The sequence below is a fragment of the Capra hircus genome, chromosome 15 (assembly GCF_001704415.2).
Source record: "Capra hircus breed San Clemente chromosome 15, ASM170441v1, whole genome shotgun sequence".
NCBI lineage: Eukaryota > Metazoa > Chordata > Mammalia > Artiodactyla > Bovidae > Capra > Capra hircus.
The window spans coordinates 22960599-23032687 of record NC_030822.1 but is presented as its reverse complement, the minus strand read 5'-3'; positions in this window follow the sequence as shown (position 1 = coordinate 23032687).

The window sequence follows — 72089 nt, the reverse complement described above, 5'->3', positions numbered from 1 at the left end:
TTGGTTAGAAACAAGTTACTCAAGGGGAAGGCATTACACAAGACCCTGAGTAACAAGAGGCAGGAATCACTGAGGGCCATATTAGAGTCTTTTTTACCACACTGGTATTTTTCCTATTCATTGTATATCTGATCCAGAGTTATTATAAAGCTGATTTGTTTTTCTCACTTTTCTCATTGTAGGGCACAGTAAAGTCAAGTTATCTGTAGAGTTATCTCACAGTCTATAGAGGCAGGAGAAGGGAGTGAAGTCATCATCAGACTGATGACTAGTTGGACTGAAGTGAAGATTGGAATAGTTCACACAAGGGTGATAGGGAAAAATTATGGAAGGAAAATAATATATATTGATTAACTTCCATGACCCAGGCACCATGTTTGTTGTTTTTGAACCAAAAATATATATATAAATCATATATATATATATGATTTTATTTGGAAGACATCTTGATCCTTATTTAATGAATAGTAGAATTCAGGCCCAGAGATATTAAGTAACTCCTGCAAGGAGATCCAACAAGTCCATCCTAAAGGAGATCAGTCCTGGGTATTCATTGGAAGGACTGATGCTGAAGCTGAAACTCCAATACTTTGGCCACTTCATGAGAAGAGTTGACTCATTGGAAAAGACCTTGATGCTGGGAGGGATTGGGGGCAGGAGGAGAAGGGGACAACAGAGGATGAGATGGCTGGATGGCATCACCAACTCGATGGACATGAGTTTGGGTAAACTCTGGGAGTTGGTGATGGACAGGGAGGCCTGGTGTGCTGTGATTCATGGGGTCGCAAAGAGTCGGACACGACTGAGTGACTGAACTGAACTGAACTGAAGATCACACAATTGGAAAGTGATTCAAAACCCAAGTTTTTCTGACTTCAATGACTGCTGCTGTTCCACACTGTCTTCTGGGATATCAGATGGTTTTGGAGTCAAGACTCCTGACTTTGGAGGCAGGGTGGACCAGACTCCTGTCTTACCTGGACTCAGCTACTGAGCTTTTTACCGGAAGCAGTGGTACTCCTTTGCATTCTGCTGCTCCCTAATGTTCACAGCTATAATTGCATCTAAGGCTATAGCCTGGCAGAAGTTTCCAAGGAAAGGAGGCAGGAGTCTGACAGAACATAGAAATATTAGTCAACACTGCAAGGAGATAAAGTATTGCTTGAGAAGAAGGAACGAAGAAAGGAACAGAGGGAGAAAGGGATGGAAGAAGGAAGAGAGGAAGGCAAGAGTATAGGGAATGATAAATAAGAGAGAAAGCTTGTGAGCAGGTCATATGCTGAGATGCAGGTATCGATCAGCTGTTTTTTGTCCAAGCCTGCCTAGAAAAAATTCTGCCTAGAAATTAGGGAAGTGCATTCTATTGAGAAACAAGGGATCAGGATCCCTCCTGGAATCAAACAACTATAGACGAAATGACCCCTCCTCTCCTGGACTTAAAGAACACATGAAAGTTGGTAGAAGAGCCAAAAGTCAGTTAAATAATGAGGATTGGGTATTTATCTTATAAGATTATTATTCAGTATAACTTACAAAATAAAAGCTATAACTATAAAACAACTATAAAATTAACTTTCAGATGCATTATTCCATTGTATTATCTAAACAAACCTGTAAAACAGAATTCTCATTATCCCCATTTTACAGGTGGGGAAATTGAAATTTGGGGCAATTTAGACTTGTTCCTAGTCACTCAGTGTGTCAGATCCATATAATACTTCATATCTTCTGGTTCCAGACTCTGTCCTTTCCCTCTTATATCCCAGTTGGACCTATCTGTCATTTCCAAACTATTAATATCTTTGAACCTACTTGTTCTCTCTCTAGGTGGTCTTCTAGATCTTCTAGACCCTTTTTGACTTCTGGGCCAAGTTGCCTCTTCTTAGTCTTTAAGTCATAAGGCAATTACTCATGTGTGATGTTTTCATATCCAACCTACCAACACCCATGTTTTCCCACTTATAGAAAATGCATACTTAGAATATTTGAGACCCATGCAGCACAGACTATACAGAGGGATATCAATGAATTTCAAGAATTTGTGTTCTTGGGACTTCCCTGGCAGTCCAGTGGTTAAGACTCTGCAACTGATGCAAGAAGCGTGGGTTCCCTCCTTGATCTGGGAGTTAAGATCCCATGTGCTGAATGATGTGGCCAAGGGGGAAAATAAAAAAGAATCTGTGTTCTTGTTATCCTAGAGTCTGGGAGCAGAGTGCCTGATTAAGGGTTGATTGTGTGTTCATCCCACCCCACACAGCAGGAGTTTTCCTACCACCCCACACTTCTATTATATAGATCATAAGGAGCACAAGTCCAAGCCCACCAATGATTCACCAGATTAATATAGACTAAAGGTAGTGATCAGTTTGGAGATGAGGGAATGAGAGCACACTGACTGAAAAAATAAAGGGCAGTTTAGAAGGGAGAATGAGGGTTTGCTCCCTCATTGTTTTTCCTGTCTGTCTGCAGTTCATTGTGTTCTTGAAAATGTTACTTTTCCAGTATCTAATGAATGATACATCAAGGGCTGCCATGAAACTGTAGGGAGAAACTTTATGGTATGACTCATGAGCCGTGCCGAATTACAGATCTTTTCTCATTAGTCTGATTAAAAACCTAAGCTCATTATGGCTCAGGAAGTGATTTAGTTTCAATGCCTTTTGGTTATGTTCCTTTTTTTATTTTCCAGGAGCACATATTTTGGCTAAGAATTCATTTTCTATTTTAAATGGTTCTAAATTTCAATTCTTAAAATGTTTGTTCATTATCATATCATTCAGACCTGTAAATGTTCTTTTATACTATAAGAACTATTTTTTAAAAGCAAAAGTGATTTTGATTTTATCTTATGTAATATTTTTCTTCACAAATGGACTATTTAAGAAAGATTTCTGGGTTTAATTTTCTAACATTTTGAAGAAAATAGACCCATAATATTGTGGAAAGATAAAGTTGGCTTTGGAGTTAGGCTTACAATAGATTCATAACTTAGCTATTTCCTACAATCTCTTCTTGGTCAATTCACTTAAAATGGCTAAGTCTCAATTTCTCCATCTTTTGATGAAATTAGAGTAATAGGAACTCAATAGCACTGATATAAAGATTAAATAAGTTAATATATTTAAGACATATGAAATAGTAGAACCCCAAGATATGTTAGTCTCTGTTAATTTCTCTGCTAATATGGAGTATTAAGGCTTTTATGTTTTAGTGCTAACAAAAAATTGACCAAAGAAGCTGACAAATTGATTTAAAAATTCCGTCTCTGATATGAAGATGTAAGCATGTGTTTGAACCTACTTGTTCTCTCTCTAGGTGGTCTTCTAGATCTTAACATCAAGAAAAACATTTCAAAATTGAGTATTTCATACACTTGAGGGAAATGGTGATTTTATCAGGCCAGGGTTCAATAGCAGTGCTATGGAAACTGTGATCCAGATAATTATTTGCCAGGGCAGCTGTTGAGACATGTGTCTCAGAGGACACATGTATGATTCTAAACATTGACTGAGTTCAGTTGCTTGAAAATCAAGATTATTTTTTTATGAATTCTACTTGGCACAAAGTAAACAAGTGAATCATGATTTATATATTGAGAAATGTTGGAAGACAGTGTTCTGATGAACATTTCAGTGCAAGTAATATATTTTTTTCAGCTTGGATATAGCCTAATATTAGCCATGAAGCAGTTTCCTATCTACTGAGAACTAGAATCCCAGACTCGGTTCATCTAACTGATAAATTGAAGATATCAAGACTCTGTGGTATGTAAACATGACCCTTATCAATTGTAACTGAGTAATATTCTCCAAATCGGGAAAGGAGTACGTCAAAGCTGTATATGGTCACCCTCCTTATTTAACTTATATGCAGAGTACATCATGAGAAATGCTGGACTGGATGAAGCACAAGCTGGAATCAAGATTGCCAGGAGGAATATCAATAACCTCAGATATTCAGATGACACCACCTTTATGGCAGAAAGCAAAGAAGAATTAAAGAGCCTCTTGATGAAAGTGAAAGAAGAGAGTGAAAAAGCTGACTTAAAACTCAACATTCAGAAAACTAAGATCATGGCATCTGATCCATCACTTCATGGGAAATAGATAGGGAAACAGTGGAAACAGTGAGATACTTTAGTTTTCTGGGCTCCCAAATCACTGCAGATGGTGATTGCAGCCATGAAATTAAAAGACGCTTGCTCCTTAGAAGAAAAGTTATGACCAACCTAGACAGCATATTAAAAAGTAAAGACATTACTTTGCCAGCAAAGGTCTATCTAGTCAAAGCTATGGTTTTTCCAGTAGTCATGTGTGGATGTGAGAATTGGACTATAAAGAAAGCTGAGTGCCAAAGAATTGATGCTTTTGAACTGTGGTGTTGGAAAAGATTCTTGAGAGTCCCTTGGACAGCAAGGAGAGTCAACCAGTCCATCCTAAAGGAAATCAGTCCTGAATATTCATTGGAAGGACTGATTCTGAAGCTGAAACTCCAACACTTTGGCCACCTGATGTGAAGAACTGACTCATCTGAAAAGACCCTGATCCTTGGAAATACTGAAGGCAGAAGGAGCAGGGGATGACAGAGGATGAGATGGTTGGATGGCATCACTGACTCAATGCACATGAGTGTGAGTAAACTCCGGGAGTTGGTGATGGACAGGGAGGCCTGGTGTGCTGCAGTTCATGGGGTTGCAAATAGTCGGATACGACTGAGCAACTGGACTGAACTGAACTGAATATTCTCCAAAACTGCAATAGCTTGCTTCTCAATATAGGATGCATGATTTTGGTCTTCTAGGGACATTTTTTGAAGAGATATGTCTTTTAAAATTAATTTTTATTGGGATATAATTGCTTTGCAATATTGTGTTAGTTTCTACTATACAGCAAAGTGAATCAGTTGTGCATATATATATATATATATGTATATATATATATATATATATATATATATTTCCTTCCTGTTTAGGTCACCACAGCACACTGAGTAAGTTTTCTGTGCTATATAGTAGGTTCTCATTGTCTAGGGAACAATGTCTGGAAGCATTTTCAGTTACCATAAGCTGGAGAGGTAGTACTAGTATCGGGACCACTGCCAAACATCCTAGAATGCACAGAACAGCTGCCCTGGCAAATAATTATCTGGATCACAGTTTCCATAGCACTGCTATTGAACCCTGGCCTGATAAAATCACCACTTCCCTCAAGTGTTTCAAATACTCACTTTTGAAATGTTTTTCTTGATGTCATGTAGAAACAGCCAGAGGCTTTCAAAGTCTGAGGGGTTGTCATGGCTATTGAGGAGAGATGTGACCAGCCGTGCTTTCTTTCCATTCAGGATTGATCAAGTGAAAATAGGTCTGAGGTACAAGAAGCCTCGTTTGAATGGGGGAATAGCTTCCTCTTAGTAACAAAGTACAGTGTTTTCAGTGTGGCATTGGAATTTTAAGATAGATTAGAGAAACTATTTTCTTTGTAATGTTTCACATGGATGGTCATCTTGTCTTTCCATATCTTCAGTTGGCTATGAACAGAAAAATTAGTTGGTGAGAGACCGTGGCTTGGATTCAATCAACTTTTGCTAGCTATAATTGCCTGTTTACCCTACCATCTTTAACACTTTCACTTTCCAGCAAAGTGTCAGTTTGCAGCAAAACAAAATTATCAATGAATATACTTTTTTTTTTCTTTTCTTGCCTTCTGAAATAATTCTTGATTGACTTCCTCCCAGCATATGTCCTCAACCTCTGCCTTGCTGTCACAGCTTGGGTATCCATGGCAATCTACAGAAAGCTTCTAAACACAAGGAGAAAGATATAAAATGTTTGGTGCATGGCAAGTATTTCTGAAACTTTCTGTAATGATTTAAGTTTTGATAATTATAATAATTATAATGAGAGGCAACAGGTAGAAAACACTATTAGATACATATTTTTTCTTAGAAAACTGAGCTAAAACCATCCAGGTGGAAAGTTTCCATTATTTTCATGTTGTTATTGTTCAATCGCTCAGTCATGTCTGACTCTTTGTGACCCCATGGTTAGCAGCACACCAGGCTTCTTTGTCCATTACTATCTCCTGAAGTTTGTGCAAACTCATGTCCATTGAGTCAGTGATGCCAGACAACCATTTCATCCTCTGTCACCCCCTTCTCTTCCTGCCCTCAATCTTTCTCAGAATCAAGGTCTTTTCCAGTGAGTCAGGTTTTCCCATCAGGTGGCCAACGTATTAGAGCTTCAGCTTCAGCACCAGTCCTTCCAGTGAATATTCAGGTTGATTTCCGTTGGGATTGACTGATTTGATCTCCTTGCTGTCCAAGGGACTCTCAAGAGTCTTCTCCAGCACCACATTTCAAAAGCATCAATTATTCAATTCTCAGCCTTCTTTATAGTCCAACTCTCTACTGGAAAAATCATAGATTTGACTATAAGAACCTTTGCTGGCAAAGTGGTGTCTCTGCTTTTTTAATATGCTGTCTAGATTTGTCATAGCTTTTCTTCCAGGGAGCAAGCATCTTTTAATTTCATGGCTGCAATCACCATCCACGGTAATTTTGGAGCCCAGGAAAATAAAGCCTGTCACTGTTTCCATTGTTTCCCCATCTATTTGCCAAGAAGTTTTTATTTTTTGAAAGTTGAATTTCAAGCCAGCTTCATCCTCATCCAGAGATTCTTTGCTTTCTGCCATTAGGGTGGTATTATCTGGATATCTGAGGTCATTGATATTTCTCCCGGCAATCTTGATTCCAGCTTGTGATTCATCCAGTCCAGTATTGTGCATGATGTACTTTGCATATAAGTTTAATAAGCAGGGTGACAATATACAGCCTTGACATACTCCTTTCCCAATTTGGAACGAGTCTATTGTTGATGTCTGGTTCTAACTGTTGCTTCTTGACCTGTGTACAAGTTTCTCTAGAAGCAGGTTAAGTGTTCTGGTATTCCCATCTCGTTAAGAATTTTCCACAATTTATTGTGATCCACACAGTCACAGTTAATCGTCTCCTTTATCTTCAACATTTTAGTCTACCCTTCACTGTTATACAACATATTTATGATGAAACTAAAGTCCATGGCTTAAAACACTTTAATATTTTAAGTATTCTGTTTTCAAAATCAGGGCCTTACCAGTGTTTTTGTTTTTTTTTTTAATTGCTACCTCAGTGACTCCAAACAATTATGCTTTAAGAAATCTACCCAGTAATTAAAAGGATATATGCTAGTATCTTCTCACATATAATTATTATTTTTTATTTATGTAAGGTATCTCATTACTAAAAGCATTCAATTTTAGGGGACTATAGAGACTAATTTCACAGGTTAATGAAACCTTCCAATTTATGAACGTCTTCAATATGGAGATAATCTTTCACTATTAGTGTATACAAATAAAATTTGTTTGGAAGAAATTTGAAAAAATACATAAACATTTAAGACAGGCATCTCTTTGTTCAGCAATGTCATTGTTATGAATGTATATAAATACAAATTCCTGAAAAAATATACTCCATGGGCATACAATAATAGGCGTTATATATCATTGTAATTAAGTTAAATGGACATCTGTTAGGAACAAGTAAAACAAATTTTGATACATCCCTCCAATGGGATCCCAGAGGAGTGTCAAAAATATAAATTGATTTATATGTATTGCTATTAAAAGATCTCTGATTGAGTGAAAGTCACTCAGTCATGTCCAACTCTTTGTGACCCTGTAGACTACATAGTCCATGGAATTCTCCAGGCCAAAATACTAGAGTAGGTACCCTTTCCCTTCTCCAGGGGATCTTCCCAACCCAGGGACTGAACCCAGGTCTCCTGTATTGCAGGAGGATTCATTACCAACTGAACTACATCATATTAAATGGTAAAAGAGAGTGCCCAAATAACATGGTCTTTTTCATGAAAAAACCACACACATTCAAATATGCCATAGAGAAAATGACTAGAAAGGTGTTCCTCTAAGTGAAAATCAGTGTCATTTCTTGGTAGCAATGCAGAAGTTTTGTCAGATCTTTATTCTCTACTGTATTTATTTCTGTTTGGTGAAATTTTTGCAATGAGTATAAAGTAATTTTATAGTAATATAAAATAGTTTAACATTTTCAATTTCAAAAAGAATAACAAATCTCAATGAGATCCTGAAAGTTACCATGGCTTGCATTAATCTACTCAATAAATGTTTGGGAAGACTGGCTATGTGTCAGTAACTATGCTTGTCAGATATTGCTTTTCAAACAGAGCCCTTGTGCAGTTTGGAGTGTTGTGAGAGAAACAGATATTGATCAAATAACTGTATGAATGAACAAAAATTAAAGTTTAGAGCAGGTATATGAAGGAGAGTTTCTTAGTAATATTAGAGTACATAGTAGGGCAACTTGAGCTAGACCATGAAGTCAGATTAAGTCTTTCTTTAAGGAATGAAATGTTCTCTAAGTATAAAAGATAAGTAGAAACTGAATGAATAAGAGAGAGGAAGGAGAATCTTAGGTTAGGTAAACTTCATGTAAAGAGACTTTCTGGTGGCAAATACATTGGTACATTCAAGTGACTGATACAAGACCTCTAGCTCACATTAAGGATTTTTAGACTATAAAAAGCATAATGGGAACCCATGTATTTCAGAAAATACAGCAGATAATTGATGTGTATCAATTACTATTTTGGAAAAATCACTCTGGCTCTCATGTAGAAAACAACACCAGAATACCAAGACAGGACCTGTGCAAATCAATCAGGAGCCTATTGAAGGACTCACTGTGTATTCACATCACTTCATGCAATTCTGGCACATAGAATGGCCATTTTTCTTGGAAGTACCTGAGTTGTAAACAGGGACTTTGCAGGTGGCATTAGTGGTAGAGAAGCCATCTGCCAATGCAGAAGACGTGAGACACAAGTTTGATCCCTGGGTTAGAAAGATCTCTTGGAGGAAGGCATAGCAAGCCACTGCAGTATTCTTGCCTGGAGAATCCCATGGACAGAGGAGACTAGCAGGCTTCAGTCCATAGTTTCACAAAGGGTCGGACATGATTGAAATGACTTAACATGCACGCACGCACGAGTTAGCACACAAAACTAGTATGTAACTTCAGAAATATATCACTGGAATCTGATTGTATTTCTGTAAGCCACATAAGGATTAAGTGATCAATGTAGAGCCCAGAGGAAGAAGAGGCTAAAAACAAAATTTTTGTCAGTGTGCTTCTCATTAATCTAAGAGAGGCCTTATACCCTAGTCATTTGTAATCTAGTCTAATTGGAAGGTATATCTCTATGAGTGACAGTCGCTCAGTCATGTCCAACTCTTTGGGACCCCATGGACTATAGCCTGCCAGGCTCTTCTGTTTATGGAAAACTCCAGGCAAGAATACTGGAGTAGGTTGCCATTCCCTTCTCCTATTTCTATATACAGGAGATAGATGTATTCATTCAACTGCCTTTGCTCTGATGCCGTGTTCACTAAGCAGTCTTCTGATCATTATTTGTCTTCCTGCCTAGTGTCCTAAAGGATAAGAACATGTTGCTTGGCTGAAATGGGCCATTCTGATATGATTTACAGTTATATTTAATATTAGACATTATTAAATGGGTATAGCCTCTTACTGGTATAATTTCACAGTGCCGTTTGATTTCAGAAGACATCACTTTTGAACAGATATGGCAGAGCTGAGGATATAGTCCTACAAAGTTAAAGATCAGAGTCTAGTGTTTGGGGAACTTAAATGTTTTTCCTATAAACTCTTCTGATTAACAATCAATCATCCCTTAGCCACCCTCCACCCATTGACCTTGAAATCTATTCTTTTAGCAATAACTTTCTAACAAACCAGTCATCCTGTGCTACGTCACTTTAGTCATGCCCGACTCTTTGTGACCCTGTGGACTGTAGCCCGCCAAGCTTCTCTGTCCATGGGGTTTTTCAGGCAAGAATGCTGGAGCAGGTTGCCACTCCTCCTCCAGGGGTCTTCCCGATCCAGGGATTGAACCAGCATCTCTTAGTTCTCCTGCATTGACAGGCAGGTTCTTTACCACTAGTGCCACCTGGGAAGCTGAATGAATCTGGAGAATATGCCTTTGACACAAACCAGTCATAAGAGAAGCATAATATCCATAGGATTGGTGCTTACAATTTATGAAAGCCCAGTAGGTTGTCTTGACTAGAATCTTAGGTGGGATATTATGGGTAGCTGCTTACTACCAAATGTATAAACAGTTCAAGATAATGACTAGCAGTGCAGTGGATAGAGGTCTATCCATCTACATTAGAATCCAACTCTGCCTCTTTCTAACTGTGGTACAGTGGGCAAGTCACTTCATCACAGGAGCCTGGGCATCTTCGAGTATATGTGCTATGCTAAGCCACTTCAGTCGTGTCCAATTCTTTGCGACCCTGTGGACTGTAGCCTGCCAAACTCCTCTGTTCATTGGATTTTTCCAGGCAAGAATACTGAAGTGGATTGCCATTTCCTCCTCCAGGGGATCTTCTCGACCCAGGGATTGAACCTGCGTCTCTTATGTCTCTTGATTTGGCAGGTGGGTTTTTTCCACCACCTGAAGCTGGGAATAATTTTGACCTCCAGTGAATGCCAGTAAAGGTTAAGTGAAATAAAATATCCGAAGTTCAAAACATAGCACCTAATGGAGTAGGTTTTCCATAAGTGGTAGCTACTATTATTGCTACTTTTATTACTTTTGCCCTTTACAGCTCCAAAATCTTACTTTAAAGCATCTCTAGAGAGATTCTGTTTCTCATGTCTCCAAATAACCCTTTGCACATGAGCCTGTGCTTTTGTACCCTATCAATATTTTACATCTCTTCATTATCTTTTCTGCTCAGCCATATTTCCACCAAGTAAAATAGAGAGTCCTCTATTTTACAGAGAGAGTTCCCCCAATACTTGCACTTCTGTCATATATTTTAGCTTCTGAATCTTGGAGAATATGCCTGTGATGCAACACGAGTGCTTGAAATTGATGTAGATGTCATTTGATAGAAGAAATTTACTGAGTCTCTCTCACTAAATTCAGATAAGCAATATCTTATTGCTCAGATGAGCAACAAGAGAAGGCCAGGGTGTGGTCACCAAAATGAGATGAAAGTAAAATCTCTATCAAACACAGGGGTATTTCTCTTTGATCTGCCACATGTCATCCTTGAATGTCTCGAGCTGCACACCAGCTATCTGGCAGGCAATACTTCTGCTTATGAAAATGAACAGGTGCAGTGACTTACCCCACAGGGAGGGCAAAGATTAATGAAGTGTGTGTATAAATTCCAGCAATATGAGAGGCAACAGTCAGCCTTTTAATAATACTTTAATTAACACTGATATAATGTATTAACTAACCCTCAGCAGCACGTTTTGACTCATTTGTTAATCGTGTTCTTAACAGCAGCTGTTCAACTGTATCAAAAAGCGTTGCTTCTTTTATTGCATGTTAAAGAGCCCTGAGCCATATAAAGCAAGCTACAATGTAATCATGGTGCTTGGATGAGAGTGAAGACAAAAAAGAACACAAAACATTGAAAGTGTAAACACATTATAAGTCATTACCTGCATCTTGGGTGAGAGCAGGCTTCCTGCACAGCAAATTTTCTATGGAACTTCCCTACTAATCCATGTTATTTTATACCATCTTTTTCATTATTTGTGCTATTTCATAACCTAGAGACACTTTCTCATTACTCATTGGGTCACATTTTACTAGTTTTCCCCATATTTATCCACTCTTGTTAGATCACTCTTTTTTGTGCTACTGTTACCGATTTGCTGCTTTTGTTACATTGATCACACTGTTTTATAAATATCTATTTAAATATATCTGAATATCCCAGTAGATTTCGAGACTTGAAGGCTTAAGGCTATATGTTATCTGTTTCTGTTATCTCTAGATGCTAGCTCAGTGGTGGGTATCTGGTATCTGTGGTCTTAATAAATAAATGAAAAATCAGTTAATACAATGTATATAATTTATTAACAAGTGTTATTTGCATATGAATTTTTCTTTTATGTCATTTATAGTCAACAACCCACAAAAATAATGAAAATCATGTTTCTAAGAAAGATTGCCTCTTTTAATACCTACAATAGAAAAAATAAATTAGTACTGCTTAGACTGTAATCTTATCTAACATAGGGACTAAGAAACCATTCCATTCTGTTTACCACGACAAATCATTCTGATTGTCCAGTGGCTGAAAGTTCTGCTAAATGTCATGTTTAAGCAACAGTTAAAAAGGAATGCCAGATGTTACAAAACAGAGAAAGTGCCCTCTCAGCAAATTTTCCAATACCTATGCCTTTAAAAGTTCTGCTCTTTTTATAAATCACCCACTCTATCACTTGTCTCTAGCCTGTTTTCCACTTTTCAAACTCAGCTTCACTGTATCTTTGAGACAGACTCTCATCTATAATACTTTGTACCTACATCCATCGAAGTAAGTATTTTATGTGTTAATTGATTGTTTAAGAGTGTTTGCCACTAATCTATTTACTTTTGGAGACTTGCACCAAGGTTTTTTTTTTTTTTTTAAATTGTCTTTTTTTTCTTTCTGTAAGAGTGTCTAAGGCATAGTAGGTCCTCAGAAGCACTTGATGGATAAACAGTACTCTAATGTAAACGGTGGCTTTGGGTTTAGGGCTGTGTTTAGTTTCCACAATGATTGCATTTTAGCAGAATCATTTTCTTGTCAGTGATAATAAATGTCTTTTAAACACAACGAGTACATGAGAAAAGCTTCCAAAGCTTGGCTGGTGTTCTGGTGCTCCATCTTTTCTATGTCATTCTTGAATTGAAGCTCACAAGGAGTTTAGCGCTCCCAGCACTGTATCACTCAGTAGCTTACTTGATTTACTGGAATAACCCAATGCAGTGCTCATGTCTTTAAAGGATGGATCACCCAAATACACAGACTCTCTTGGGAAATAAACCTAATAGAGACTTTAACCTCAGTTCTGGAAACTCACCATGAGGAGGCATTTTCTATCACAGAATAATTATATCAGATATATGGAGATTTGAAAAAAAAGTGATTCCTTTGCCATTTACAAGACTCTGTTCTTTGTTATTTTTTTTAAAAAATATGAATAACTGTGGTTTAGTTGCAAAGTCATGTCTGACTCTGTGACATCATGGACGATAGACTGCCAGGTTCCTCTGTCCATGGGATTTCCCAGGCAAGAATACTGGAGTGGATTTCCATTTCCTTCTCCAGGATATCTTCTTAACCCAGGGATCGAACCCAGGTCTCCAGCACTGTAAGCTGATTCTTTGCTATTTAAATCACCAGGGAAACCCAAGGATAGCTATGGGATTTGATAAATCATAAGCCCTGTGATACTTGACTTTACTAATGGAGTTTGGTTTTGCTAAATTACCATATAAAGTTCATTTGTTTCCTTATCTATTTGGGCTGCTCCCACCAGGTGAACAGTGTTCTAAATTATTATAGTAAGTTTGGACAACTGAGCCTATGATTGTTGAAATTATTTCCCTGACTCTCTTCCTAGAATAAGAGTTCCTTGAGGATGTACACTTTTTCTTATTCATCTTTGTATTACTGTTCTCTTAATGCACAGCCCCAGACATCCTCCAGCATTAAGTATTTAATAAATGCTTGTCATCGGAAGCTGTTGTTGAATTCCCATATACTTCTATGCTTTTTTCCTACTGTTACACATGAACATACATGCAGATATCATTTGGGCTTTTAAAGTCAATTTTTAAAGCCTAAATTATCATCTCTTTGTCCTATCATTAGTTGCTGACTGTACATTCTATATTAAATTTTTTTTATTTTATAAATTGTGACTAGTAGATACTACAGTTCTTCAGAGGGCTTCATACATTTCAAAATTATAAGACTTATTAGCTATCTCAATAGCATGAAAGATGTTAGTAAAAATTCCTCCTGAAAAACAGAATTGCATAGTGGGAAAGGAGATGATTGCTAATTCCATACTGATGGCAACAGCAGGATTTGCTGATAAAAAGATGAGATGTGGGGTAGGGTGGGGGAGCATCCTAATGGTGCTGAAAATGTAGGTGCCATTTATGAAGATAGACTGTAGGAGGGCAGTATTTCACAGGAAACCAGCTCTTTGGACTGGTTAGGTTTGAGATACCCCATAGCCATCCAAGTTATGCATGTAGAGTGGACAGTTTGATACATATCTTTTAAGTTCAATGGGTGGTTTCCCATTAAAGGTAAAATTACATGCTTATTTACTCAGTTGTGTCCAGCTCTAGTGACCCCATGGATTATAGCCTTCCAGACTCCTCTGTCCATGGGATTTTTCATGCAAGAATACTAAAGTGGGTTGCCATTTCCTCCTCTAGGATCTTCCCTACCCAGGGATCAAACTGGAGTCTTCTGTGTCTTCTGCATTGCAGACAGATTCTTTACCCTCTGAACCACTGAGGAAGCCAGAAAGGTAAAATTAGGGATGTATCAAAAAAGATGGCATTTCAAACCAGAAGATAGAATGAAACATTCCATAGCTATTGATGTTATTATTACTGTAGTGATCATCATCATTGTGATCATTATGTTAGCCCTACTTTCCTGTGTGAGGACATCAGAATCAAGGCTGTCTTTGGAGATATGGTCTATTATAGAGGTTGTGATGTTTAAATAATTGTTTTTTCTCTATTTAAAGCAGATATAGCAGTGGACTAGGGACAGAGAGTGCAGCAAATCTCTAAAACCTAGCTGGAAGAGTAAAGATAATTTGGGGGTTGATTAAAACATTGTCAGGCCTAAAGGTCTTTTGAACCCATTTGCAAACCTGATCAAGGATAGTTGGAATAAATTAAAGCTAAGCGACAAAACAAACCCTTTTATGTCCCAGGGAGAGATGGTTTGAGTAATTAAGGGCAGGTTTGCACTTTTATTTCAGTGGCATAATATTTGCATTGCATATTAGAACTGTGTTAATCTGACAATTGGTTTCTTTGCTCACAATTCCTTTTCATAGTCACTGATACTGAAAATGATTCAGAAACCTCATGTAATAATAATCTCTCAGTAAAATTCAGCCAATTTAGGCGTCACTCAAAATAAATCCATTCACCTGGTCATTCTCTACTGAAAGTAGGTCTAATTGCAGACAGTCAGTAGCTTGCAAGATCAAGGTTTGTTTTTGTTTTTGTAATGGATTAGAAATCAAAATTACCAAGTCTAATGTGGGGTTTAGCTATTCTTTTCAACATATGTCTTTTAGTCTTTTTATTGGCATATAATTGCTCCATAATGTTGCGTTAGTGTCCTCTGAGAGTGAACCAGCTATTAATATATGTATACATATATCCCCTCCCTCTTGGACCTCCCTCCTCACCTCAATGCCACCCATCTAGGTACCACAGAGCACCAAGCTGAGATCCTTGTTCTTTTAAAAATAATTATATATCTTGATATTACTAATAGTAACACATTTACTTCCAATTATTTACATGCACCCTGTCAAGTGTTAGTGTATGTACTAAACATGTTGGAAATGTTATTTTATTTAATCTTGACAACATCCTTATAAAACAACCATTCCCCCTATTTCACAGATGATAAAACTGAAAATAAGAGAATTGAGCACTGTATTTCTCAAAACAGATATTTAGACCCATAAGTCTGGAGTGAGGCCTCAGGTTTTGCATTTCTAACAATCTCCCAGGTTTAGGAGATTTGGCTTTAGAAATTAAAGGACTTGACCAAAATTGTTTGGTGCGAAGCTACTACATATAGCTTACTTTTTCCCCCCCACTTTTTTTGGCCACACCCTGTGGCACGTGGGTTCTTGGTTCTCCTACCAGGGATCCAACACTCACCCCCTGGATTGGAAGGCAGAGTCTTAACCACTGGACCTCCAGGGAAGTCCCTAGCCTACTTACTTTTAGCCCAGTTTTATCCCATTATTGTAAAAAGAATGTTCCTTTCCTACAGCTGAATTCCTTCCCCCAGTATCCTATGACACCCCAGTGCTATGAAGGGGAGAAGTCTACTTCATGTTTACTCTACATCAATCTCTGAGTGTGTCCTAATGCTAAGATTTCATATATTTCCTGCAATAGCTCCTTCCTCCTGGATAACTGACCAAATCTTGGGGACATGGTCAGCCTTGAAAACTTACCTATTCCCTTATCTTAGTGAAGACCTTAACATTTGTGCTTCTTTGCTCAGACCCTAAGGATCCAATTCAAGGGCTTCCCTAGATGGCTTATGGAGTTGCCCACATACCCTTCCCATCCCCCCTGCCTTTATGCTTTTTAGATTATCACGCAGAAGGTGTGGACGAGCCAAGAACCCCACTGCTCCCTCTTCACTCTCACCTCCTACCCTGTCCCCTATGATGCTTTTCTCTCTTATAGTTTCACTCATGTGATTTGTTATTCTTGGAATAAACTTTTACTTTGCCTACCTCCTCTCCTCATTTTCAAAGGTTTTCTAAAATCTTACTTCCAACAGGGAAGACTTCCAGAAATGAAGCCCCATGATAATTCTCTTCCCAAGTTTGAGGAGTAACTTTCACATTTTCCATCTCACAAACCACAAACATGGACACTTACCTTAATTAAAAATATATATATATTTATAATTAGTCTTTTCCATGAAGTATTTCCTTCTACAGCTTTGCCTGTTGTGGATTAATGACATTAAAGCTAGAAGCTACCTTAGATTTTATCTAGTATTCCACAAGTAGATAATTAAGCAGAGAAAGCACAGAACGATAAACTGCTAGATACCAATACTGTTGTGAGAATTAACTCGGATAAAGAAAGTTATGGGCTAGCAGTTCACGTAGATGTTAAAGGGTGAAAGAAAATGCTAAAACACAATTTTAATAGCAGAGTTTATTAGTCCAATTGCTGAGAACAAAAATAGTTCAGTACTAATTCAGTACTTGGAAAGAGTACTCAACCACACTGGAATTAAAGCATTTAAAATTCCCAGACTATGACAATAAGAGTATAAAAGTAAGTGGCTGTGTTTTTAGAATTCAAGGTTACAAGTTATTCTAATCTTTCTCTGGTTTCTACTGTGTGTTTGTTTGTTTGTTTGTTTGAATTTCTACTCTTAAGACATACCTTCTGGCAATATTGGTTAAGGCAATATGATCAGAGAGCATTCCCTCCTTTTTAAAACTCATAGGATGGGCAGGGTATGGTGGATCCAAATTACTGGCCCTGAACTACTTGGAACCAATAATAGAGACACTTAGGCATCCATAGTGCAGCTGTGGCCAGAGGGTCACCATCCTCACGGATATTCATCCTCTGAAATTGTCCCATCAGCTTTCCAAAGGAAAAAGGGAAGGGAAAGGAAAGTGTCTTTTCCTATATTCTGGACATGGTTTTATACGCATTTTATACATCACCTTTAATTACAGGCATGTGAAAGTGGGCACCTCTGAAATAGAACATCTCTTCTAATTGTTTTCTACCTTCTTTGCTCTCTTATTTTTAAAAAATTCTTTTAATTGGAGGATAATTGCCTTACAATGTTGTATTAGTTTTTGCTGTGTGTCACTGTGAATCAACTGTAAGTATACATATATCCCCTCCCTCTTGGACTTCCCTCCCACCCCTTCCATCATCACAGAGCACTGAATTGAGCTCCCTGTATTATACAGCAGCTTCCCACTAGCTGTCTATTATATATATGGTGGTAAAATATCAGGGCTTCCCTGGTGACTGAGATAGTAAAGAATCTACCTGCAATTTGGGACACCTGGGTTTGATCCCTGGGTTGGGAAGATCCCCTGCAGGAGGATATGACAGCCCACTCCAGTATTCTTACCTGAAGAATCCCTATGGACAGAGGAGCCTGGCAGGTTACAGTCCATGGGGTCACAAAGAGTTGGACATGACTGACATCAATGCTACTCTCTCAATTTGTCTCATCCTCTTCTTCCCCCTCTGTGCCTATGAGTCCGTTCTCTACATCCCTTGCTCGCTTAAAATCATTGATTCAACTTCCCAAACTAGGGCATTTGATATCATTCTTGATGTCCACCTCCTCTATAATCCCTTCTCCCCATATAATCAATACCTAGCCAGGCTTCAGCAATATGTGAACTGTGAACTTCCAGATATTCAAGTTGGTTTTAGAAAAGGCAAAAGAACCAGAGATCAAACTGCCAACATCCACTGGATCATCAAAAAAGCGAGAGAGTTCCAGAAAAACATCTATTTCTACTTTATTGACTATGCCAAAGTGTTTGACTGTGTGGATCACAATAAACTGTGGAAAATTCTGAAAGAGATGGGAATACCAGACCACCTAACCTGCCTCTTGAGAAATCTGTATGCAGGCCAGGAAGCAACAGTTAGAACGGGATGTGGAACAACAGACTGGTTCCAAATAGGAAAAGGAGTATGTCAAGGCTATTTATTGTCACCCTGCTTATTTAACTTCTATGCAGAGTACATCATGAGAAATGCTGGGCTGGAGGAAGCACAAGCTGGAATCAAGATTGTTGGAAAAAATATTAATAACCTCAGATATGCAGATAACACCACCCTTATGGAAGAAAGTGAAGAAGAACTAAAGAGCCTCTTGATGATTGTGAAAGAGGAGAGTGAAAAAGTTGGCTTAAAGCTCAACATTCAGAAAACTAAGATTATGGCATCTGGTCCCATCACTGCATGGCAAATAGATGGGGAAACAGTGGAAACAGTGTCAAACTTTATTTTTGGGGGCTCCAAAATCACTGCAGATGGTGACTGCAGCCATGAAATTAAAAGATGCTTACTCCTTGGAAGGAAAGTTTATGACCAACCTAGAGAGCATATTAAAAGGAGAGACGTTACTTTGCTGACTAAGGTCCGTCTGGTCAAGTCTATGACTTTTCCAGTAGTCATGTATGGATGTGAGAGTTGGACTACAGAGAAAGCTGAGCACAGAAGAATTGATGCTTTTGAACTGTGGTGTTGGAGAAGACTCTTGAGAGTCCCTTGGACTGCAAGGAGATCCAACCAGTCCATTCTAAAGGAGATCAGTCCTGGATGTTCATTGGAAGGACTGATGTTGAAGCTGAAACTCCAGTACTTTGGCCACCTGATGCAAAGAGATGACTCATTTGAAAAGACCCTGATGCTGGGAAGGATTGAGGGCAGGAGAAGGCGATGGCAGAGGATGAGATGGTTGGATGGCATCACTGACTCAATGAACATGAGTGTGAGTAAACTCCGGGAGTTGGTGATGGACAGGGAGTCCTGGCATGCTGTGGTTCATGGGGTCGCAAAGAGTCGGACATGACTGAGTGACAGAACTGAACTGAAGATTGTCAGATATATCTAGAGATTTCTTACATCCATTTTCCTCTGTCCTTCTCAAGTACCACTGTATTAAATCCAGTCCCTTATCATCTCTCACTTGAAAAACTAAAATTTAAACCAGAAGCTCTGGATGCCATTCCATTTTTCAAATGATAAAAAGTTGTCACATTTTTTTTTTTTTTCCTTAACACAATACTGATCACAGCACCCTTTGGTCAATGGTTACTACTGGTTCTTTGTCTTTTAAATTAGTCCTCACTTTTCTTATTAGCAGGGAAGGGCCTCTGCAATTTGGCACAGCCCAACAATTTCTCCTTGATAATATCATATATCATCAACCAATAACACTGGGCTGACTCCTGAATACTAGAAACCAAGAGTGCACAGATTATTTTTGTTTGAGTGTTTTTCTATATCCATTATATACAAGATCTATAATTTGTCTTTAATCATAAAATACTATAACCTTATACCATGAAACCAATTAATCCTATTCTGATAGTTTATTTTTGAGTAACCATCAATTGGAAAGTGTTAGTTGCTCAACTGTGTCTGACTCTTTGCAACCCTATAGACTGTAGCCCACCAGGCTCCTCTGTCATTGGAATTCTTGAGGCAAGGATACTGGAGTGGGTAGCCATTTCCATCTCCAGGAGATCTTCTCGACCCAGGGATTGAACCCAGGCCTCTTGCATTCCAGGCAGATTCTTTACTGTCTGAGCTATCAAAGAACCCCCTAGCAGTTGGTACTCATTTCTAAAAGGAGATATAGTCCACATTAGTGGGTTAAGATGGGTTTAATAACAAAGTATGTAGTTTATACTTTTATATCTCTCTCAAAAATGGTACTGATGAGCTTATTTGCAGGATAAGAATAGAAATACAGATGTAGAGAATGGGCTTGTGGACACAGCAAGGGAAGGAGAGGGTGGAACAAATTGCAAGAGCAGCATTGACATATATTAACTACCATGTGTAAAACAGATAGCTAGTAAGACAACTGGGAAGCAGTTGTGTAACACAGGGAGCTCAGCTCTGTGCTCTGTGACTACCTAAAGGAATGGGATGGGGGGTCAGTGGGAGGGAGGCTCAGGAGGGACAGGATATATGTATACTTATAGCTGATTCACATTGCTGTACAGCAGAAACCAGCACAGCATTGTAAAGCAATTATCCTTCAATTTAAAATAAATTTAAAAAAATAAAATAAAATACTGTAACCCTGAACCATGAAAACAATGAATCTGATTCTGAAAGTTTACTTTTGAGTAACTCTCAGTTGGCACTCACTTTCTAAAAGGAGGTATGGTGCATATTATTAGCTTGAGGGGGGTTCAAATAACAAAACAAATAGTTTATGTTTTGCTATCTCTATCACATCTTTGTCTTTTGTGGAATATGCTTTTGTGAGCTGGAAAATATTTTAATTTCAGTTGGCTATCCAGTGAGATTTAACCCGGCACAGGAAATTTATATGTGTGCTACTTAAAAATAAAAGGAAATTTCTTAGTGTTAGTGAATTATTTGACTTTAAAAATTGTTAGATAAAATATCACAAGAAAGAACAGTTTCTTGGCCTGCTTCTATGAGAACTTCTTTGGGTGAATACATTTGCAAAGATGTATGAAAGCATTCATTAGAAGTGAATCATGGTGTACTTTCTTCAAATAATTTTCCATTCAAGTGACACTTAATTCATAGTTTATACATCTGAGGCCAATAATTACACAATCCACATTCCATGAGGAGTACCAACAATTTAAAAGATGCTTCAGGTTTCCTGAAAGTAGAGCATATTATGTCTATACAGATGATAGGGAAAGGAGTGAAATGGTAAGATTGTCAGCACCCCTTTGATGTCTTTTAAACAAAGCTTCTAATGAACCTTGACTCATTTTCCCTCCATGTGATCTTATATAAGAAAAATTTTGTTTGGGTCTTGGGATCTTAGACATGCAGTGAACCTAGATTTCATTCCAACATTTTTTTCATTTTTGTTGTGGAAATATTTTTATTCCTCAGATCTCAGCCTCATTAAATTTGCAAGCTACAAAGACACATAAATAGCATTTGCTGCATTTGTGCATGTGATGAGCTCAGTAATTTCAAGAGGCCTTCACCAATTGACTGCACTACAGCATCCAAAATTGGGAAATTCATCTCCTGTAAATTGTCTACCTGCTAATGTTGGATACCACTGAGAACAGCTATCTTCAATATATTTTTAAATGGAGAAAACATAGTTTCCTAAAAGGAATAAACTGTGATTCAATTTCTCTGTAAGCTATTTGTTTGGTGAGAAGTGTCATCCTACCTTCCTTAATATACCACTGAAAGTAGATTCTTTATTGCTCTTTAGCTTTTCTGTTGAAATAGGTTCTTCGTCATTCTGGTCTTTTTCTGAGACTGAAAGTTAAGTAATGTGGCAGATGTGTTTAAGTCCTTTAGGCATGTAGACGAGTAGGAAGAGGGAGCTGCTCAGGGAAAAGTGATATCCAATTAAATCTAATAATTGCATTTTATTATGACTCCTTCAAGAATGTCTCAGGTAGAAGGAGAATTATAGATCTGAACAAACAAAGATGGACAAGAGAATGTTAAGTATAGTAAGTGATTATTCCTGTGGCATACAATATGGTTACAAAATATTTACAGAGAATTTCTCTTTAGTATCTACTGAACAGATTTTCTGCTTACTAGGTGAGAGGTTTTGTTTTTCTACTCCATCACCTCTTCAGAATCCCATTAAGAATTTTTTTAAAAGAATAATTCTGGAGAGGAAAGGAATGTCCCTTTCTCTTCAAACCCTGACCCCCACCAAACTTCACAGGGATGAAGAAAGTTCAGACTCTTCTGACCTGCTCCTCTTCCAGTCTACAAAGGAATTAAGTACCTCCTGGGTACTTAATTTCCTGAGTGGAATAATGAGAAGATAGCATTCTTCCTTTGGACCTTTGCATATGCTTCTGAAGTTTCAGACAGAGGAGCCAGAGGCACCATTGAACGTTAATTGCAGTGAAGCATGGAGGAAGTGTTTCCAGAGAGAGCTCAGAAGTCCCAGTGAGGCTAAGTAAAATAAACCCTTAGTCCTACGTATTTCAGGAAATGACTTGAGCTGAAAAGGAATTAGTCTAGTGGGCATGCCAGTATTTGAAACTTCCATAATTGTGGAGGCAAGGACAATACTTGACTTAAATATTGTGAGAAACGCAGTGACCAGGATAATTCTATTATAAAGTCACATGCTTTATAATGAACTGCACTGGAGTTCATGAGATTCCAGAGGCCCCTAACAATGGTGAAGAACAGAAAATCATGAAAACAACTACTGTCAATCGGACAAAGAAGTTGCAGTTGCCTGACTTTGAAGTCCTTTAGGTTAGGGACCAAACTGTCATACCATGTTAGACTCCTAGGATCCAGTTTCCCGTGGCAAGAGCCATTTGATCATTGCTTGCATGTTTAAACTTGCCACCTGCTGCCAAAACCATTCTGAGTCGAAATAGGAGTGTTTGTTGCTTTTTGCTCTCTATTTTTCTTTTTTAAGATTGGCAAACTATACATTAGTTCAACTGATTCTTCAATTTTTTTAAAATTGAAATATCGCTGATTTTTAATGTGTTAATTTCTGATGTATAGCAAAGTGAGTTTACCTATATATAGATTCTTTAAAAATAGTATTTTCCATTATGATTTAATCACAGAATATTGAATATAGTTCCCTGTGCTATACAGAAGGACCTTGTTGTTTATCCACCCTGTATATAACAGTTTGCATCTGCTAATCCCAAACTCCCACTTCATCCCTTTCCCACCCCATTGAGCCTTGGCAACCATAGGTCTGTTCCCGAGGTCTGTGGGTCTGTTATTATTTCATAAAAGTTTACTTTTGTGTCATTTTTTAGATTCCACATGTAAGTGACGCCATATGATATTTTTCTTTCTCTGTCTGACTTAGTATGAGAATATCTAGATCCATCCACGTTGTTGCAACTGGCCTTATTTTGTCCATTTATACGCATGAATAGTATTTCATTGTATATATGTACTACATTCTTTATCTCTCCGTCAATGGACAATTAGGTTATTTCCTTGTCTTGTCTATTGTGAATAGTGCTGCTGTAAACATAGGGGAGAATGCTATCTTTTAAATTATATTATTGTCTGGATATTTGCCCAGGAGTAGGATTGTTGGGTCATATGGCAACCGTATTTTTAGTTTTTTGAGAAACCATCATACTATTTCCTATAGTGGCTGCACCAGCTTACATTCCCACCGACAGTGTAGGTGCAATGCATTCTTTTAAAGCTAGATGGACCGGGATTTGAATACCATATCTGGAATTCAGTTATCTACTTATCTGGTCTTGGGAAATTTATTTGAACTTACTGAGTTATAGTTTCTTTATCTGTCATGTGAATTTGTTAGGAAGAGTAAATATTATGCCTGAATAGCAATAGTAACAGCAGTTCTGCATCAAATTATCTTTGCTGTATTATAGAGCCATGATTTTACCTGAATATTAAAATTGGGATTGGTTTCACTTTTCAAATTTTAAGCCATACTACAGTTCTTATAAATGGACTCCTCCCTTGATCTTTATATTTATGAAGCTATTTTTTTTCATCTGCCTAGGACTTGGGACTCCAAAAACTGAACCAGAATTTGGAAGTCTTACCTTAACCAAATGACAGGATGCCAACAGCTCTGGTGAGCTCCTGAGCATTAGCTTTCCTACCTACCTCAGTGATCAAAGCCTATTGCTGTTCACAAGTGAATTATACTTAGTTATTACCATATTTGGGGGCATTGGGCTTTTCCTGCCAATGGGAATTTCTCTTGACTTCTGTAGTCTGGCTGGTTTCCACAGCACATGTCATTTCCTGGTGTGTGTGTGTGTGTGTGTGTGTGTGTGTGTGTGTGCTAAGTCGCTCAGTTATACCTGCCTCTGCATCTCCGTGGACTGTAGCCCACCAGACTCCCCAGTGCATGGGATTCTCCAGGAAAGAATACTGGAGTGGGTTGCCATGTCCTCCTCTAGGGGACCTTCCAGACCCAGCTATTGAACCCACGTCTCCTGCGTCTCCTGCACTGCAGGCAGATTTTTTACCACTGAGCCAGTGGGGGAAGCCTTGATATCATCTGTATCAGAATAATCCTGAATGCTGATTCTTATTCCCGTTTTACAGATAAAGAAAATAAATTTCAAATACACAAAGTCAGTGGCCCAACACCATGTGGCTAGTGGTAGAAAAATCAAAATTGAATTCAACCAACCTATGGTTTTTCCTGTGGTCATGTATGGATGTGAGAATTGGACTGTGAAGAAGACTGAGCGCTGAAGAATTGGTGCTTTTGCACTGTGGTGTTGGAGAAGACTCTTGAGAGTCCCTTGGACTGCAAGGAGATCCAACCAGTCCATTCTAAAGGAGATCAACCCTGGGATTTCTTTGGAAGGAATGATGCTAAAGCTGAAGCTCCAGTACTTTGGCCACCTCATGCGAAGAGTTGACTCATTGGAAAAGATTCTGATGCTGGAAGGGATTGGGGGCAGGAGGAGAAGGGGCCAACAGAGGATGAGATGGCTGGATGGCATCACGGACTCGATGGACGTGAGTCTGAGTGAACTCCAGGAGTTGGTGATGGACAGGGAGGCCTGGCGTGCTGCGATTCATGGGGTTGCAAAGAGTCCGACATGACCGAGCGACTGAACTGAACTGAACCCTGACTCAAAAACCTATCCTCTTTTTAGAAATACTTTCTAGATTGTCATGAATTAGGCCCTGTTTTTAATGCTATTAGGGCAGAATTCCAATGTATCTGATACTTTTGTTAAGCATAATGATGATATTCTTTTCCAGAAACACAGTAGTCAAATTTTCCTAATACCCTTTGTTAACATGTATGGAGACCAGTCCTTACTTCCTTATTACACTCATTATTTGAGGTTTTTTCCTTGACTTCCTGTGCTTAGTCATTCAATTGTGTCTGACTCTTTGTGACCCTTTGGAGTGTAGGAGTGTGATAGGCTCCTCTGTCCATGGGATTTTTCTGGCAAGAATATTGGAGTGAGTTGTTCTTTCCTTCTCCGGGGATCTTCCCAACCCAGGGATCAAACTCATGTTTTCTCGACTTGCTGCTGCTGCTGCCAAGTCACTTCAGTCGTGTCCAACTTTGTGCAACCCCATAGACGGCAGCCCACCAGGCTCCCCAGTCCCTGGGATTCTCCAGGCAAGAACACTGGAGTGGGTTGCCATTTCCTTCTCCAATGCATGAAAGTGAAAAGTGAAAGTGAAGTCATTCAGTTGTGTCCAACTCTTCAGACCCCATGGACTGCAGCCTACTAGGCTCCTCTGTCCATGGGATTTTCCAGGCAAGAGTACTGGAGTGGGATGCCATTGCCTTCTCTGGCTTAGGGATATACAAATTATGTTGGCCAAAAAATTCATCCCATAACAGCATGTGGAAAAACCCGAACAAACTTTTTGGCCAACACAATATATAACGGTGTCAGTTTTACAGTAGGGTTTTACTTGACTTGGTGTCCTTGGACATGATTTGTTCAGGTCATTGCCTATTTTAAATGGATGTAAGCATCTCTGTACCATCACCTGTATCTACACACATCTTCAGTCCCTTGATTGTACATTACTCTAGGAAGTTTTGCTGGAAAACAAAATTAATGAGTAGGACATTTGGGGAACTCATTACGTTGTTTATGATCCTCTTTCTTCTGAGTAAAGCGAGACAATTTAGGCAGTTATCTGGAAAATTACCCTTGAGTTGGCACTGAGGTTGAATCATCAACACCACACCTCTGGTTTGCATGTGCTGGCCTTGGGTAATAGTTTTATCTGGGCTGCCATGTATTTGTTTGGATAAAGGGACATACCACAGAGCACACATCTTAACACTATTATTCATCCCATTATAAAGGACACATACAAATGAGAAGGCAGGGGCTCACTTATGAAGTATTCACGACACACTCCTTTTCCATCATCCTACAGCCACCCACCCTGACATTTCCTGATCCAAATTATGTAGTAATTCTTCTCCTCATCCTATGTTTTCCACACATTCTTTCAGGTCAATACACAGATGCTTTTACTTCTCTGAGTTTGAAAAAATAAGTCATACTCCCACACCCATCTATAAAAGATTATTCAAGGTCATGACAATAACAACTCTTTCTTCCCGTGCAAAAAAAGAATAACTTTGCTTTCTTCCAATGGATATTCATTGATGTTTGCCTTAATAAAAGACTCTTCAGATAAAAAGTATAAAAGCAATAGATTGGAGTTGCCGTTATTCTTCATGAATTCAAAATGGCCTGCTAATATGACTAAACACATAATATGTTAAAGTATGAGTTTTCTGGGTGCATTATGCCACTTAGACCAATTGGTTCCAGAATCACCAGAAACACATTAATATATGGTTTTTTGTTGTTTTCTCTGGTGCTCATCCCTCAGTATTCTGTTTAAAATAATCAAGGTTGGGTCCTTGACATGTGCATTTTTTTTTTTTAACATTTTAAGTAAGTAGCCAGGGTTGAGGGTCACATATCTCAACAATATGGCCTAGGGGTGAAGAGCATAGACTTTGCAGTCAGACAGAATGAAGGTTAGACTTTAGCCCTTTCATCTGCTATTAACTTTTGTTGTTGTTGTTATTGTTTAGTTGCTAAGTCAAGTCCGACTCTGCAACCCCATGGACTATAGCCCATCAGGCTCTTCTTTCCATGGGATTTCCAAAGCAAGAATACTGGAGTGGTTTGCCATTTCCTCCTCCAGGGGATCTTCCCAACCCATGAATTGAACCTGTGTCCCCTGCTTGCAGGTGGATTCTTTACCACTAAGCCCCATAAGGTGCCCAAGATTAAATTTTGGGCCTTTATTAAACTTTCTTCACCTTCAGTTTCTTCATCGATAAAATGACTTGTCAATATTTATATAAAAAGTTGTTATGAGAATGGAGTAAGATAAGCAAGTATGCTTGGGCAGTGCCTGGTGCTTAGTCACTGCTCAATGCTTTTTGTTAGCATGATGATTAAATTTCTCAGGATTTTTAGATGTACCTCTATGGTAAGACAAAAGCCAGGAGACAAGGAATTTTACTAATATTTTACTTAAGTTTCTGTATTCAAAGGAATCTCGGCTTTCAATAATAGTAATTGCAAACATTTATTAACTGCACGGTATGTGTCAGACGCTGTGTTGTATCTTTTTTAAAAAATTATGTTTTTAACCAGCTCAAAATTTTGACATGTGCTTTAATCCAATTTCACAATGGAACATACAGATTTTGAGAGAATGAAATCTTTTCTCAGGTCATCAGGTATGAAGAGTTGAGACTCAGCTCCATTTCTGAGCCTATCTCAACTCAGACTTTTAAACATTAAACTGTTCTGCCACCAAAACAACAAATCTGCACAGTGTCAGTTTACAATCCTTTAAACAAAACACCCTTCCTCACACCCTCTTTTACTAAATTCAGAGAATAAAAATCAGGACCAACTTCATATTTATGTCACCATGCACTGCAATCACACAGGGAATCAAGCTCAGAAGAGCCCAGTGCTCAGAAGAACCCTACTCTTGGGATTTCATTCTCTGCAATTGCCACCTTGAAATGCTTAAAACTTTTATCTTTAAACTTGCGTTTTGTAAGTGAAATCTAATAGGGCCACAGAGGATGCACTGGGGACTTGGAGACTTAGCTTATATGCACTGAGGCTTCCCACTGACTATCTGGGTTGGGTCCTCAGTAACCCAGTCTCTGTGGTCTGGTGCCTTGGAATAATCAAGATCTCCCCTTCCACCTGCTCATCCCATTACCGCTCCTTCTGAGGCAGGAGGCAGACAGGCGCCCCCCCCCCCCCCCCGGGTAAAGCAATTGGAGATTCATTCTCTATTAACTGAAACTCCAAGATCAGAATAGCAGGCCGATTAAGGGACTAGGGTGGACCCTGCACAGACCACATATTCCTCCTTCCCGAAGTCAGGAGACCTCCCCAGCCACACATGCACAAAAAAAATCCTCCTTGGAGGCCAAAGGGGAGTTATGTCAAGTTATGTTCCACCCATACGCCTTTGTGATAGAATCCATCTTGGCTAAGAGACGTGTGTGTGCACACTTGCGAGGATCCTGAGATATACCACATATGGACTGTGAACCAAGCAAGTCAAGATGATTGGCCAAAAGAAACTGGGAAGAAATACTGCATAAAAGTCACTCAAACTGCCACAAGGGCACAACTCAGTGACACTCTTTCTCTCCCTGAGTCAGCCCATGTACCTATCTGCATGTACTATACTTGCTTTCTTCTTAATAAATTCTTTACTTGTTTCACTGCCTTCTGTCTTTCTGGAATTCTTTTCTGTGAAACCAAAGGGTCAGTTTCCTGTCACTGACCACTGGTCTAGTGGCTAGGATCTAGCGCTTTTACCACTTCGCCACCGTGACCCAGCCCATCTCTGGCTGGGAATCCAAACTCCCCTCCAGCCAGGCCCCTCTGTCCATGGAATTCTCAAGGCAAGAATACTGGATTGGTTTGCCATTTCCTTCTCCAGGGGATCTTCTTAACCCAGGAATCAAACCCGGGTCTCCCACATTGCAGCCAGATTCTTTTTTCCTGTCTGAGCCACCAGGGAAGTGGATAAGGAGGACTATATTTCCCTATCACTTTGCCTCTGACAAGGGCGTGGGTATGGTTACAAGTGGGTTAAGTTTGTGTGTGCATCATATGATATCACTGTGCAAAGCAAGAAGGCAGTCATCTCCAAACTTATGTGACAATGCCTTGGCTCATTCAATGTGTAACTTGGCAGAAACCTTTTCCGCCTCATATTTCCAGATACTCCTGAAGCAGGAGTTGCAACCTCCTGGCAGTCACCCATCTGGTTTGGTTTGAGGTGGCACCTCCATGGAAAGAAAAGTTGACCTCTCCAACCCTAGCTAGCATTTTCACTTTACACTGGTTCCTCAAATAACGTAGCTACCTCTGATGAGAATGAATAACAAAGTAGTCCTACGAAGGTGGGCCTGGGGGGCTGGTTTAAAGTGTTTGGGAAGGACAAAGGCAATTCAAGGCTACCTTAGCCTGAGGGGACTCAGGCTGGAAGAGTGTGTCCAAAGTTTAGAACCACAAGCTCTGGAGTTTTCAGTGTTCTCAATATCAATCCCAGTGTGCATGCATGCTAATTCCATTCAGTCACGTCCGACTCTTTGCGAGTCTATGGACTGTAGCCCACCAGGCTCCTTTCTCCATGAGATTCTCCAGGCAAGAATACTGGAGTGGGTTGTCATGCCCTCCTCCAGAGGATCTTCTTGACCCAGAGATCAAACCCAAGTTTCCTGCAACTCCTGCATTGCAGGCAGATTCTTTACCGCTGGGCCACCTAGGACGCCTGATTCAGCCACTTATTGTGTGATTTTGAGCAAGTAATTCACCATTTCTAATCTTCAGTTTCCTCTTCTACAAACCTAGCACAATAATCATAATTAACCTCATGAGTTTAATTTAGGATTAAATAAGACAGTGTGTGTGAAACAATTGTTTACCTGTGTCTAAGACAGTTAACACCGGGTACATGTGGTTTGTGTGTTTAGTTGTTAAGTTGTGTCTGACTCTTGGGAACCCCAAGGACTCCAGCCTGTCAGGCTTCTCTGTCCGTGGGATTTTCCAGGCAAGGATACTGGAGAGGGTTGCCATTTCGTTCTCCAAAATGTGGTTATGACTAACTATTTGTATTTTGTTCTTAATTCTCTCTCGGCTGAGAGCAAGTTTGTTGCATTGAAGTATTTGACCAGCATCCTATAAAAAGAAAACGATTACTGGAAAGTATACCCCTTCTTATTTTGTACCCCACTTTCTAGCTCCAACCAAAAAAAATTATTTCCTACTTTTTTCAATCAAATTCAAGGGAATTGTAGATTTCTTACGTACACTTTCATGAGCAATCTCAGAAAACATGTTGTGTCTGAAATGAGAAGTTTGGCTTTGTTTTCCTCTTTTTCTGCTCCCCTAATGCCATAATAACAATAAAATAAAAGAAGCTTTGAAGTAGCAACTTCATCTTGTACATCCTGAAGACCTTCAACAGGACCCTCCTGAACAACCTCATTCTTCTTCCTCCCTCCACCCCTTGCTCCCTGGGGACATCCTTTCACATACTCACATACTCATGCTAATGTTCCCTGAAACATTTAAGAGGCATTTGTAAGTGACAGGAAGGGCTACCATACAGAAGCATCATCTTTTTTTTTTTTTCTCCATTCTCCAACACATTAATTGGTTGGATTGATTTTCTGGACCAGCAAGGAAGGGAAATATGCATTAAAGAAAGATTGATAGGATCACATAATTGTTTGCATTTGGAAATGCAGTTTTTCTCAGAAATAAATCCATAGGACATCAGAAAACCTAGAAGGACCAAGAACTACATTCCTTGCCTTAATTCGTCCTATCTAGTTTCAAATACAACCTTCTGAATAGAAATTATATCAACATATATTAACCAAGTCATCCAGAGAAAATATAAATGAAAACAAACTTAAAACAAGATTAAATCCCATGAATGGTTGAAATTAAAACATTAAATTTGTATTTTGTCTCTTTGAATCCCTTCTCTCCTAGCATTTATGCTCTTCCCCTTCACTGCTGCTGCTGCTGCTAAGTCGCTTCAGTTGTGTCTGACTCTGTGCGACCCTATAAACGGCAGCCCACCAGGCTCCGCCTTCCCTGGGATTCTCCAGGCAAGAACACTGGAGTGGGGTGCCATTCCTTCCCTGTCCCCTTCACTATGTATTACTATCTCTTTGAGTTGATCATGTTTCCCTAAGGATAATAAGGCAAATGGCAGCAAAGTTTCTTTACTGGTGCAGCCATAATCTGCATTTGATCCTGGAGTGCATTTGTGGGTGATCCTCATCATTATTGGGGATTCTGCATCTTTCCTTTCCTTGGTTTGGACAATGTCTTCACTAGAGAATCTACTTGACACATTCTGTTAGAGGTCTCATTACCCTCCTATGCTGTACTCATGTCAATTCTTTTTATAATGGGTACAGGAAGGCTTTCTATTATGTAGTCCCCAGTTGGTCCACAAGAAATAATCATACATCCCTTGCCCTGAAAATCCTAGACATCCATGACATCCCAATGGAGTCACCTCTTCTCTTCCCACCATCACAGCAGCTATCTAGTCTAAAATCTTACAATTTTAGGCCTTTCCAGAAAAGAATGTGGCACCAGTTGCTGTGCTCCCATAGACATTAGGGAACAAAGATCAAGTTGTCCAAGTGGCCTTCTGGAATCCCTTCTTACTTGCCTTGAACAGCAATGGAAGTACCGTTTTCTTGCCCTGTGAAGAAGAGTACGTAGCCTTACTCCTAATCGTTTTTCCAAAGAAATTTTCTCTCCCAAATTTCCATTCTCTTATATATCCTTGAATAAGTGCTAAGCCATGGTTGAAAAAGAAATAGATAGGGGCTACTTCCTTAATAAATTCTTTTCTTTCTTTTTTTTTTTTTTTTGGTTGTGGGATCTTGCTTCCCTGACCAGGGATTAAACCCAGACCATGGCAGTGAAAGTGCAGACTCCTAATCAGTGGACCACCAGAGAATTCCTTGTAAGTTCTACCAGGGTAGGGTAACACATCCCTCATTATACTGGAGTTATTGGCATCTGTAATCTTGCAAGCTCAGCTCAAATGAGAAAGAAATAACCTTTTTTTTACATTCTTTTAAATTATGTATTAATTGAAAAGATACAAATAATATGAGAGAACATGGGAGATGCAATATTCTAGACCTAGGATCGGGTGTCCTAGATGGTGCTAGTGGTAAAGAGCCTGCCTTCCAATGCAGGAGGCACTGCTTTGAATCTCTGAATAAGAGACACTGTTTGAATCCCTGGGTTAGGCAGATCCTCTGAAGAAGGAAATGGCAACCCACTCCTGTACTCTTGCCTGGAGAATCCCGCGGATGGCTACAGTCCATTGGATTGCAAAGAGTCAGACATGACTGAAGCAGTGTAACACACATGCAGACCTAGGGTCAACAAAGATCCTTTGCCAAAAGAAAGCAATCACCAAACTAAAATGTAAAGTATATCAGATATACTCCAAAAAAATTTTTTTAAGTCTGAAATATAGGTATGAGTAAGTTGAGTGAAGGAGGTGAGTGGAGTAATAGTAAGACAAAATGGCCACCATTAGGAGAAGATATTGTGGGAAAGCAAAGTAGTAAGCCATTTTGGAAAACAATTTTGAAAGGCAATTTCTCATAAAGTTAAACATACTATTGTGCTACAATCGAGTAATCACTCTCTGAGGTGATAATTTTTATTCATAAAAGCTTGTATGTGAACGGTTATAATGATTTTATTCATAATTACATCAAACTGGAGGCAATGCAAATGCCTTTTATTTGTTGAATGGATAAACTATGGTATACCTATACAATGAAAGACTATTCAGCAGTTAATAGAAACACATTATAAATACACTTTCCAGCTGGGATGCATCTCAAAAGCGTTATGCTAAGTAAAAGCATCCAGACTCAAAAGGCTCCAATGTTGTAAGATTCTATTCATATGTTTTTCTGGAAAAAATGAAAACTGTAGGACAGAAAACTGATCACTGGGCACCAGCAACTGGAAGCCAGGACAGAGGTTGACTACAAAGGGTTGTCAGGAAATTTGGAAGATAATGGAAATGTTCTATATATTGATTATGATATTAGTCACATAATTCTTTTCATTTGTCAGAGCTCATAAAACTGTATACAAAAAAGGTGCATGTTTTGTGTGTAAATTAGATCCCACGTTAAAAAAAAAAAGGAGTATGTCTCTTTGAGGAACTGAAAAATAGTTACTAGAGAAATACAATGAGAAGAGGGGAAGACTAATGATGAGGCAAGAAAGATATATGGGAATCGAGTCGCTAAGGTCTTTATAAATCATGTTCAAGAATCCAGACTTTAATCCTTAAGGTAATGGTGAACTATTGAGTGATTTAACTTGGTGACAAATCATTTTAGAGGGACGACTCAGCAGTAGAGCTAAAGCAAGAAGACTAATTGAGATGTTAGAGAGAAAGGGAGTAAGCCAGGGAGGAGATATCACTTATGTGAACTAGGAAAGTGTGGTGGGAATTTATTCACTTTTTACCAAAGATGTTTCGAGTACCTATTATTTTACAGACACTGATCTGGTTCCTGGAAACAAAATGGTCAGTGAAAAACACATTCTCAGCCCTTTCAAAGTTTACAATCTGGTGGCAAAGATAGCAAGCACACAATTTTGTCTGTAATAAAATCTAAGAAAAAAAGGTTGTTATTATTGATATTATGAAAATGCCTTAAAGGGGACTGTGTCAGACATGATTAGTTACTCGTTCAAAATCTCTTCTTTCTTACTAATGGAAACCCCCATTGTGTTTGGGGCATCTATATGTTGGCTTTTATTTTTTTTATTGATTTTTTAATTTTTATTTTTACTTTATTTTGCTTTACAATACTGTATTGGCTTTGCCATACATTGACATGAATCAGCCACAGGTGTATATGAGTTCCCAATCCTGTACCCCCTTCCCACCCCCCACCCCATATCATCTCTCTGGATCATCCCCGTGCACAAGCCCCAAGCATCCTGTATCCTGTATTGAACATAGACTGGCAATTCGTTTCTTACATGATATTATACATGTTTCAATACCATTCTCCCAAATCATCCCACCCTTGCCCTCTCCCACAGAGTCCAAAAGTCTGTCCTAAACATCTGTGTCTCTTTTGCTGTCTCGCATACAGGGTTTCTCATTACCATCTTTCTAAATTCCATATATATGCGTTAGTATACTGTATTGGTGTTTTTCTTTCTGGCTTACTTCACTCTGTATAATCAGCTCCAGTTTCATCCACCTCATTAGAACTGATTCAAATGTATTCTTTTTAATGGCTGAGTAATACTCCACTGCGTATATGTACCACAGCTTTCTTATCCATTCATCTGCTGATGGACATCTAGGTTGTTTCCATGTCCTGGCTATTATAAATAGTGCTGCGATGAACATTGGGGTACACGTGTCTCTTTCAATTCTGGTTTCCTCAATGTGTATGCCCAGCAGTGGGATTGCTGGGTCATAAGGCAGTTCTATTTCCAGTTTTTTTAAGGAATCTCCACACTGTTCTCCATAGTGGCTGTACTAGTTTGCATTCCCACCAACAGTGTAAGAGGGTTCCCTTTTCTCCACACCCTCTCCAGCATTTATTTCTTGTAGACTTTTGGATTGCTGCCATTCTGACTGGTGTAAAATGGTACCTCATTGTGGTTTTGATTTGCATGTCTCTGATAATGAGTGATGTTGAGCATCTTTTCATGTATTTGTTAGCCATCTGTATGTCTTCTTTGGAGAAATGTCTATTTAGTTCTTTGGCCCATTTTTTTATTTCATTTATTTTTCTGGAATTGAGCTGCATAAGTTGCTTGTATATTTTTGAGATTAGTTGTTTGTCAGTTGCTTCATTTGCTATTATTTTCTCCCATTCCTAAGGCTGTCTTTTCACCTTGCTTAAAATTTCCTTTGTTGTGCAGACAAAGGAAACTATATGTGTTGGCTTTTAAAAAACATTATCTCCCAGTTTCCCTAGCAGCCTGGGGTGGCCATGTAACAATTCGGGCCAGTGATATATAAGCAGAAGGATGCTGGATATTTCTAGCTGGCTTTGCTTTGCTAATTATAGTCTCTCCTTACTGCATTCTTTCTTTTCTTCTTGTCTGGTACATGTGATAATAGTTGCTTAATGACAACATCAGTATTTGTGTTGGTATGGCACTGTTTAGTGAATCTGTAAATTTAATACATGGTAATAATTCTTGATTGTTACACTTATGGCACTTGTGTTTGTTTCCCCCTCCTTATACAAAATGCTCAACAGAAGTTTGGACAAAAGGTCCCTCATTCATGGCTTGGTTCACCCTATTAAACTTCTCATTGTTCTACCTCTTATATCTACTATGTAAATAACAGTGGTGGAAGACTTGAGTCCCTCAAGCCTACAGCCCAGTAAATATAGTGAGCTTTTTTTGAGGAGTGAGGGTATTTTTTTTTCATTGATGACAACACTAATTAACTGGTGCTAGCATTCCTAAACATTACATGTGGAAGGATTTGTAAATTCTGTAAACCCTCACCAGGAAAGAAGGTTTATCTCAATTAGTAATGTCTGCCATGTACACAGGAAGGAAGTGAAAGTTGCTCAGTCTTGTCTGACTCTTTGTGACCCCATGCCATGGAATTTTCCAGGCCAGAATACCCTTTCCCTTCTCCAGGGGATCTTCCCAACCCATATCAAACCCAGGTCTCCTTTCAGCCGGATTCTTTACCAGCTGAGCAACAAGGAAAGCCCAAGAATCCTGGAGTGGGTAGCCTATCCCTTCTCCATTGGATCTTCCCAACCCAAGAATCTAATCAGGGTCTCCTGCATTGCAGGCAGATTCTTTACCAGCCGAGCTACCTGGGAAACCCAACACAGGAAGGAAGATTTGTAACAAATATTTTTTATTATCATGATGAAACCAGTCCCTGTGAAGAAAGGAAGGAGAGGTGAGCCTTTTGGATAAGGCTTGTATGCTCAAGAACACAGAAACAAAATTAGATAGTTCTTTGGAGCCTTCAGGAGCCTGACTTACATAATTTCTGGTCTGTTGCAGACAGATAGACCTGAGTACAGGGAATACTCACCCAGGTACAAAATGATAGGGTGATGCCCCTGAAGTGGGTAGTCTTTATCCTTATCAACCTTCACATTAGTGAATCCTAAAACCCTCTGAGCAGTTTCTTTTGCCTGAACCCATTTGCTATCCATGGAAGCCATTTTTTTTTTTCCTACCCAAAGGAAGTGAGGAGAGGTGAAGAAGTGGGGCTAGGAGTGAAAGCAGCCTCCTGTGCCAAACAGTCAGGATGCAAACTGGAAGGAGAACAAGCCGTGAGGTTAATTTTGTCTAGTTTTAGGTACAAATTACTTTATTTTAGTTTGGGGGGAAGTAAAATGAAGCAATTCAGAAAGAAGAAAGAATTCCGGAAAGAAATTTCTATTCTTACCAACCCAGCAGGGATGTACATTTCAATTGCTGAAAGGAAACAATATTAGATGTAATACTAGAGGCTCATTGGAAACGGAAACAGGAGCCCTAATTTGAAGCGGGAGCCATTCATAAAATGACTCACAAACTTGCTCGCAAGAATTAAACCAAGTTTATGAAGAATAATTTTTGTTTGCATTTTTTTTTCCCTTTTCAAGCAAGTAATGAGCAGTAATGTGGCCCCTACCCAGGGTCACATTGGTCTTTCTCTGGTTTTTAACCATGGTTGTTATTATAGCAAGTGGCTGACAGATATATATGTTGAATAACCAAGGACTCACTGATAATAGAAGGGGACGATATTGGAAAATCTTGGCTCCCAGCCATACACTAGATTAATAAGAGGCTAGAGCAGTTAAAGGTAGTTCATACTTTAGGTAAATCTGAGGCCCAGATTTCTCCCACGAAGGACATTAGGCAGCAGTTTAGCCAGTGACTGGGCCTTTCTTATGCCAGCTAGGTTGCCTCAAGGGATCTGCGTGATGAAAGCAGACGATTAACAGAAATCCTGTTTTCACTGAGGGGCCTTTACACATTTCCTGCTGCCGGACGGCTCCGTAGTCAGATGGCACTCTTTATTGAATTAATTGATAAGATTAGTACCAGTGCCTCGCTGTATTCTGTGTCCTCCCCCGCATCCATGGATCTCACATCTGTCTGGGAGAGAAACAGCTTTGCAGGCAGTGAATGTCAGCAAAGCTTTTATATTTCAGAACCAAGAGCAATATCTCCTGCTGACTCATTTCTCAAGACTCCTACCGCCACATAGTATCACAGGATGGGGCAACTAAGCTGCCTTGGATCACAGAATCACTGAGCATTCCAAAGTTCTTCCTTGAGAGAGAAAATACAGTGTCACATAAAGTCATGGGACTGAATGCATGTCTAGTCTCTCCATCTATTGCTCCTGTCTTATGTTACTGCCAAGGGGAATGAAACCTAGGTCACTGAGAAAGCTTAAAGCTTTCTTTAAGCTTTAAAAAGCTTAAAGTGATCTCCTGCATGCCAGGACATCACTTTCAGAAAGAGAGAGCTGAACATTTCATTCCTTGAGAAGCCCACTTCAAGAGGGTCAAGGCTGTCTCAGCTGAATCCTGGGTCAGATATCAAGTCTGTCACTGTAATAAAGAGAACTTACCTCTTGAATTGACTTCCTAATCTGTTTCCCATCTTCTTTTCAGCATCTTTCTCTTCATAGGCACATGTTTTGAGTGTCTGAAGGGGGGAAGTGGGGACAGCTATATTCTGTAGGGCAACAAAGTTGGGAATATCACAAAAACAGCTAATGTTTATACAGTGTAGTTCTATGTACTTTTTGAGGTAATTTACTTAAAATAACTCATTCAGTCATCATAAGAACAACTTGCAGGCAAGAATACTGGATCAAACCTGGGTCTCCTACCTTGCAGGCAGATTCTTTACCGTGAGTCACCAGGGATGCCTTATAAGAACAACATGAGTTCATAAGTATTTTTATCCTCATATTACAAGTAAGGAAACTGAGGCATGAAAAAGCTAAGAAAATTCCCCAAGGTCACAAACGTATAAAGTAATGTGGCAAATATTCGAACAAATAATCTGGCTCCAGAGTGTCTGCTGTGTGGCTTCTTTATAGAGATGCTTTTGTTAGTTGGCATTTTTCTCTGAGTATTGGAATAATACTGCTAAAGACGTTTGTGGTAATGGATGTAGTTAGCTAATGAGAGAGCCACTGGGACTTGAAAGAAGGGATGTATTTATTAAATATATATTTATCTTACACACATATATAACACACATATATCATTCTCTTAAGCACTATTCTTAGATTACTTGTCACTTAATTAAGTAGAAAAAAATCTCTTCTTTTATAGACTTCTTAATAGATACAAAATGGATATTTATACTCAAATTGGAAAAATATGTTAAGTATACAAGTAATACTAAGAGAAAACTGCAAAGGAAAGGTCAGGTTGTTGATATTCTAATAAGAACTTAGGACTCAACAAAAATCTTGTAAGTTTTTTGAGTGCTTTTAAAACTTCTTTTATCTCTCCTAAAAGCTAAATATGTGAACAACAGCAATTAAGCTACCTGGATTATGAACTTGTACATTCATTATTTATTGATTATTAATTCATTCATTTAGAACATTTCACGTACCCATGCCAACTTTGGAAGTGTTTCTTTAATATTTCTATGACTCTCCAATCCTTTGTCAAATGGAGAGACTAAAAATAAATATAAGCTTTTGTGAGATTTAATAGCATGTAAATCATAAGCATAGTCTGGCTCATAGTATAGTTTAATTACTATTTAACTATTTTCTAGTAGTGATTTAAAGAATAAGAAAAACAAGCAGTTATTAATTGACCCCTAAGTATAGGGTCACTGTGTTTAGAGAACAAGATAGTTATCCTGTTATTTGTCTCTGTGTATGTGATTTCTGCAATTTGTCTTTCTCTTTCATGCCCTCCATTTTTCCTCCATTGATTTCTATGCTTTTGGAGTGGGACAGTTTGGTCATGGACCAGTTTTTGTCACTACCCTTCTAAGTACCCCTTTTTGCTCTGACTCATTTCACATTTGGTGTATTTTCAAAGGTTTGACTTTGCTTTCAGGCTCTCTCTCATGATACAGAGCCTCATTCAGTTCAATCCAATTTAATTCCATTCAGTTCAGTTAAAAGAAAAACAAATCATGTGACTTCTAAAATATGATACAGAAATGATTAAGCCAAGATCCTGCATCAAGTGCCTTATAGCCTTTCCTTCCTCTACCCGAGGTCATGACACTGATAATAGAGTTTTGGTTCAGTCTTTATCCTGCCACCATCTTACCTTTAACAGGCCTGAGCAAGCTAGAAATCTGAAGATGACTAGCTGACCCAAAAGGGCAAGAATGGTGCCTCTGAAAATTCATTCATTTATGTGCAAAATGCACTCACAAGGAAAAATCTTCAAAATAATGGCTAGTCTTCAATTATATCAAAAATTAAATACAGCTCTATGAGCCAAGGACTTTTTTCAAGGCAATAATGAATATAACTTCAGCTGGCATTGCTCTTTGTGAGCAAGTTTCCTTTTTCCAGTGCCTGTCTACATGAGGCTAACTCAAAAGCCTCCATCAAGACTATTTTATTCTCTTTTCTCTGAACTTCCACCTTTTGTTAAGGACATTATCACTCCAACTTCATTTAGGAAGCTAAACACTTCCCTTTGTTTGTATTAGAATATTAACAATCCAAATGCCATAGCCATGAGGGAGACCTGAGTCTTAATAAAGTAGGTATACATTCTGTCCAGATGGCATTGTTTTCCAATGAAGTAATATGTTCATTTATATCTAATAGTTTTTGCACTACTCTGACCATGTAAGGTGAAGAACAGGCAACAACTCCATTAGGCTAAGACTTCATTCTATTCCAAATTGATTTGATGGTGAACACAACAGACAGATCAGAAAAATAAGGGAAACTGAGATGCCACACACTAGTAAAGTAATGCTAAAAATTCTCCAAGCCAGCTTTCAGCAATACGTGAACCGTGAACTTCCTGATGTTCAAGCTGGTTTTAGAAAAGTCAGAGGAACCAGAGATCAAATTGCCAACATCCACTGTATCATCAGAAAAGCAAATTTTTCTGAGAGTTCCAGAAAATTATCTATTTCTGCTTTATTGACTATGCCAAAGCCTTTGACTGTGTGGATCACAATAAACTGTGGAAAATTCTTCATGAGATGGGAATACCAGACCACCTAACCTGCCTCTTAAGAAATCTGTATACAGGCCAGGAAGCAACAGTTAGAACGGGACATGGAACAACAGACTGGTTCCAAATAGGAAAAGGAGTACATCAAGGCTGTATGTTGTCACCCTGCTTATTTAACTTATATGGCAGAGTACATCATGAGAAATGCTGGGCTGGAAGAAGCACAATCTGGAATCAAGATTGCTGGGAGAAATATCAATAACCTCAGATATGCAGATGACACCACCCTTATGGCAGAAAGTGAAGAGAAACTTAGAAGCCTCTTGATGAACGTGAAAGAGGACAGTGAAAAAGTTGGCTTAAAGCTCAACATTCAGAAAACTAAGATCATGGCATCCGGTCCCATCACTTCATGACAAATGATGGGAAACAGTGAGTGACTTTATTTTTCTGGGCTCCAAAATCACTGCAGATGGTGATTGCAACCATGAAATTAAAAGACGCTTACTCCTTGGAAGGAAAGTTATGACCAGCCTAGGCAGCATATTTAAAAGCAGAGACATTACTTTGCCGATAAATGTCCATCTAGTCAAGGCTATGGTTTTTCCAGTGGTCATGTATGGATGTGAGAGTTGGACTATAAAGAAAGCTGAGCATGGAAGAATTGATGCTTTTGAACTGTGGTGTTGGAGAAGACTCTTGAGAGTCCCTTGGACTGCAAGGAGATCCAACCAGTCCATCCTAAAAGAGATCAGTCCTGGGTGTTCATTGGAAGAATTGAAGTTGAAGCTGAAACTCCAATACTTCGGCCACCTGATGTGATAAGCTGACTCATTTGAAAAGGCCCTGATGCTGGGAAGGATTGAGGGCAGGAGGAAAAGGGGATGACAGAGAATGAGATGGTTGGATGGTATCACTGACTCGATGGACATGGGTTTGGGTGGACTCCAGGTGTTGCTGATAGACAGGGAGGCCTGGCGTACTGCGATCCATGGGGTCGCAAGGAGTCGGAAACAACTGAGTGACTGAACTGAACTGAACTGAGATGCCAGAAACACACCTCAACTATTTGGTAGCATGGCCATATTTTGTTTCTTGTGCTATATTGAAATATTATGAACAATTGTCAATATTCCCATGACCATGAAGATGAAAAACAATTTTGAATCGTATGAATCCTTCATATACCCCAATACAGAAGCAGTTTCTTTGTCCAGATAAATATTGGTTTGTAAATTTTAAAATATTTCCAGAGACTCAACTGTGAGGTTTCTGTGCTTTTCAATTTTATAGTTATTTTCTGTTTTTTTTTTTTAATTTATGCTTTTATTCATGCCATTTCCTTGCTCTAATTTTTTTTTGTTTAATTTACAGTTCTCTCAGTTTCTGAGATAGTTGCCTACTTCATTGGTTTTCAGCTTTTATTTATTAATACATGGATTTAAGGCTATATATTTTCCTCTAAGCATAGCTATAGCTGAACAGGGACACAGAGAAAGTGAAACAATGAAGCCAGAGTGGAAGTGTCAGACATGAGATGCCTTGACACAACTTTGTGGTTTAGATAGAGCTGTTGATTGCCACATTTCTTTAAGAGTGTGAGTAGTAGCTTGTACTTTGCACTGACTTTCCTGGTTTCTCGCACTGATTATAGCAAAATAGGCCACTGTTCCAGCAACACTCATACTTTATGCCCTCTTATTTCTAGGATTAGGTATAAGGAGGACTGTGTGGCTACCCTACCCCAAATGGCCCCTCAATGCAAGCTGCACTATGTTTCTAAGCTCTTAGCTATACTTCCCCTTTGTATTCTTCAGTCACCATTAGTTCCTGACCATTTACAGTAAAACCTTTTACTTTTCCAAGTGCAATTCTTCCCTTCTACCCTTTAATAATCATATTTCGATCAATCAATTAATCTTCTATTGCTTCAAGAAATGAACGGAATTGTGTCATGATGAGTCTAGCATATACATTTTAGAATGTGTATAGCATATACATTTTACAAAATGATACCAATTAGAAAACTAGAAAGCTATTTTTCCTTTATATCTTCAAATCATATCCTATGAGGTGGAAAAATCACTACATTCTGGGATCCCATCACCTAAACACAGCCTTCTCCTTTGGTGAAGCAAAATAAAGCAAAAGTCTATGAAGATGGAAGTTTTTTTTGTTTGTTTGTTTGTCTATTTTAATTTTTTTTCTTAAACTATCTCCAGAACTCCTGGAGACCTAAATAAAACCTCTTGTTTTTACCCAACAGGAAAATTTTATGCCCCACTTACCTGTCAATAGACCTAGATTTTGTTTAGATATTGGGCCAAAATCATGGATATTTGGAAAGACAGACTCAAATTCAACTTCAACTTCTGGGCATGAAAATGGAAGAAGAAAATTTTAAACGTGTTTCTGGGAAATATTTTCTTCCCTAAAATGATCATAGCTGCATCTCCTTCTGACTACTTCTCCTGGTCCCTTCCTCCCCTCACTGCATCATGTTGACTTGCAGACTTTCTTCCTAGAGTGGGCAGTCATCTTCTGACTGTGAAAATGATAGCTTGAGGATGAAAAGCCACTCCACAAAAAGTGGCAGGGAAAATGTAGAAATGAGCCTGGGTCCTTGATTAAATTTTTGTTCTTGATGAATCGCTGAGTCAAGGCCAGCAACCGCCTACCTCCAGATTTCTTGTTATGTGAAATCAATAAACCCCAGTTGTTTAAGCCATCATTAGTAGGATATTCCATTACCTTTGGCCAAAATGCTTTCCTAACAGATAAACATAACTTTTCCTCCATCTAAACTAACTTGATGGTTATTTCCCTAGTCCCAGAGCTTCAGAACTCACCCTCTGACTAAACCAGCAACTTCTTTTAAGCACAAAGCACTACTGGTTAATGGTTATCTCAGGAGACATTTATATTTTAACAGCTGGCTTTAAATTATTTTTTAATACAAATTTATTTATTTTAATTGGAGGTTAATTACTTTACAATATTGTATTGGTTTTGTCATACATCAACATGAATCCGCCACAGGTATATATGTGTTCCCCATCCTGAACCCCCCTCCCTCCTCCCTCCCCATACCATCCCTCTCGGTCATCTCAGTGCACCAGCCCCAAGCATCCAGTATCATGCATCAAACCTGGATTGGCGATTCATTTCATATATGATATTATACATATTTCAATGCCATTCTCACAAATTATCCCACCCTTGCCCTCTCCCACAGAGTCCAAAAGACTGTTCTATACATCTGTGTCTCTTTTGCTGTCTCGTATAAAAGGTTATCATTACCATCTTTCTAAATTCCATACATATGTGTTAGTATACTGTATTGGTGTTTTTCTTTCTGACTTATTTCACTCTGTATAATCGGCTTCAGTTTCATCCACCTTATTAGAACTGATTCAAATGTATTCTTTTTAATGGCTGAGTAATACTCCATTGTGTGTATGTTTCACAGCTTTCTTATCCATTCATCTGCTGATGGACATCTAGGTTGTTTCCATGTCCTGGCTATTATAAACAGTGCTGTGATGAACATTGGGGTGCACGTGTCTCCTTCAATTCTGGTTTCCTTGGTGTGTATGCCCAGCAGTGGGATTGCTGGGTCATAAGGCAATTCAATTTCCAGTTTTTAAAGGAATCTCCACACTGTTCTCCATAGTGGCTGTACTAGTTTGCATTCCCACCAACAGTGTAAGAGGGTTCCCTTTTCTCCACACCCTCTCCAGCATTTATTGCTTATAGACTGTTGGATCGCAGCCATTCTGACTGGCATGAAATGACATCTCACTGTGGTTTTGATTTGCATGTCTCTGATAATGAGTGATGTTGAGCATCTTTTCATGTATTTGTTAGCCATCTGTATGTCTTCTTTGGAGAAATGTCTATTTAGTTCTTTGGCCCATTTTTTGATTGGGTTGTTTATTTTTCTGGAATTGAGCTGCAGGAGCTGCTTATATATTTTTGAGATTAGTTGTTTGTCAGTTGCTTCATTTGCTATTATTTTCTCCCATTCCCAAGGCTGTCTTTTCACCTGGCTTATAGTTTCCTTTGTTGTGTAGAAGCTTTTAAGTTTAATTAGGTCCCATTTGTTTATTTTTGCTTTTATTTCCAATATTCTGGGAGGTGGGTTATAGAGGATCCTGCTGTGATTTATGTCGGAGAGTGTTTTGCCTATGTTCTCCTGTAGGAGTTTTATAGTTTCTGGTCTTACATTTAGGTCTTTAATCCATTTTGAGTTTATTTTTGTGTATGGTGTTAAAAAGTGTTCTAGTTTCATCCTTTTACAAGTGGTTGACCAGTTTTCCCAGCACCACTTGTTAAAGAGATTGTCTTTAATCCATTGTATATTCTTACCTCCTTTGTCGAAGATAAGGTGTCCATGGGTGCGTGGATTTATCTCTGGGCTTTCTATTTTGTTCCATTGATCTCTATTTCTGTGTTTGTGCCAGTACCATACTGTCTTGATGACTGTGGCTTTGTAGTAGAGCCTGAAGTCAGGCAGGTTGATTCCTCCAGTTGCATTCTTCTTTCTCAAGATTGCTTTGGCTGTTCGAGGTTTTTTGTATTTCCATACAAATTGTGAAATTATTTGTTCTAGCTCTGTGAAAAATACCATTGGTAGCTTGATTGAAGTGACTTAGCAGCAGCAGCAGCAGCAGCTTGATAGGGATTGCATTGAATCTATAGATTGCTTTGGGTAGTATACTCATTTTCACTATATTGGTTCTTCCGATCCATGAACATGGTATATTTCTCCATCTATTAGTGTCCTCTTTGATTTCTTTCACCAGTGTTTTATAGTTTTCTCTATATAGGTCTTTAGTTTCTTTAGGTAGGTATATTCCTAAGTATTTTATTCTTTTCATTGCAATGGTGAATGGAATTGTTTCCTTAATTTCTCTTTCTATTTTCTCATTATTAGCGTTTAGGAATGCAAGGGATTTCTGTGTGTTGATTTTATATCCTGAAACTTTACTATATTTATTGATTAGCTCTAGTAATTTTCTGGTGGAGTCTTTAGGGTTTTCTATGTAGAGGATCATGTCATCTGCAAACAGTGAGTTTTACTTCTTCTTTTCCAATTTGGATTCCTTTTATTTCTTTTTCTGCTCTGCTTGCTGTGGCCAAAACTTCCAAATCTCTCTTGTATAGTAATGGTGAAAGTGGGCACCCTTGGAGTATGACAATAAAGGAAGAGCTGAACTCATGAGAAAGACCGACTTACTCCTTAAATAAAGCACAATTTTGCTGACCTGTGTTTGAGGACAGTTTAGATAGGAGAAGAGATTGATTGTGTGACTTATAAAAGTGAAAATCTCTACTTTATGATTGGCAGGTAGAGTCATGTGTCCAGTAATGACCTGCTGCTGCTGCTGCTGCTAAGTCGCTTCAGTCATGTCTGACTCTTTGTGACCCCATAGACGGCAGCACACCAGGCTCCCCCATCTCTGGGATTCTCTAGGCGAGAACACTGGAGTGGATTGCCATTTCCTTCTCCAATGCATGAAAGTAAAAAGTGAAAGGGGAGTCCCTCAGTCGTGTCCGACTCTTAGAGACCCCATGGACTGCAGCCCACCAGGCTCCTCTGTCCATGGGATTTTCCAGGCAAGAGTACTGGAGTGGGGTGCCATTGTCTTCTCCAAATAATGACCTAAGAGTAAAGAAAAATGGAGCAATTGAAAGATTTCCTAATATATCTGTTAATTTCTATGGATTGTTTTATACAAGTTACTATCTACCTTCTCTGTTGTAAGTAGAGACTGAAGATGACAGTTCTTTGATCTTTTTTACAGGAGAAAGGGATAAATTCAGAACTTAAGTTCCTATGAATTTTCTAGTCCTCTCAAATTCAGCATTTTAAAAGCTGACTTCAAAATCCTCTTCATTGAAATGTTTTCCTTTTCATATTCTCTGATAGGTTTCCCTGTTCCTTCCAATCATCTCACCCCATCTCATTTCATTGTGTTATCAAGCCTGGTTAAGTCTCTCTCTTAAATTCCTTGGAACGCACCTTCTCAGTCAACTCCTATTGTTATGTGCCTGTGTGTTTAGTTGCTCAGTCATGTCTGGCTCTTGCAATCCTATGGACTGTAGCCCACCAGACTCCTCTATCCATGGGATTTTTCAGACAAGAATACTGGAGTGAGTTGCCATTTCCTTCTCCAGGGGATCTTCCCAACCATAGGACTGAACCCATGTCTCCTGTGCCTCCTGCATTGCAGCAGATTCTTTACCTGCTGCACCATTGGGGAAGCCCTCTTATTGTTATACTTTAAGTCATTTTATATCTTTTAAGGCTATTTGCAAAACTCCCCACACTGTGTCATGTCAGATCATGCCACCTTTTAGGCTGTGCTCATTGTGATCTCTCTAAAATTCAGACCCCATCATGTCTCTCCCATGAATAAAATCCTTCAATAGTTCCCCAGATATCTCATATGATATCATGCCTATTAACTGCTCTAGTAACTCCTCCTGTCATGTTATTTATATTCCATGTGCCCCAGCCACATCCAGTGCCTACAGTTACCTATCTATACCACATTCTCTTTTACTTTACATGACTTTAAATATGCAGTTTTTTCAGAAGCATCTTCCTGCCTAACTTCAACCCTTTTTCAGCTTAGAAGAGGATAGTACATAAAGTTATGAAGAATAAGAGAAGAGATCAGCATAGTTAGAGCTTGCTCAGCCTGCTCAGGATTACTGAATCCTTTCCTTTACCCTCAGTTTCTTAGAGAGCCCTAGAGTACCTGGTAATTATCATCATCAGTAATGTATCATACAATATGAGAAAATGTGATTATGTATCTCTTTCCCATTAGACAAACTGTTCTTACCCTTAAGGTACCTGACCCTGGGAATTTTAAAAATGCACTAATCTTTGGGCTCCATTCTCGACAACTACCTATAGCTTATTATGAACCAAATATCAGATATCTAGAGAGATTGTTCTTTTACTGTCTGTTTGCATAGTGTGACTGTTGTTAGCAATCTGACTCAACTATTTCCTACATTGTTCTTAATTCATTACACTAAATGCCATTTAAGGATTAATTCTTGATGTTTATGCCTGCTTTCTTTAAGCCTGGAGTCTTTATGAGGTTCTGAAAAAAAAAATAGCTTCCATCTCTGTGATTCTTGGAAATGCAGTTTCCTCCACTCTGATTTATTTTTTCATTGAGATACAAATTACTTTCTCTCTTGCAAAAATTATTCAAATTTTCTTGTCTTCTGGTATTTTACCCCTTACTCCTATTCTTAGGACTTTTATGCTATTTATTCCCTTTTGAGTATTTTAATTGTGGTTCAGTGGGATGTAGGAGGGAAGGAAGCATATTTACAAAGTCTGCCATTTTGCCTTGAAAGGCCATTAAAGTAATTTTAGGTACCTTATCAATTTTAACATTTTGTAGTACTATGGCCACTATATTAAGAAAATGTCAAGCTGCAAGTAATCAAAAACATTACTTAATAGGCTAAATGGTTTTCCTGGTGGCTCAGACAGTAGTGAATCTGTTTGCAATGCAGGAGACCTGGGTTTGATCCCTGGATTGGAAGATCCCCTAGAGAAGGGAATGGATACTCAGTGCAGTATTCCTGCCTAGAGAATTCCATGGACAGAGGAGCCTGGTGGGCTACAGTCCATGGGGTCGCAAAGAGCTGGACACACCTGAGCAACTAACATGTTCACTTTTACCCTCAGTAGCTTAAATAAGGCCTATTTTCTCGCATAATAGGAAGGTTGAAAATCATAGAGCAATGTCACAAATTTTCAGTTATGTTATAAAAGGCCCATCCTTAGCACAGTATCTAATTTGGAGAAGGAAAAGGCTACCCACTCTAGTATTCTGGCCTGGAGAATTCCATGGACTGTATAGTCCATGGGGTCGCAAAGAGTAGGACATGACTGAGCAATTTTCACTTTTGCTTTTCTTTCAAGATGTCTTTACAACTCCAAGCATTGCCTCTATTATCCTGGACTGGAAGATAAAGAAAAACAGAACAAATACTGCAGTAGCTATATTTCTGCCCATTTTTTTCTTAGAAAAGTGATAGCTTTCCCAGAAGCCCCCTAATTAGACTATCCTTTACCTACATACACTGTCACATGTGCTTTAACAGAATGAAGACTGAAAATAAGTACTGGACTTTGTAACTTCTGAGTCGAGAAAAGAAAAGGATAAGACGGTAAGAAATTTATATTTAGTGAACCAGCTTTTGGGTCTGATACAGTTACTATTTCTCAGAGATTATAAGCAATCAAAACACTATCAGATATCATAAACATGTTTGTATCTAGTTGGGAAGGAAGCTTGGATAAAGACATCCAAGAGGCTGGAGGAGGAGGGATGCAGAAGGAGCAGTAGAGAGGAAGCACTGAGCCAGACAACAGTCAAATGAAGGAAAGGGAAGGAGCATGGGTTTCTCTGGTGCTTTTACCCTGGCTGGGATAATACTCGGTCCACATATTATACACATATATTTACTCATGAATTTATTTCTTTATATCATTACTTGCAATTTTATTTAACTTAGAAATTTTCCTTCAATGAGCAAAAAGTCTAAAGTTTCTACTTTCTAGATTGGTGAGAAAATCGAGTGAATATACCTATTTACTACTGTCAAAGACCCTATTTTCAAAAATGACTACTGAGAAAACTCATTGCAGGCTTAAGTTCACATCATCAAAAAAAAAAGTAATGGTATTCCTTTTTATGTGCCATAGGAGAACTTATTTCTTAATATTTCAGCATACAAGTCAATAATTTGCTCAATCTGACTTCTAAGTACAAACCAGAAAAGCTAAAACTAGTTGTCATACCTTAAGAGAGGTACTCTGAGGTTTTCTCTGGTTATGTTATTAATACTATAGTATGAAAACCTTCAGAAAATATCCTCAGAGTTGTAGAATAAATACTAGCACCCCTGGAGAAGGCAATGGCACCCCACTCCAGTACTCTTGCCTGGAGAATCCCAGGGATGGGGAAGCCTGGTGGGCTGCCGTCTATGGGGTCACACAGAGTCAGACACGACTGAAGTGACTTAGCAGCAGCAGCAGCGCTAGGTGTGTCTTTTTCTGAATGGTCAGCTGAAGTGGGAATTTGGCATAGAGATTGTAAAGCTCTTCATGAAAAGCTGGACCACAACAGATCCTAAGTACAAAGATATAATGCTTCACCTCTTATGAAAACTAGGTTGCTCTTGATAGTTCTGGTTCAAAATGTCTCTGACCCATAAACAGTTATCCTCTGTCCCACTCATCTAGTATCGTCTAGTCAACAGGGCTTGTCTCAGCAACGATCTCCCTCCTGGTTGAAATCACATAGTGTTGCCCATCCATCCTCAACTTTTAATTTTGTCCTCACTGTGCAGAAATCTTAGTTCCCCAACCAGGTTTCAAACCCATGCCCCTTGCAGTAGAAGTATAGAGTTTAAACCACTGGACCACCAGAGAAGGCCTTTCATCCCCAACTTGTATCTTCTTCATCAGCTTCTCCATCATACTCAAATCTATCCATCCACACCAAAAGCCCTGTTGACTTGCAATTGCATACTAGGAAGTATCTTTGAAATTGGGAGCTTAAATAATTAACAATAGACAAACTGGTTTACTCTTCAAGATATGAATATTTATTTCTGGAGGGATGAGTTTATTTCAAATTTGGAGTGGATTTTCCTAACCCATAAAATCCAAAGGCTCCATTTAATACATTGAATGAAAAAATCAAAACAAACAACAGAACAGAACAAATAGCAGCTTGAGTTTTCAAATAAAAGTGAGTAGCAACCAGGAGCCAAATAATAGGTTGATACCTTTATTTGACTGCATTTTATTCTGGAGTTAAGACGCTGAATAAACATCTTCAATAAGAACTCTTGAACTCTCTGGGCTGTTTCCCTCAGAAAAAAAAAGTGTGACGCTTGAATAGGATTGGTTACTAACAATCATAATTCTAATATAGTTTTTTATAAATGACTGATCTCTGGATATTCTAAACTTTAAAATGACTTTCTGATACTTAGAGAAACAGAGAAGTATCAAGTATGGCAATTATTCCTATTTTTACCACCCAGAGTTTAAAATATTAATCTTGATTAATATTTATTTCAATTTTTATATAAAGAATTTCTAAAACTTTAAATGATTTAAAACAAAAATGTAAATCAAGTACCGATTAATCATATTTCTCTTGTAACATGCCCATTTCAAAGAGAACATCTCAATTCCAGACCTTTAGCTATCTTCCTTTCTAACTTTAGGATACTAACAGTATTAGTTTCTAAATTAATAGGAAAATAATGAACACTGCTTACCCTTTCCCTCAAAAAAATTGTGAATTAGTATACGTAGTGACTACAGTCTTCCCAGCTGGCTCAGTGGTAAAGAATTCGCCTGCCAATGCAGGAGACACAGGAGACGTGGGTTCAATGCCTGAGTCAGGGAATAGGAAATGGCAACTCACTCCTGTATTCTTGCCTGCAAAATTCTAAGGATAAAGGAGCTGGGCAGGCTACAATCCATGGGGTTGCAAAGAGTCAGGTACAACTTAGCAACAGAGTATGCACACACACACATATACTGACTAAATGTCTGGGCTTTGGCCTCAAATAGATATTGATGTTAAGCTACTAACTTTTATAGACTACTTTTGACAACTAGGGTAAGTTTATATCACTTCTCTGGGCTTAGTTTCCTCATCTAGAAAATAACTAACCGTAATTACCTTATAATGTTATTATTTTGATACAAAGAAATTATAAAAAGTGTTATCTCAATGCTCCTTAAAGTAAATGTGTGTGATTGAGTGTGTATATGAGTACACACACACACAGAATCTGTGATGCTGTGATTATATATGCTTGATGTAACAATGCCTAACAAAGGGTATCATACCATGTGGATGATATAATTTTATCATGTTTAGAAACCTACATCTGTATTCTAGACAATGGTTTGATTTTTTCATGGCTTATTTGTATTTGGGAAGATATAGATTGAGAATCCCAGGGACGGCAGACCCTGGGGGGCTGCCGTCTACGGGGTCACACAGAGTCGGACACGACTGAAGCAACTTAGCAGCAATAAACATCTCTTATGTTAACATTTCTTATGCTGGAGTAGCATACATCTTTGTTGCTCAATAATTGCATATTGTATTAAATTGAGTTGATTAAAGGGTTGAAATTGCAGATATTACAGAGAAACTTACCTAATATTTTAAAAATCTGGAATGTGTAGCATATATGTTTGAAAACTCGCCTCCCCACAGCAAACTCTGAGAACATAAATAATCCTTCTTTCTGCCACATTTATATTTTAAATACACACACATCAAATAGTAAATATCAGCAACTGGAATGTTTATAACTAATTCTCATTCCCCATTTACTAAGAGGACACACTAATAAGAAGTGATAACAAACTAAATTCTTTGGGATTTAATTACATATAGACTTTCATCCCTAGAAATTTAAATATGCATCTAGCAAACAGATTTGCTAGTTGCCTTTGTGGTTAGCACGGATGAAGCCTTTCTTTAGCCTAAGAAAAACAGTAAATTAGAAGTGCATCTATTATTCCCCTTCCTTTCCCACATTTTCGTTCCATTATTGTCATTATTGTCCACTATTAGCACTTTCCAGAGTTACAGTAGCATGATGTATGATAACGCTAGAATGTTAAGATTTACAATTAACACATAATACTCCAAACCATTATTTAGACCACTCTTGCAATGTTTGGCTGTAACCATGAGAGTTTATGAGAGGTTCCAAGTCATCCAGATGGAAAAAACCACATCCAGACTCCTAGATCAATGCTTTTCTAGTATACACTCTGTCTCCCTTAACAGATGCCAGGGAAATTGATTTCCAGTTCTTTGCCACGGCTTAGAGCCAATGCTGTAAGAGAGCAAACTAGTAGCTGCCAGTTTGACTCATATTTATTCTCAGAGAAGTTTTGTAACTTGAGAAGACTCAACCCCTAAAGCAGTTCTCCACCCTGACTGTACACGGGCATAACTGGGAAGCTATGAAATACATAGATGAATATCCTGGGTCTCTCATTAAGAGAGTCTCATTTAATTTTTCTGGGGTGCAACCTAGGCATTACTATTTTTCAAAGTTTCCTCGATAATACTAGTGTGCAAGCAGAGCTGAGTTCCAATGCCCTGAAGCCTCAACTGTAAATCAAAGGAACCCACACAGGTAGAGGCCAGCTTTATCTGGATTCAATCAGTGAAAGCAACCCTTGTAAAAGTTAGAAGCATCAGAGCTAGGCTGCATTTTTCTTTATAACTCTTGAGAATACTTTGCTATTTGATTTCCTAGTGGTCTCAAAAGAAACTAATCATTTATCTGTGGTTGAAAATTAATTGTCCTAATTCACAGCCAGTGTGAAAGTCATTCAGTCGTGTCTGACTCTTTGCGACCCCATGGACTATACTTCCCATGGAATTTTCCAGACCAAAATACTGGAGTGGGTTGCCATTTCCTTCTCCGTTTCCTTCTCCAACTCACAAACAAGGGGAGCCTAAAAAGACATGAGATTTAATGTAACATGGTCCATCGACCTTGGAACAGAAAAAAAGATACCAGGTAAAGACTAAGAATATCTGAATAAAGATGTTAGTTAATAAGAGAGCATCGACTGATTAATGATAATAAAAGTCCTACACTAATGGAAGATATTAATAATAGAGGAAATTGGATACAGTTCACCATATGGAAGGGCTTCCCTGGTAACTCAGAGGGTAAAGAATCTGCCTGCCGTGAAAGAGACTCTGATTCAGTACCTGGGTTGGTAAGATCCCTTGGAGAAGGGAATGGCTACCCATTCCAGTATTCTAGCCTGGGAGATTCCATGGACAGAGGAGCCTGGAAGGCTACAGTATGTGGGGTAACAAAGAGTCAGGCTCGATTGAGTGATTACCACTTTCACTTTTACTTTATTATATGGAAACTATACCATCTTTGTAATTTGTGTGTAAATCTAAAAACTGTTCTAAAATAAAAAGCTCATTCAAAGAAGTAGATGTGCCAAAATAATATGTTTAGCTTCTCTAATTACAAAATATCCCATTACAACTTTTATTTACAATTTGTAGAGTTAATATCTCTCTAACTACAGCCCTACCTTTATTATTACAAATTTTGTTTGCAGACTATCACCATTTAAAATACATTATAAATCATTTATAACTTTTCAGGGTTCTTTCAAAATATTTGAGAGGATTATAATAAAAGAAATGTAAATAATAAAAGCATAGAAATAAAAGCAAAATAGCAAGACTGTCAGAAAGGTAATAAAAGAGAAATATAGTATTAAAAGTTTAGGGGAAGGTATTTGTTCTTAGTATAGTAGTAATAAAGTTAATGCAATCAGGAGTATTGCTAACATGACTTTAAAATTCTTCCCCACTGTTAGATTATCGTTAACTCATATTAATATATTAAACACTCTTTTATATGTCGATTGTCACTGTTTTCAAAGTTGTAGAGTTGAACAGATGCACAACGTTAAATAGTGTGGGTGGCTTACTTGGCTTGGCATTGGAAATTGAATCCTATAATGTGAACAGAAATTCTATTGAATTCAATTTTACCTATTCACTTAACACCCCCACTAACCTGTCACTGTGCCCGGAAGGGGACAGCCTGACTGACTGCTTGGGGCTCTTGTATATACATCTGTCAATATCATTTCTTTCATTTTCCAATTCTATAACCCCTCACAATAAAATTAAAAGTGAAGCATGTGAGTGGATTTCACAATCTTCTCATTTAAATGTTGAAACCAATATTTAATTATTAACTTATGAGAAAGAACAAATAAAAGAGAAAAATCCCATCTCATTTAAAATGGAAGAGTTTTGGCTGAGGTGGGAGGGGAGTGAAAATGGGGATGAAGTCTCCCTAGGAAACCAGCTTGAAAACAGGAGTGCTTTAATGATGTGAACACTGGTCAAATTCTTGGAACATTTTTGATGTAACACTTATCACAGGCTTTTAATTGCTCAATGCCTTTTGGATAGCAGCAAACTGACAGAAAACAAAGTTCTTCAGAAACTAGAAAAAAATTGTAAAATGCTCTGTGTGGCATTAGACAAAACTAGGCTTCATTCCTAACTCTATCCCTTATCAACTGTGTTAGATGAGGTAAATTACTTTATTTCTCTGAGTTTCACTTTCCTGATAGATAAAATGAGGGTAATAACACATGCTTGATAGAATTTCATGAGAATTAGATAACATAAGTGCTTAGCACTGCATTGAAGTTTCAGCCTGGGATGTCTAGCCCAAGGTGTGGTCCAGACTCTCACAGCACTTAGTGATTCCTTTCTCTCTGCTTTGAGTTTTCTAGTACAGAAACTAAAGATCCATGATGTGTAATATAATCTCCTGACAGCCTTCTCTGTAAAAGTTTTATTCTAGAATTTTATAGAATAGTCAATATTTTATTAATAAATTGATACTTTTGAAAGAGTTATCCTTTGAAATATCATTTCATAATGCTTGTATTGGCTTAGTTTTTGTTTGTTATGATCCACACAGTCAAAGGCTTTAGCAGTCAATGAAACAGAGGTAGATATTTTTCTGGAATTGACTGCAGCCATGAAATTAGAAGACAATTGCTTCTTGGCAAGGAAGCTATGACAAACCTAGACAGTGTGTTCAAAAGCAAAGACATCATTTGCCAACAAAGTCTGTATACTCAAGGTTATGGTCTTTCCAGTAGTCACATAAGGTTATGAGAGCTAGACCATAAAGAAAGCGGACACTGAAGAACTGATGCTTTTGAACTGTAGTGCTAAGAGAGTCCCTTGGAGAGAAAGGAGATCAAACCAGTCAGTCCTAAAGGAAGCCAACCTTGAATACTCATTGGAAGGACTGATGCTGAAGCTGAAGCTCCAATATTTTGGCCATCTGATGCAAAGAGCCCACTCATTAGAAAACACCCTGATGTTGGGAAAGATTGAAGCCAGAAGGAGAAGAGAGCAACAGAGGATGAGAAGGCTGGATGGCATCACCAAGGTAATGGAATACACTTGGGCAAACTCTGGGAGGTGGTGAGGGAGAGAGAAGCCTGGCATGCTGTAGTCCATGGGGTCATGAAGAGTCAGACACAACTTGGCGACTGAACAACAACATTGGTTTATTTCTGCATTCTCTGGAATCTAGGAATTCCATTTGTGTAGATACTGTATGTAGTTCAACTCTACCAAGTCCAAACTGTGACTGCTGGGGATAGTAGAATGGCATTCAGACCCATTCTCCTTCTAGGTCTCCTCTTGAGTGTCTAAGTCTGGAGAAGGAAAATCTGCCTTTCTAAGTTTCTCTTGTAATTATGGTTCTGGGTAGGAATGAGTTTATACTAGTTACATATGCTTGCTTGAAATTTAGAACATGATGGCGAGAGAGGGGCAATATTCTTTTCAGCTACAATCTAGAACCAGAATTAAAGAGACAGGAATCTTGGGAAGCAATTCTGGCAGCTAGGATCACAGTTTGCTTCATTAATGATGAGAGTTGATGGTGGAGGTGACTCTGGACACCAGCCATAGCTGACTATACTTGATGTCACACACAGTCCCACAGTGATTCCTGAACTCCTTCTCCTCCAGCATCTCTAACCATTTAATGAAAACCCAATTCTCTGTACAAAATCACTTTTAGCAGGAAATACCTAGAGTTCTTTTTGTTCCTTGAATTGAATTTTGATTGATAGACCATATAATCTTCAGAAGGACCTGTGCCTTTCTTGGATGAGAGAAAGAGCAGGAAAAAATGTAAAGTATGTCATTTTTAGGGTCTATTCCAGCTTTAAAACTGCCGTGATCTCGATGGCCATTTCCATTCCCAAAAATGGACATCAATTTGATTTTGAGGTTTATCATTGTGCTAGGTATTTCCTGGTTCCCTTGCCAAATCCGTGTCTCACCTATTCTTGACCTTGATTTGTGTCCCCAAACTCATGTTTATGGACTCCGTGTACCGGCTCTTTGTTGTCTGTCTGCAGGTTCAGTTCAGTGAGTTTGGCGAGGGGGAGAGAACCCAGGTTGAGGTGTTTGTTCTCTCAGCTCTTGCCCTTTTAGAGATTAAAGATGGTCTTCGTGGAGGTCTATGGTTCCTGTTGACAGTCCTCAACTCCAGTGATTTGTACCAGGCTCTGGGAACATTCATTACTCTTGATTATGTAGGCCTAGATATAACACATGCTTCCTGTTGTAGTTAGGCTTGGGGTACTGCACAATTCCTTATTAATTTCTCTTAACCCTGCCCACACCTTAATAAATAGCCCTTTTATTAAATCCTCCTCCATTGTTCACTTTAGTATGACATCTATGTTCTATGGAACTCTAACTAATACAAGTGAAAAAGTAAGTGAATATCATGAATAAAAGCAAAACAGAAACACAGAAAGAAAGAAAACAATATCAGAGGGCTCCAAGCTAAGCCTTGAGAAATTCAATCTTCAGCCTGTCTGTATTACCCTTCTTATATCCACATATACATCTATGAAATTCCTGCTAAAAAATCCATTATATGCTGTGAAAGTGAAAGTGAAGTCACTCAGTTGTGTCCAACTCTTTGCGACCCCATGGACTGAAGCCTACCAGGCTCCTCCCTCCATGGGATTCTCCAGGCAAGAGTACTAGAGTGGGTTACCATTTCCTTCTTCAGGGGATCTTCCTGATCCAGGGATCGAACCGAGGTCTCCCGCATTCCAGGCAGATGCTTTAACCTCTGAGCCACCAGGGAAGCCCTTATATGCTGTAATAGATTAATGTTCTTAGATTATCCCTGTGTCCTAGTCAAACTTCAGGCTCCCTAGTGCCTCAGAGTCATCTACGTCTCTTGGTGTTCCAGGTCATCTATTTTTTCATGAAATATATTCTTATTCTTATATTTTATGCCATTATTTCACTGGAAAACCCGCTGTGATTTTGTCATTTCTGTTCTTCCTTACAATGATCACCTTGCCTTGCCTTTCAAAATTCAACTCAAATTTTGAAGAATTTTGAAGAATACTTTCTCAAGTATTATTATGAGCAGTATAATCTCTTTCTCGACTAGCTTCAATACATTTGGAACCAGAGTACATAGTACATTTGTATTATTATATCACGTTATAATTTGTTAATTTATTTTTAGTTTTCTCTTCAATACTATTCAAAATTGTAGTTGATATTTATTGAACACTTTTCACATATTGTATTTTCTTTCATCACATTTAAATTTCACAGTAAATCCATGAAGTAGTTACTAAAATCCCAATTCTATCTCTTGCTAGCTGTGTGATACATCTTAGCTAATTGATCAGTTTGTACCTCAGTTTCCCCATTTAAAAAATAATAATTCCAATCACATAGACTGTAGTGAGGATAAAATGAATAAATAAATGGAAAACATTTAGAAAAGAACTTAGCACATTGTAAGTACTATAGAAATTTTAGATAGTAGTAGTAGCAGTATCACATTTTACAGAGGATAAAGTCAAGGTTTTAAAACTTGATTTACCACAGGTCACTTGGCTACAAGCTGTAGAGCTAGAGTTAGACCCTGATGGAGGAGTTAGCATAGAGACTTGCTTTTAGCTCCCATACAATCCAGCTACTATATCGTGTCCACTTTGAGGACAGAGAATCTGTTACTGTTCTTACTTAAGGGCACACATAGTAAAATCTTTTAAGGAAGAATTATCCTAGAAAAGCTCATATCTACTTAAAAACTGTTTTTCTCATCATGTTGAAGAATAATATCATCCTTTCCATTACACACTTTACCTTGAATGCGCCAGAAAGATCAAGGTAAAATTTAGTATACAAAAATGGTTATATTTCCTGGGATATTGGTAAAATAATTCCCTTTCTTTCAATGTAATTTGGATAATATATTTTTATTTTATTAGGGAAACTGTATGCTTATACTCCCTGAAAAATAAAGTTAAAAGCAGGTGAAGTAATACTTATAAATAATTGACTGAGCACCTTTATTCCACCAGGTTGCCTAACACAGTGTATTTTATGTAACACATATACAACAATTACTGTTTAATTCAAATTAATATTTGAGTTTCTTGATGCAATACAAATAACATAAAAATTAGCAAATGCAATTCATTAAAACTCAGCCAAACTTCTTGGATTTTCAAATGGGAAAATTCTCAGGAAGTTAAATGAACTTCCTGTACGAATGTGGAGTTTCAATTCACATTTTATCTAGTATCTCTTTTCAAATTTCCCTGCCAAAACTATTGTATTATGCTACAATTATCCAGAGGTGCTATTTTACACTTGAACTATTATTTCAGAAGCTCTGCTTCCGATCTCTAATAAGGTTTCCACATGTAACTCCTACACCCCAGAGCTGCCTTCAAAGGTCATTTCTTCATCCCCTTCTTTACCGACATAATTGCACTTGCTAGGTGAACTGCAAAACAAGTCCCAGGTGCACAGGGTGAGTCAGTTGCTGTCATTGAAGCTGCTTCCCTGTTTATGATCATTCTGAGCATTAAGGGCTGAGAAGGTTCTGGGACCATTTGTATCTTTTATTTTTGATAGCCAGAATTTTCCATACATTGGTTTTCAATTCCCAGCTTCCTATAACAGGAAGTTGAGACAGACTTGATATCCAAAAGAGTTTGCAATGAGCTCAAAGGAGAAAGAAAGAGAGACATCTAACATTTCCAAAATAGCAGAATTTTGAAAATTAGCAAATCTTAAAAAAAGAGGGAAATATGTCACATTCATAAAATGGTTTAAAAGAGCTTGCAACTGATGTGTTCATCTCTTGCTTGCATTTCCCTGTCATCCTTACCTTTCTTGTAGTCTCTCGGGGGCTCTTTAGGTTGAAATTCACATTTCCTTATTGCCAGTTGCAATATCATAACAAAGTCAAGTAGATTTCCATGAACAAACAGATATACTTACTTTTTTCCCAGTTATCTCTGCAGTTAGGGGAAAAAGAAATATTTTCAAAATCCAATCCCATCATTGAAATATGATTTGATGATATGACCCCCTTAAGAAAGTGTCCATTGTTCTAAAAATGAAGAATCATGTGGAAGACATAATCCTATATCCAAACACAACACCTGTTTTCAGTGAGCAATTACATTTCTAAGCATGCAAACTGTTTGTAGAGACTTGGAAAAGAGTGAAGATAAGACTGTTCATGGAGTAGACTCCTGTTTTTGTTTAAATCTTGGAAATATCTGGGAGTGAGTTATTAAAATATAAAGCAATATCTAGCATAACATTAAATACTGTGGTAATTCAGATGCTTTATTTTCCTATCATTCAACATAGTGATTCCAATATTTTTAAAAATTCTTCTGGAGAGGGATTTTCATGGTGATCCAGTGGTTAAAACTTCATGCTTCCAGTGCAAGGGGTATGAGTTAGATCCCTGGTCAGAAAAGTAAGATCCCACATGCCTTGGGCCATGGCAAAAAAAAAAAAAAAAAAATTTCCCTTGAAGAAAGGTTTCAGGTGAAATGACCATACAAAAGACTAAAGTGTGTCAGATACTATGCTAAATTTCCCAGGAAACCCCCATGTCCCACTCATCATTCCCCTGAGATACATATTCCTGTTCTTATTTCACATGTGAAAAATAGATTCTGTGGCATTGGCTGCACAAAATCACACAGCTAAAGTTTAAAAAATCAGTGTGGTACCATGCAGGAGATTCTAATTCAGTCCCTGGGTTGGGAAGATCCCCTGAAGAAGGAAATGGCAAGCCACACCAGTATTCTCACCTGGGGAAACCATGGAGAGAGGAGCCTGTTGGGCTATAGTCCATGGGGTGGCAAAGAGTCAGACATGACTGAGCAACTAACACTTTTAGTTTCACACCACACTTCAGATAACTCTGATTCTAAGTTCAGTTCAGTTCAGTCACTCAGTCATGTCCGACTCTCTGTGACCTCATGGACTGCAGCAAGCCAGGCCTCCCTGTCCATCACCAACCCCTGGGGCTTTCTCAAATTCATGTCCATCGAGTTGGTGATGCCATCCAATCATCGCATCCTCTGCCATCCCCCTCTCCTCCTGCCCTCAATCTTCCCCAGCATCAGGGTCCTCTCCGATGAGTCAGCTTTTCACATCAAGTGGCCAAAGCACTAGAACTTCAGCGTCGGCATCAGTCTCTCCAGTGAATATTCAGGACTGATTTCCTTTAGGATGGACTGGTTGGATCTCCTTGCAGTCCAAGGGACTCTCAACAATCTTCTCCAACACCACAATTCAAAAGCATCAATTCTCTGGCAGTCAGCTTTCTGATTCTAAACTTGAGCTTTTTCATCTATACCAGAGCTGCCTAACCCAAAACATTGTCTTCAGTAAAATATTATATATCATTATAATAATTATTATAATAATCTCATATAGTATTATAACAACTCAATAGAGGTAATTACAATGGCAATATAGTGACTCTGAGTAAGGTTATGACTATGTGGGAGAATACTATGGGAGTGAAGTCTGATTGGTATAAGAGGCCAGCTCAGGGCACTGTGAGGATGACTGCATAAGTAGTAGAGGATGACAAATACTTCAAAAGGTAGCAATGAATTTCAAGGCTGAGGCAGGAAGTGTAGAGTTGCCTAGCAGGAAATCTGACTCAGGACAGAAAGTAGCATGAGGTCTTTTGGAACTCATCTGCATAGGCAAGTCACCACAGACAGTACCATTTTCAGGTACTTTCCAGAAGCTGATGGTACGGTGGGTTTCTTGTTTAAAGGTCCTTTGTTAGGATAAACTCAAGTTATAGGTCAGACAACCATAAGTCATGGGTTGGGTTCAGTTCAGTTCAGTTCAGTCGCTCAGTCATGTCCGACTCTTTGCGACCCCATGAATCGCAGCACACCAGGCCTCCCTGTCCATCACCAACTCCCGGAGTTCACCCAAACTCATATCCATCGACTCGGTAATGCCATCCAGCCATCTCATCCTCTGCTGTCCCCTTCTCGTCCTGCCCCCAATCCCTCCCAGCATCAGAGTCTTTTCCAATGAGTCAACTCTTCTCATGAGGTGGCCAAAGTACTGGAGTTTCAGCTTCAGCATCATTCCTTCCAAAGAACACCCAGGGCTGATCTCCTTCAGAATGGACTGGTTGGATCTCCTTGCAGTCCAAGGGACTCTTAAGAGTCTTCTCCAACACCACAGTTAGATGATTATAAACCAGCTTTTGACCTGCAATAATTTGGCTCCTTGATTAAATCTTTGCAGGGGAACTCCATTCGTATTCCATGGCTACTTTTTCTTCTTGTTCAGTTTGGTTTCCAAGCCCAGCCTCAAACCCATTACAAAGAAACATTAGGTGATTTTTCATTTTTCCCTTCTTACCCATATTTTAAAAATGCAAACAAGGAAAAGAGAGTTATTATTCATTTAAAACTAAGTACAAATAGGGGCATACAGAGATGCCATTTGGGCAGAGATTCATTACTCATAATTCATTATAATTTTTTCTCGGTTCAGACTTTGCTTCAACTCTTTGGCTCCTAATTTAAACTTCTCTAAGAAGAACCATAGACAGTTCTCACCTGGTATATTTTAACAGTCATATAGCTGGTATTCCTACTCAAGGCTTTCCTCATGGCTCAGTTGGTAAAGAATCCACTGCAATGCAGGAGACCCAGGTTCAAACCCTGGGTTGGGAAGATCCTCTGGAGAAGGAAATGGCAACCCACTACAGTATTCTTGCCTGGGAAATCCACGAACAGATGAGACTGGCAGGCTACAGTCCATGGGGTCGCAAGAGTCAGACATAACTTAGTGACTAAACCACCACCACTTAGAGCCTCTACCCCAGTCAAGCCATTCACTATGCTACCTAACTATGATCTTTCTAAACTGGAAATATAACATCAATCCTGTTTTTAAAAATTACTCAGTGGACATTACACCATTATGGAATAAATTTTAAGTTTTTTAGTATTGCAGAAAAGCCTTTCATAACATGGACCCTTATTTTCTTTCTGAATCCATTGTCTTTCTCTTTATATTTTAGCAATACCAAATTACATGTGACTCTAAAAATAGCATATTGTTTTATCCAGTGTAAGAATCTGCACTTATTATTACATTGATTTCTAATGACTTCTTTTTCTTCTGCCCAATGTATGGACCCTTTTGGATCAATCATTCTTTGTGATGTGCCCCGTGTAGCTTCTTCATAGTTATCATTGTATTTATTAAAACAACTATAATCATTTGCTGCCCTTTGCCCTCATATTTTAGGCTGGTGGATTCGTTGGAGTCAATTCCATGGCTTATTTATCTCTGTTTCCCCAGACCTATTCTTGAAACATGGAAGTAATGCAATTATATTGGTTTTATTGCTTTGACTTTAATTGTGTCCCTAGTAATATCTTTCCACAGGATCCTAGCCCACTTAGCAGATCATCAGGGTCATTGGGACACACAATACGAAGGTCAGGAACCTGCTTTAGGATAGTGATTAGACCTTGACTGGTGGGGAAGAAGCGTCTTTTTAGAAGGACAATGAACTTCTTTTAAGCTCAAAGATCTCCAAATTTGATAATCGGGCTGTACATGTCTTGCATAATGTTCTAATTTGCATAGATAGTGTCAAGGAAATATATTTCAGAGCAATTTCTTTTTCAGTACCCTAACGTAGTGTAACTGCTATAATGGCTAACACATGACACAAATATTACCACTCATTTCCTACAGAAAAGAGCACCATCTGAATCTATTGGATAATTCCTTACGAAGGGGATGATACCTACACCGTACAGTTATACAATATATTTTAGATAAAATATAAGCAAAATTATTTGGATTAAGAAACATAGCTTATAATATATTAATTAAAATGTAACTCATAGTGAATTCTGGGATTTTTCTAAAAATCAAAAATCAGGATTCATCAACAATTAAATATGAATGCCCAAGTAGCACTTTCACAACTGACAAAGGCTGAGCCCAAGTATGTGGCTTTACTTTGATGGCAAGTAGTCTTGTTAGCACTCAATCTAAGAGGTGGACACCTCTGTGTCCAGTCCTAGTCAGCGCTATACTGAGGGAGACATGTCCAACTTTCCCAGGTAGAAGTCACGGCATGAAATGGTAAACTCATGTTCTTTGTGAATATTTGCTCTAAAAACAAAGGGCAGAGCTGATCTGACCAGACAAACTTATTCCCTCCAAATTTATGAGTAACTTCATACTCATATTCATACTTCCACAACTTCCCAGTGGAGGAAAGAATATAGTGGTAAAAGACAAAGACTTGGTTTAAAAGAAAATGATTTCCTCATAAGGTTGAAGTTTGGGGAAAAAGAATTGCTTTTTATCATCATGTGTGTTAGTCGCTCAATTGTATCCAACTCTTTGCAACCCCATGAACTCTAGCCCACCACATTCCTCTGTCCATTGGACTTCCCAGGCAAGAATACTGGAGTAGGTTGCCATTCCCTTCTCCAGTGGATCCTCCCAATCCCATGTTCGAACCTGGGTGTCCTGCATTTCAGGCAGACTACTTTCTATCAATAGTTCCTAGAGATTGCAGTGTTTTAAAATGTATGAAGAACTTGCTCATATGTAATCTTACTTGAAATTGATATAACTTCATGTCCAAGCAGGGCAAGTATTTTTATATGCATTGTCTAAATAAGAAAACTGAGGAATTGTTATAAACATCCTCATTATTGGTAAGAACCAGAAAAAAAACACAAAAAACCATTTTATTAGATTCTTAATCCAAAGCACTTTCATTATGATATACAGTATGTGTCTTGTTTCTTTTCCTCAAATTTATCTCACCTCTTTTAAGGAATTCTTTTACACTCATGTCTTTATTTCTTTAGTGCCTACAGAAGTGCTGGGGGCAGAGTCATCATTCAATCAAGATTCATTCAGTAATGCCAGTAGTTTCTCAAGAAAGCAAGTTTAGTGAAGAAGTTGACTCTGTACTTACATTGTTGGTCTCTCTCAATATGCATTTTTATTTCTTGTAGCCCTTGAACAGTTTCAAGTGACAGTTGGGTGCTCAAGAATTTGTGATATCTTTTTTTACACATTAAATGAACTCTTCAGGTAGTTCCTTTAGTTTACAAAAACAATGGTTTAAGATTATGATAGACCTAAATGTGAAACAGAGCAAACCTTATGGTCCTTGCCACCCCTCCACATCCTCCGCCCGCCTTTTGTCTGTGGAAAACTTTAGTTGATGGATAAGTCTAATCAGAGAAGTGAGAACATGCAAAAGCAAAGGAAAACAGTCAAAGGAGACCAAATAATAATAATGCACTGATTGAGCAACTTCACCTTCCCTTTTCACTTTCACGCATTGGAGAAGGCAATGGCAACCCACTCCAGTGTTCTTGCCTGGAGAATCCCAGGGATGGGGGAGCCTGGTGGGCTGCCGTCTCTGGTGTCACACAGAGTCGGACACGACTGAAGTGACTTAGCAGCAGCAGCAGCAGCAAACATAGTCAAGGACCTTTAGTTCTTTCTCAAGGACTATAGATAGTATTCTGAGCCATATCCTGTGAGCTGTCTTACAGATACTAAAACTCTCGATGGGAAAGTTAACTACATGACGACCAGACTATTCCCACTACATAAGGTGCTATAACTGGCCTCAAAAAAATGCAAACAAACCAACCCTGGAACTGAAGATTAACTACATTTGAAACAATCAAGATGAAGCTGGTCAGACCACCAATGACCATTTCGAAGATGACTGTCAGAGATGACTGTGCTATTTCTGCATGTAGGAACCCTCTTCTGTCTATAAAACCTCTGGCTCCACTGGTGTCAGTAGGGGGAGTCAATGTTTGGACAGATATCTGCCCTCCCCACTAGTTGCTGGCATCTTAAATAAAGCAAACTTTCCTTTCCACCAACCTGACCACTTAATTTGCTTTGGGGTTGTGAGCAGGCAGACCCCAACTTTCAGTAACAAGAGTATGTCACTTTCTTTCAGTTTCTCAATTCAGCTAAAAAGTTGGAGGGTTAGTTAAATTAACATAGCTAAATTAACTACAGGCCTCTCTAAATTTCTGAAATTCTTTGTGCAAAGAATCGTTGTTCAAAATTGCAAACATGAAACAAATGACTTGTTTTTATTTTCATTGCAAATTAATTTCAATTCTCAGTGCACAAACTTCTTGTTTAGCAAGTGATTCGCTTTTATTCCTTTTTGGATTCAAGAATTATACAAAAGTCCCAGGTATTTATTTGTGCTCAGTGCATTGATTATATTTCTCTATTCATTATTTTTTTCTACTGGTTAAAAAGAGGACATAGATGGTCCAGCCCACTTTGTCACTCCATGTCTAAGTCCTGGAGCTTCGCAGTCACTGTATCCATCACCTTCCTCATTCTCATTGTCATTAGCTATTGAAGTCCCCTTTGCAATGTCTCGGTCATTATTTAATCACTTCATCAGTAGTCTTATCACAGTCACCCTTGCCACATCACCAGTATCTTCCATCAGCAGCACCTCATCATTGTTCACATTGCTATTCCAGAGACATTCATTTTAGCACTAGCCCCATGCTAACATCACATCATCTTGGTTGCCGTCACCTGATTCATCCTCCCTGCTGTCAAAACCATCCCAGCAACCATCCTTATAATTAGCAATAGCAGAAACATCAAGCCTTTTATCTAAATGTGATGTTTAGATCTCATATATCAAAGACAATTGTTTTATGTATTTTCTCCTTTTCCCACCACATGATTAAAACCTTCGCATGAAGCTTAACATTTTAAAATAGCAAAGGCAAGATATTTAATCATATTTTCAAGATTTGTAGCTCATGTTCACTGGTGTATTAACCCACAGACTTTTTAGAGGACCTCCAATGCTGTAGGAATGATCTCCTCTAGAAAATCCCCATATGCTGCAAAATCAGTAAATCTATAAGCAGATACCTAATAAGTAATCCTGTTCATATCCTTTGCTAGTTTAGAAAAAGTAAAAATCTTAATACAAAATCGTCTTCTAACCTTAAAAGAGCTGACATGAATTCCTCAGGCAGAAACAAAAAGACAAAGTCTGCCACTATTTATAGAAGGCCAATTATATTCTGGAAACTGCACAAATTGTTGTATGGAATATAGGATAAAGACAATTGTTGCATGGGAAATGTTACTTGTAATTTGAGAGTCACACATTGTCCTGTACTATTATGCTTGTATGACCTTCTTTAATAGGCTCTGAACTCTCGGATAACAAGAATCTCTGTTTGTGTTTCCAAGGCACTTAGCACAGAAGTTCTCTGATAGCAACAACTCATCACATCACATTTTTTTGTTGAATGAACATCATTTGGATGAATTATTTAACAAAACAAACAAGAGAGTTTGTATAACCTGAATTATGACCACTAAGAGTTATAACAAATTATGTAGTAAATATTAAACTTACCTATAGCTATTGGGAAGCTGTTGGGGAGATGGATAAAATTACTTTTAAATCTCATGCATAGATATTAAGGTATGATGTCTATGGTGAAGCACTTTAAGCTGGAGTAAAAAATATTCAGGGCAAAGTGCATCGATTATCAATTAATGAATGTTTCCTTGAAATGAAAATTAAAGTGCCGCCTTACCTGAACTTCCTGGAAACAGCAGTCCACAGGAGATTGTCTTGATCCCTAAATATCCGTCTCACTCCCACCCTGTTTCGAACATGACCTCATCTTCTTCTTTTCCGGTATGGCTGAGGCCACCAGGAACAAAGAACTCTGCTCCAACTCAATAAACTTGATTTTGGGTCACTCTTGGGAGAATCTACAATGGCTTTCCCTTCTCGTGGTCCTCCACACTTCCAGAAACTGTGGAGCTTCTGCTCCATTTTTCCTGCTTTCATTGCATGCTTTTCAGTCATATTTAACCAGACTGACATCATTTGGGAAGAGGTTTTAAAGATCTCCACCGTGCTTCTAAACTCTTAAAAGTAAATCTGTAAATTCAGAGATTTCCAAGTCATTGGTCTTTCTTCTTTCTCCTTTATTCCAGTTTCTTTGTATCCCTACTCTAATTTCTTTTACTATCATTGTAGTCTTTTTGGTTGATATTCCAGGTTGGAATACACTGTGTTGAAAGAAGTGATGGTAGCACTGAGAAGCAAAGAAAGGACATAGTTTGAAAAGTATTTACTGTGCAAAGCATCACTGTATATATTTAAGTACTTCTGCTAACAATAACAAAATTTGAATAAAAGAATGAAGATTTGAACAATATGATGTGGTTTATAGTAAAGAACCTAGTTTCAACACAGGAGATAATAAAACAGGAGAGAGTTTTACACAAAGGAAATACAACGAAGATTAAAATTCACTCACAAGATTAAAATGAGCATTGGAAATGGAACGTCCAGAATCAACACTACAGGAAAATAATGGTGTGCATAGCAAGCTTATGGAGCTCCCACAAAATAAAGGAGTCAAATACTAAATACATAAGTAAATATAAGAAAAATGGCACTGACAAAACAAAGGTTTAGTAATGGAGGAACCAAGAATAGATTCTCAGTAGATGAAAAATGCATGTTTCAGAAAAGGAGAATATAAGACATTCACAAAAAAATTTAAATGATAGCATGAAGAATAAAACTTTTCTGAGCTGAATAGCACTATCTAAATCACAGGACCCATCAAGAGAGTAATTTAAAATAAGCAATACTGCTGTAGACTGAATGGCTATGCTCCTTTCTCTCAATTGAGATGTCAAAATCCTAACCCCCAGTGTGGTTTAGGAGATGAGGTTTGGGGAGGGTAAGGAGATCATGAGGACAGATCCCACGTGAGTGGGATGGTGCCCTGTTACAAGAGGTGCAGAGAGCTCCCTTATCTTTTCTGCCACTGATGCATCCATGGGAGATATGGACCAGGAAGCAGGCCCTCATCAGACACCAAATCTACCGGCACCTTGACCTTGGACTTCCCAGCCTACAGAACTCTGAGAAGTAAAATCGTGTTGCTTATTAGTCACAGAGGATTAAACGGTTTCCTGTTGCAGCAGCCAAAACCAAGACAAACACCTAGGAATAGTCTAAACAAGATTATGTTGAAGGTCAAGAATAAAGACATTCTTGCAACCACTCAGATTGGGGAATGAGAATGAGAATGGGGAGAAGTATACACCGTGGAATAAAAACTGAGTTTACCAAAGAATGAAGCCTTTATCCCCATAAATTTAAATTACAAAGACAATGGAACACTTTGAAAAGCAACTATACTTCAGTAAAAATTAATTTAAAAATTAATAAAAACAAGAAAAGGAGAGAAAAGAAGACAATGAACCCCTACTGAGTTTTTATACTCAACTAAGCTTTATTTCTTCTGGGAGGAAAATAAAAAACATGCAAGGTATGAAAAAGATGAAAAGCATGTTCTTCCTTGGAAACAAATACTTAAGATAAATTCAGGGAAAATATAAACAACAACAACAATGACAAAATACTGCATAATATCAAAAACCAGGAAAGGAACAGAGATTTGCAGCATAAACTGATGTATGAGTACTAAACCTAAGAATCATGAACCAATTATAAATTATCATTTTAAACATAACTCAACCTGACATCTACTTGGTTTTATTTATTCATTAATCAATCCTAAAAACATTAATGAGGAGCCTACTATTCTGGTACCTTACCCTTGCGGGACCGTTCCCTTAAGGAATTCATTCTGTAGTTTGGAGATATATTCACCAAACTAGAAAAGAAATATGAAAAAAAAAACAATATATGATAAGCCTATCACAGAAAAATTGATGTGAAGAATGACTCAATATATTTTAGTTTGGGATAAAGTAAGGGCTTCTCCAGTGGCTCAATGGTAAAGAATCCGCCTGCAATGCAGGTGTTATAGGATATGCAGATTCAATCCCTGGGTCAGGAATATCCCCTGGAAGAGGTCATGGCAAGTCACCTCCGTACTCTTGTCTGGAGAATCCCATGGACAGAGGAGCCTGGTGGGCTACAGTTCATACGGTCACAAAGAGTCAGATGACTGAATGGACTTAGCACGCAGGCACAGAAAATAAAGTGAGGGCCTTCTTTGAAGGTGACTTTAAACTAAGGCATAAATGTCAAAAAGCTTCTTTCAGTGTACAGTCTGGAAGAAGAGTGTTCAAAGAGAATGGAACCATTGCTGCAAGTTCCCAAGATAGGAATGAATATATGTCTGAAGAATCAGATGAAAGTAAGCGTGTTTGAAGCATAGTAACCAAAGTGAAGAATAACCAGGGGACCATATGTGTATCCTTTTTTCCCCAGGGTGATCCAATTTTGTACCTGTTGTCTTAATGTAATTTTAATAGCAGCCCTTTTTATATTCAGTAGTGGCCTGCTTTGAACAAAACATGATATTGTTACCCTGAAAAGGGTAAGCAATGGAATCTGAAAGATATACAAACTCATAAACAAAGATATACCAGGCTTCAGCAATACATGAACCGTGAACTTCCTGATGTTCAAGCTGGTTTTCGAAAAGACAGAGGAACCAGAGATCAAATTGCCAACATCCGCTGGATCATGGAAAAATCAAGAGAGTTCCAGAAAAACATCTATTTCTGCTTTATTGACTATGCCAAAGCCTTTGACTGTGTGAATCACAATAAACTGGAAAATCCTGAAAGAGATGGGAATACCAGACCACCTGACCTGCCTCTTGAGAAATCTGTATGCAGGCCAGGAAGCAACAGTTAGAACTGTACATGGAACAACAGACTGGTTCCAAACAGGAAAAGGAGAAAGGAGTACGTCAAGGCTGTATATTGTCAACCTGCTTATTTAACTTCTATGCAGAATACATCATGAGAAATGCTGGACTGGAAGAAACACAAGCTGGAATCAAGATTGCCGGGAGAAATATCAATAACCTCAGATATGCAGATGACACCACCCTTATGGCAGAAAGTGAAGAGAAACTAAAAAGCCTCTTGATGAAAGTGAAAGAGGAGAGTGAAAAAGTTGGCTTAAAGCTCAACATTCAGAAAATGAAGATCATGGCATCCGGTCCCATCACTCCATGGGAAATAGATGGATAAACAGTGGAAACAGTGTCAGACTTTATTTTTAGGGACTCTAAAATCACTGCAGATGGTGATTGCAGTCATGAAATTAAAAGACACTTGCTCCTTGGAAGAAAAGTTATGACCAACCTAGATAGCATATTCAAAAGCAGAGACATTACTTTGCTGACTAAGGTCTGTCTAGTCAAGGCTATGGTTTTTCCCGTGGTCATGTATGGATGTGAGAGTTGGACTGTGAAGAAGGCTGAGCACTGAAGAATTGATGCTTTTGAACTGTGGTGTTGGAGAAGACTCTTGAGAGTCCCTTGGACTGCAAGGAGATCCAACAGTCCATTCTGAAGGAGATCAACCCTGGGATTTCTTTGGAAGGAATGATGCTAAAGCTGAAACTCCAGTACTTTGGCCACCTCATGAGAAGAGTTGACTCATTGGAAAAGCCTCTAATGCTGGGAGGGATTGGGGGCAGGAGGAGAAGGGGACGACAGAGGATGAGATGGCTGGATGGCATCACTGACTCGATGGATGTGAGTCAGAGTGAACTCCAGGAGTTGGTGATGGACAGGGAGGCCTGGTGTGTTGTGATTCATGGGGTCGCAAAGAGTCGGACACGACTGAGCGACTGAACTGAACTGAACTGAAACAAAGATATACAAGCTTCGGTACTGTTTCCCAAGGTTTAATTTCATTTAGCAGTAGATCAGAAAGGAATAGAATTGCAACAGAGATGCTCAAAAATTTTAGTTTGTGTTTATTACCTATGACTAAGGTCAGTGGTAGTGCTGTTAAAGCCCCAGTTAATCTATGAATTACATTATTTTCCTCTTTATCTATACTTTTGCATGCAGAACCTCAATGAACTTTTCCATATATCTTCCTCTGAAACGTAGCTAAATAGACCATGTTTTGATCCACCTCGAATTTGCATGTGGCTTTTCTCTTTCTTGCAGAAATATCATTATGCAGGTACTCCATCACCAAGGCAACGAGATGTGGAGCATGAGCAGTTCAACCTTTGCAGATAACCCAGATTTAATTGGTCAATCTGCACTCTGTGGTGAGAGGAAAGTAAACATTCTGCAATTCCATTATTATTTTTTAGCTCTTTTACAACAGGTTGCAGAAGAGTCTGTTTTCCTAAGAATCTACTTTGTGTTTTTTTCTCCTAACTCATGTTGATGTGTTTTCCTTGTCCAATACAGTAATGTTCCTTTCTGATCAATACTGTGTACCTAACAGAAATGCTGTCAATCTTTGTAAACCTGGGTAAAGGATTTGGATTTCATTCTGAGTGTCATAGGAAATTGATGGCAAATTGAAAATACAGAAATGATATGACCTGGTGATTCCTCTGGCATCAGTCAGAGGGAACAATTAGAGAGTTGTAGCAATATTCCATTTCAGAAATGACTGTGGCTTTGCATACGATGGGGCATTAGTGTTAGACAGCAATGGGTGAATTCAAGATATACTTTGAAGGTATAGGAAACAAGACTTCCTAATGGATTGGTGGTGGAAAAAAAGATCACACAGAGTACAAACCAAGGTTATATCCTTCATTTTGCCAAGCTATTAGGGTGGAAAATGTGACCACTTATTTGTGCTGGGAGGAAAAAAATGATGAAACAGATATGGTAGCTATCCCAAGAGTACAATTTTGGACCCATGTTTAAGATGTCCCAAAAGTAATAGAGTTAAAGGATACATGAGAGGACATGAAAGGATAGGTAAGAAGCTTTGGTCAGCAGCATCAAGACATTATTAAACACCCTCAAACTTAATGAAATTACATACAGGGAAAATGTAACTGGAAATAAGAGGGGGCCCCAGCATTCCCTGGTGGCTCAGACGGTAAAGCGTCTGCCTGCAGTGCGGGAGACCCAGGTTTGATTCCTGGGTTGGGAAGATCCCCTGGAGAAGGAAATGGCAATCCACT